Here is a 60,948-nt window from a genome sequence, read left to right as displayed (position 1 = left end):
CTGTTTCATACACTACAGTGTTCAAAAGAGGAAGGTATCATGTCTCATATTGCAATAATTGAGCATTGAATATTTAATATATTTTATTTTATTTAAACATTGGACATCTTAAATGTTGTTTACATTTGAGACCATGGGCAAAAGTTTCTTTCTGTAAGTGTGTTATAGAATAAATGGAAAACAAAGTTTTATTTGTCTCCCCCTTATTTTCACTGATCCTAATAATGATCTGATCCGTGACTCAAATCCGTGATACGATCCGAACCGTGAATTTTGTGACCCGTTGCACCCCTAGTGTTAACATGTCAGCTTTGTAGACTATATTTTATATGTGGTGCATATAGATAAGAGTGTGTAAGTCATGTATTTGATACATGCATTCATACTTTCTGATGTGAACCTACACTTTTAGATCTGTGAATGTTTTTAGTGTTCAGTCTTTTTAGTGTTCAGCATTGATCTGAACCTGTATCACATTATAAGCTTTGTGGTACTTTATATATTTCTGTATACTAAGAAAATACACAGGAAACACATGTAAATCATGTGATATGTTGTCTGATTCTGATGAAAACATGAATCTGTTGTCACAATAGAACAATACTATAAATTTGAATTTAACTTTGTTTGTAAAATGACACATTCAGAACCACTGCAGGTCTAAAATGACACTTCTCTGTTTAGAAACAATATGTATAAATGTATTTAAAGAAGTATCCTTTTCACCACTCAGGGGTTTTTGTTTTTAAAAACAAGTTGATTTATTGGCATATAAAATTGCATATAAAATTTCTGCAAAACCCAGATTACATTCAGTGACATTTAAACAGTGTTGGTGAGATTTATTAATCCAACCTGTTACAGACTCTACCTTTGTTTTGTGAGACACAGCCTGAAACCTAGATGATGTTTTGCAAAGAAACATTGTCATTAACAACGTTTTTTGCATAAAGATACCAACCAATACCAAAACCGACCAATCAGATGTCTCAGGAGCAGAGAAGGAAAGCAGGCCGGGAATTTCCCTGGATTTTTAATTTTATAGGTAGAGTTTCCTTTTTACAGTTCACACAGTAGCATCATGATGGAAAGGATCTTGCTGGGTGTCCTGTATCTCTCAGGTCAGTGAAACCTCAGATATTTTACTGTGCTTGTTCTTGTATATTATAACACTTAAAAGGAAATGTTTGAGCTACCTTACATGCTCATATGGTCATACGTTTTTTCTATACAGTTCATTGTTTATTAAGTAGCGTTGTGATAGTGGGAAACATGGCATCAGGAAGTCAAATTGTTATTCTAAGCAAAGAGGGGCTTTCTCAGTGTCAAATCATGGCTAGACTAAATGTTTCTAAGGGGGCAGAGCATGGAACTCTAAAACACTTTGCTGAAACTGGATCAGTTATATCCAAAACACGATCAGGCAGAACAAAAGTGAGCACACCATCAGAAGTTCAATACTTTAAGCTTAGTTCTCTGAGAGATAGAAAAGTAATTTCATCACAGATACAGAATTTTCTAAATAAAGAACACAAGACTCTAGTCCAAAAGTTCTGTCAAAAGAGGGACTCAGAAGATGTGTAGCAGTTTCTAAACCACTTCTCAGGGGGGGAACAACGCTTGGAGTGGGCTAAGAAATACCAGCATTTCACAGTAAATGACTGGAAAAAAGTCCTATTTACTGATGAGTCCAAGTTTGAGATTAATGGCAGTAACAGAAGAGTGTATGTAAGGAGAGGAACAGGAGAGAGAATGATACCGCACTGTATCAAACCATCAGTGAAACATGGTGGTGGGAGTATTCAAATCTGTGGGTGTTTTGCCTACTCTGGAGTTGGACACTTGCACTGAATTGACTCCACCCTGACAAAGGAGAAGTACTATTCCATTCTTCAGAGACATGCTGTACCCTCTGGTTTGCATCTTTGTGGAGAAGGAAGCTTTGCAAGAACTACTTGAAGACCAAAGAAGACCGAAGACTGAAACCAAGGCTCGCCCAGCTGTCCAGACTGCGTATAGTTCGCCTGGGTGGGTATGACTCGTTTTCTCGGCCCCTGGGACTGCCCGACGACTCTGTGGCTCTGCGTTCCGCTCAGTCTTCCTCTCCTCCTCCGGCAGCAATGATGACCCTTTTCTGTGCTCTCTCACATATCTATATATCCATATATATCTACATCTGCTCACTTTCCTGTATAGACATCACTTTTTTAAGTACCTGTACTCTTTTTTATCTGTTCTTTTTCTTTTTAATCTTTCTGTGCTTTTATTGCTGATTGTATCATTTCTCATATCTGGTTGTAAGCAAGGAGGGTATACAGTGTTTTATGAAACATTTTACTGTCATTAGCCTCTGTCACTGTCCTTACACTCACAGCCCAGCAGCATCTCTTCTTCTCCGCTGTGTGAATTATAGCACAATAGGCTGACAGGTGTTTAGGGCAGAATATTTTACAGTAAAACTCAAAACAGATTTACAAAATAATAATAATGCAATCAATAATATTTAAAAGAAAAAGCAAAGAATTCAAAGACACAAAGCAGATAAAACATTTTTAATTGCTAATAAGTATCAGCAGCAGAGTAATTAAGGGGAATAATTTCAAATAAGAAGTGACAGGTAGGTTACAGGATAATTGTAATAAAATTCATCATCTTGGAGAGAGAGAGAGAGAGAGAGAGAGAGAGAGAGAGAGAGAGAGAGAGAGACAGGTTTTGATCACTTTCATGTCATTTACAGTTACTTTCATTGAAAAAAGTTTTGTTGTTCCCTCCTGGAATAGAGAATGATTGATGACGATGACGATTAAAGATGGTGAATAAAATAAACATAATTATTTATTAATACTAACTTTAATTCTTTTAGGCTTGCGGTACTTTCAGACAGATATTGTTTCCAATATAAAGTGTTATCTTTAAAAAGATATAAAGATAACACAGTTATTTATCACTACTGCCACAGTTGGCAATGGTTGAATTTCCACCACGGCTCACCATGTGACAATAGACACAACTCAATAATCAGTTTGATTATCAAGTCTTGGCCAATAAACACTGTTTATAATATCATTTGAATAAACTTGCCATGTTAATCATGTGATGTCGCTAATTGTTCCCCCTGCTGCTACTACCTGCTGTACTTGGCTATACATGATGTGGCAGGACCACATATCAATTGTTAACATGCCCAATAATTGATTAAGGAAAATGTTTGAAATTTGCATTGCAAATGAAAACTTGGCAAAAGCTATTATACTTATACTATATAGAGCAATATCAGTGTTTAATAATACTTTTTGTTTAAAGGAACAGTGTAAAGCTTATTTGATTTCTTATATCAGTCAGATGAGAAGATTGATACCACTTTCTTGTTTGTATGTTGAATATAATCTGGGGACTGTTAGCTTAGCTTAGCACAAAGACTGGAAACAGGGGGAAACAGCTAGCCTCATTCAAAAATCAGCCTACTAGCACCTCTAAAACACACAAATAAACATTTTATCTGTTTGTTTAAATCTTGCACAAGATTTTTTTCTTAGCTTAGAGGAAGTTCAGAGGAGACAAACCAACAATTAATGTTTCAAATGATTTAATGTATTTATATGAGGTTTATATGATATTGTGAGTAATACAAAGCATTTAAAACACATTACAAAAATTAGCCAATTCAGGCTCAAAATGAGGTTTGCACATTAATACCAAAATCATTACCATATTGTAAATGAAATGTCATTTTACATTATGTGATTTATTAAAGCAACAAAAGTAACTTTGCAGAGGGGCGAGGCTTTTTCCAGACAGGGAGCTGGTTTACGAGGTTGCTTCATCCAGACTTTTCATGATTTTCTTAACCCAGGGGAGATTGGGATCCACACAGATGTGATGAGACTTTCTGGTCACCAAACTGAAAGACAGCAGGTGAAAATGAAAATGTCACAATGACACATGACAGTGTTTTTTAAGTAATTAAAATAGGATAACAAATAGATGTGTTCAGCTCTTATTGTCACCAAACTAAAAAAAGGAACAAGATCATTTAAAAAATAGAATATATATTTGTATATTTAGTTCATCATAATTGATCAACTGAAAAAAATTGTATTGACAAGTTGAATTATGCATTATCAAAGTCAAAACAAAGAAAAATCATTACATTTGCCACATAATAATTCCATCTCTGTATTCTGACTTTAAATAAATGTATTGCAAAATTTAATTGTAAAATCAAACAAGATACGTATATTTGTGCCTAATATATTAAAGTTATTATTATGTTCAGTGAAGTCATTTAAATGATCAGGACAAAAGTACAAATTTCTTACATGATTGCAGTCCTTGGGCAGCGGTAATCAGTCGTATAATATGACTGGATCGAGTTTTTGTTCACTATTCTTGGGTAGAATTTGAAGCCGCAGTCATCAGGACCCTTAACAGAAGGAGGTTGTCCCTGCTCATGAGGGGGACTGGCTGCAGTTTTCTCAAACCTGTCTCCAACAGTGGATACATCAACACATGACCAGCTCAAAAGACTTTGTGGAAATAAAGTCAAATACAGACATGTTCACTGAGCTGTATCATAAAGTGATCTTTTCCTTATTAGTGTAACACTGTGTAGAACTTAGAAGAAGATTTAATAAAAAAACAAAAAAAACAGAACTGCAGTGAAAGCAGAAAGGAAACTTTCCATATCAATACACACCTCTTTGTTGGCAAATGTTAAACTAGTCCAATACAGAACAGAAGAATCATGATGCACAGGTGAAAAAATGAAAAAAGCATCACAATGCTCCCACTGATACTAATATTATTGCAACTGGTACCAGTGCTGGTACTATAATACTAATACTGGTATGAAAGAAAGAAAGATAAAGATTTAAAAGATGAAGATAAAGTTTTAACTTGTATTACATAATAAACAGCTTTTACTTTGAATATAATAGCTAAATTTAACTCACATTCTCTTTGGTTTGTGTCGCGGTGTAGGAGATATGAAGTTGATCTCTAACAGCAGTGAGGAGTCTTGATCTTTTTGCTGTATTTTTGTCTTGTTGTACTGACAGTGTTGCTGACATTTGATCATGTTGGTTGAGTTGCTGCTTTCATGCAGTGAGAGGTTGCTTTGTCCATATTCTGCAGAAAACAAGAGGAGTTTAGCTGGCATAGATAATGACAAACATATAATTTAGGATAAATGGAATATATAATAATTGCTAAATGTATAAAATTGTATTTTCCTGTATATAAATAAGATGATTAGGATATAAGGGTATGAAGAATTGAGACAAGAAAATAAATGAATTGGTGGCGTATTTGTGGCATAGATAGAGACTCGCCTTGAAAAGTCGTGTTGGTGTTGTAGGTTTTATTATCAGTGATGTTGATTGAATGGAGAGTTGATGTCCAGTTCATTTCAGATGGAAGCTGAATACAGAACTCCTTGTTGCTGTCAGAGCTTCTTCTCTGTACGGACACTGCAAATCAACACAAACCATCTCAAGATTGCCAACATGTGTTTAAATATGCTAAATGGTAAATGAACTGCATTTATATAGCGCCTTTCCAGTCTTCCAATCACTCAAAGCTCTTTACACTACATGTCAGCATTCACCCATTCACATACACAGATTCATACACTGATAGCTGAGGCTGCCATGCGAGGTGCCAACCTGCTCATCAAGAGTTTCAGTAACTCTTTAGATTACAGCTTGCAACGTACAGCGTAATTACTCCATAGTCATGATGTAATCTTTTGTACTAACAGTGTACTAGTACAGTACATACCAATACATATATGTAGGTACAGGGGAACAAGATGTGAAGTTGTGGAATAAGGGTTCAACAATTTAGGAACTTGTGAAGAACTTATACTGTAGTTATTTTAACTACTGGGTACCTATTCTATTGTAATAGAGTATGTATAACCTACTGAGCAATAATCTGGAAGTTTGGGAGAAATTTAGGGTTAATTATTACTGTAGTTATTTTTTAACTACTGGGTAGCTGTTATGTTATTACAGGATACCATAAAACTGAGCAAAAATCTGGACGTTTCAAGGAAGATGTGATGACTTCTGCAGCACTTAATAAATCTGATGTGATTTTATTTCAAAATGACCTTATTACCGTCAAACAAGCAAAATACAAAGTGTAAATCAAATAAGTGACAAAGATTTGGATAGGAAGAACATAAAAACAATGCCATAAAGACAATAATAATGCAAGAGTACTGTGCTATTTCTTATTACAATTGTGACTTACTTCAGATCACAGCAGGGGGCGACGGAGTGTTTTCTATAAAGAATTGGAAAAGGCTCTCCGCCCACCCACCTTACAGGTGTATGTTGGAAGGATGTTTTTTGCTAACCTACTTTACAGCAAACTTATGGTGAGTAATAATCTTAATATATTTATTGGCACAGAACTATCTGGTTTGTGGCTCATGTCAAATGTAGCGTTAACGGAACAAAAGAAAGATGCTGTTGGACTTTTAGCTTGATAATCATTTGTTAGCTACCAGCTGAAAGAGCAAAGCAGTAACTTACCCTGCAGATTTTACAAGCTAATACTAATGATTGCTCTAACAGTAATTAAAGGCAATGTAATACATAACACTTGTGGGTTTGTGTCTTACAGAAGCTGAAATATGTTCAGGTGATTTTATTCACATAGCAACCTACACTAAGTTAATCTGCTGCTGCACTGGCTAAACTTTCAACACATCCTCATTGGAGCTTATGTTAATTTGTGATGACTTTGCTGGCAACTAGCAATTACAGGAAATTATATTTCCTGTATAGCCTCATGTAGCCCATTAATATTGCATTTATTCACATCTAGAATGCCAGCCATGATGGCTTTGCAGTTGTGTGGCGAAGAGTTTGATTCTTATGGCTTCTCACCAAGTGGGAGACATAATGACTGTCAGAAATCCAGATATCTCACACTTTAAATTACCGACAAGAGACTGACATTACAGTTTTTCTCTGTAGGGTCAACATATGGCCACGGTGCACCAGCTTCTTTCTCCTTGTCTCATTCTCATCCCTGTCATCTTCATCAGGAGTGGAAAGGAAGATGAAAGAATAAAAGAAGAAGAAGAAGAAGAAAATGAAGAAGCATTGCAAGAAAAACAAAGAAATAAAGAATTAAATGCTATTTGTTCCTTGAAGGTTTCTAATTTATTTTAAATAAGAAGTATGTTAAATAAAGGTTTTAAGTTAAGGATGTAAAATTTAGATTTTAATATGATAGAAGACATACAATGTACACTTTAGATTACGGCCCACATACCCTGTAGTTACCCTGTAACTACATATAACAAGGGAGAAACAACCAACATAACTTACTCTGTAACTACAGAGGACAATGTGAGGACAGTTTGTTTCAATTTTACTTGCCTCAAAACATGGAAGAACAAACTAAATTCACTACACAGTTTACAATCAGAAGGGCATATGAACCATATATATGCATTCTGATTCATACCTCATGTTTTATCTTTAGCTATATTTATATTAGCTATAGCTACATATTTATTTCCTGGGATGAAAGGAGACCGTGCAGAACTGAAAAAAGGGTAAACTTGCACCTTGAGGAGCCGTAATGCAGGACGAAGACTTTCAACATTTTTAACATTTAAATGAGTGACATCTTTGGTGAGTAAATTCTGTCCGCCGATGGCAGGCAGAGCCACCAGGCCATAAAGGAGCGTCAAGTGATGAAGTTTGCTGGTGAAGTGAACGACAGCTGAGACAGTCTTCAGAGGCCAACAGCATCCATGACAATACGCTGTCCTCTGGACCTTTGTTCCGAAGTAAACGCACAGATGTACCCTGTAGTTATTTAAGTACCCCAAAATGAAAAAGGAACAATGTAGTTTGCCTGTTTGTTAGTAATTAAGTCATTTTGAAATAAAATCACATTAGATTTATTAAGTGCTGCAGAAGTCATCACTCCATCTTCCCTGAAACATCCAGAGTTTTGCTCAGTTTTATGATCATACTATACCCTCTAATAACAGAATAGGTACCTAGTAGTTAAATAATAACTAGAGTATTAATTCTCTCTAGATTCTTCCCAAATTTCAAGATTATTGCTCAGTAGGTTGTACATACTCGGAAATAATAGAATAGGGACCTGGTAGTTAAAAAATAACTACAGTAGTAATTTGTAAGTTCCCAAATTGTTACACCCTTATTCCATAACTTCACATCTTGTTCCCCTGTACCTACATATATGTATTGGTGCATACTGTACTGTTACACCGTTAGTACAAAAGTCAATTAAGCTTTACTTTGCAGGCTGTAATCTAAAGCATTAACAGAGTTTCTAATGCTCATTCACACTCACACTCACACACTGATGGCAAAACCTCCGGGAGCAAGTTGGTGTTCAGTATCTTGCCTGAGGACGCTTCAACATGCGGATCAGAGGAGCTGGAGATCGAACCAGGTCCTCCAGTAGAAACTGGAGGAGCCAGTAGAAGTGAAGGTTCTTTTACTTCTACTGGAGGAGCCTCCAGTAGAAGAACCTTTACTTCTAGACTGTAAAGGTTTAACTGCTAATATAATTTGCAACATACTTTGGATTTAAAGTCAACAAAGTGTCATGAAAACTAGGGACGCTCAGTTCTTTAAGTTTCTCTTACCTGAAAAAGGATGTGGTTGTAAAAAGAAGAGAATCCATACAATGTTCAAGAGAAGCACACTGACATGGACAGTCCACTGCATGTTTCTATCTGCTGATTAAACTCCACACTGTACTGAAAAACAGCTGCTGACAGACAGTCTGTGTGGGATACTAAAAGATGAATCACCTAACCTCATAGATTATGTATACTCATGTGTGTTTGCGTCTAGTGAAGGGGCCTGAAATTGACCATGTAACCACAGAAGATTTTCGCATTCTCATTTTCAGACTTTTCTTACAAGAGCAACTGCATTATGTGACCAACATATTTGATCAGAATACTAAAAGAAGTGCTTTATGAGTCAGGTAATTACCATAAATGTTATGATACTATCCAGACTCCATCTGAGCAAGTACAGAAATGTATATGTGGTAAATGTCAAGGTCTTTATATTATTTATTAATCATTCTTTATAGCTCAGTGTTCCCTTTAACACCACTTGCAAAAACAAGGCCTACCATAGACAGAATATGGCAGCCATGACCCTAACCAGCACTCAGACTCATGAATGAGGATTTAACCACTGGGATATCTACATTATTCTACTATCAGTAAAGGCAAAAACATTGGTTGAAATATTCCAGTTAATAGAACTTCACTTAATCTTCTCACATGTCACAAACCTTGATTTACATGTTAGTGAGTTCATTAACCAACCAACTATAAGAATATATTAAAATACTTCTGGAGGAAACAGTCATGCCAATAGAACGCATTGACATGAATAAAAGTCAGTAAGTTTTCCATGAACTAAGAAATCTCAAAATCCCATAAAAAAAGGGAATCAATATACATTTCAGGATATCTATGTCGCAACTCAGCAGTAAACAGTTTGTGAGACACTTTAAAAATATATATAATTAATACTGAGAATAATTCAAGAAACACTGATGTATAAAAATGAATATGTTTCTCCGTGCTGGAGTTCCCCGCCGGAGAGGCTGACAGGGATTTCTTCTACATACGTTGACCTCATTATTTGACACTTTGGCCACATTTAATATGAACATCTGACATTGTAACATTATATATATGACTGAAAATAAGGAAAAGCATAGTAGGTCTCCTTCAAAGACCTCAACAAACTGAAAGCACATGAGCTTCTCTTAAAAATGGCTCAATAGTTTACACACTCTGTTAAAATGACCTGATCCAAATGTGATCAACAATACAATTTAAGCTACAAGAACCCCTGAAGTAATTGTGTCCTGTGTGGCATCTATGTAATTCCACAGACTACAGTAACAATAACAAAGTAGAAAGAATAAAACAATAAAATAAGTCATGAATGTTAACATCAATACTGTAAAAAGACACTTCAGGTATGAATATATCTGCATGTGACTAGTGTGATTTATTTAGCGATGGCCTGATGGCAGTAGCTGGAAGAAGTGGTGGAGGGGGTAAGAGGGGTCCTATGTAATGATGGTGGCTTTCTTTGTTACTGACCAGATGTAAAGCTCAGTGTTTGACTTGATCCATTTATTTTACTGACCTGACTGGTGATGCAGGAGAGTTTGATTTTGTGTTTAGTGGTCCAGTTATTGTAGCAAGATGAAATATTGAAGGTGAGTATAGTATGAGTGACATGTAAACCAGGGTTAGAAAGTCTTTGTTGAGATTAAAAGTCTCAAGTTTGTTCAGCAGGTGCTGTTGGGCTTTTTTGTACATTGAGCCAGCATGCTGAGAGAAGGAGAGGAAGGTGTCTAATTCTGTCTCCAGGTATTTGAAAGTGTCCACCTGCTCCACCAACCGACCGTCCAGCTTGGTCAAACAGTGGTTGCGGTGCGTCCAATTTCCTCCTGCTCCTCCTTCAAAAGCCTGGACTAGGTTGTTCACTGACTGATGGCATTCTGACAGCGAGTTTGTGTCAGTCAGGTGTGCCACCAGAGCCACGTCATCTGCTTATTTAAAAAGAGTCTCTCACTGTTACATGACATGCAGTTTGTGTAGATGGAGAAGAGAATCGGAAATAAAATGCAGACCTGCTGGAGTCCTGTATTTAAAATCACTGTACTGGATTTAAAATGTTGAAGACTACATGCTGTGGCCTGTTTGTAAAAAACTGTTTTGTAAAAAACAGATCTGTTTTTAACCTGCATTAATAGGTTTTTTGGCCAATTGGGAGCAATGGAAAGATGTGATGAACACAACATTGTTTTTGCTTATTTACACTTCCAGAAGTTGTGGAGCAACATTATCAAGTCCAATGTTCACTCTGTGTTAGCTCTGTTTTTGCTCTCTACCAACTCCTGAGGGAAATATCTGGCTCTTTAGCTGCTAAATGTTAAAAATAATTACTTTTCACAAAGTAATTATTTTGTATTCTCAAGAGCTCAAGTTTATTATGTTGTGATCAGTTTCTTTTTACAGATTGAATGTTGAAATCATTCATGTCCTCTCTGGGTTTTCAATAAAGTCGATGACTTCCATTTGTGTTTCACATTTCCAGGATAAACTGAAGGAGAAAGGAGTGAGTGGAGTCACCCTGAAGTGGAGAGAAAAGCCTGATGGGAAAGTTTTCCACAAGGAGGGAAAAAGAACTCAAGACAGAGAGAAAGAAAACTGAGCTCTGAAATTAAAACCCAACTTTAGCTGTGCTAAGGCTAATGGGAAACCTATAATTAATACTGATTCTATCTGCTAATAAAATGTATACATAGTTCACTGCCTTGTAGTTATCAGAGCACTAAACCATAACTTAGAGTGAGCTAGTCCTTTATCAGTACTGTGTGTGATATTCATAACTCCTAATGAAATGTAATCCTCTCCAGAATAAAACATATCTATGGATTGTTGCATTTGCTTCAAGTTTACAGCAGTGCCAGTAAGTTCAAGTCTTATTTTGCATTGAGTTGTGCATTTTTAAAGCCACAAGAGGGCAGGCCATGCTTAGCTTAGTTCTCGAAATACTCCAGAGGAGGTGAAATTAACAACTATTATTTTACTATTGTTATAACTATTCATTTCCACGGTCAGTTTTATCATCAACCTTATTTAGTTTTATGGGATGATTTTACCCAAAGTACTTGGAGAAAAAAAACAAACTTATATCTTGGTAGTGTTAGGACCACATCTATATCTATATCTATACACATGAGTCAAAAAAGATCCTATTAGTGTTTGACAAGTTGTGTAAATGTATGAATGAAATGGCAAAAAGTGCAAGTACTTCATTTTCACCTCATTTTAATAGTCTGTAAGATTTATATTTGGACTGTATAGTTGTATATGACCACAGAAAAAGATGCAAGTTTGTTCTTAAAACTGGAAACCTGATAATAGGAAACTAATCCTGAAGAGATGCCCTCTTTTCATGTTTCTTTGCAAACTCTTTTACTTTAGTGGAGGATTTTAATGTAATTTAATTAATTTGTGGTAGCTGACTTTTGTGTCAGTTTTTTCTATGTTGCTGATGAACACCATCTTCAGCAGCTGGCTGGTGGTGTCCTCCAAACAAGTAAAACAAACCTTACCTGAGAGCAAACAACATCAGGCTGATGTGACAGTAAACATGTGGATTGTGTGTGTTGTTGTTTTGTGTGAAGTAAATTACAGTAAATGACTCATTTACTGTGTTCCTTCTCAGAGAGGCGGCTGCTACAGTCTTGTCTGAATCATCAGTCATTTTAGCTCCAGTTTGGAATTTATTTAGATTTATCTTTTAAGAATTGTAAGTAACAACCAGAATTTTAAGAACTTTAGTTTTTGTCAGAAGTTTGAAGTTTGCTAACAGCATTGTGGATCAAGACTTGAATAGAGAGAAAGTTTTCTCATCTCTTTTTTCTTCTATGTATTGACTCGTCACTTAGTTTCCTTGGTGAAACATCTACAGTATGAAACTGTTAAATTTGTTCAGAAGACACATGTTTTGTGTTGGAATAAACAGACATTAGCAGATTGAATCTATAACTCTGTCAGTCATGTTTGTAGAAAAGAGTCTGAATTTACCCAAATTCAACTCAGAGCAAATTCATCTTAGTTATGTGAAGGTTAGTTGAATGGGATAAACTAATATAACAGGTTCAATGTCAAAGTTTGTAAAATACATGGCTGTCAAGCTAGAAAGAGTTTCTTCTGACTTCCTGTGCATTAACATGTGTATCCAATCCAGAGCAGAGTACCTGATCCTCGTCTTTATGATTTCAACACTGGCAGCACAAACACAAACAGGCAGATGACTCAGCAGTGTCATCATTTTTGGACACCAGCCTCTTGCATTCAGTTTCTTCAAACCCAGTTATCATTTTGCAGATGTGGAGCAGTGTAAGTACGGGAAGAACTGCGTGGAGGCCGATGCCAAGCGGCTGCAGGCCAAAGAGGAAGAACTGATGAAGAAGAAGCAGGAGATCAGGAACCATCTGACCCATCTGAAGAAGGAGAGGAGAGACCTGCGCACTGCTGTGGAGGCTGCTGCTGGTAAAACACATAGACTTCTGTTGAAAAAGTGCTTGTTGTTAAATGACAAAGCCAAAGTCCTGCTTTATTGTGTTTTAAGATTCAGTCAGAACACTGAGCTGTACTATGCTGTCTTTTACTGCACTGTGGTGCTTCATTACTCCCACAGCAGTTTACTTTCAATTGCAAACAACTACCTGCATGCCACCATTAGCTGTCTAACTTTTTACCTGCATGTGTGTGTGTGTGTGTGTGTGTGTGTGTGTGTGTGTGTGTGTGCAGTCACCAGCGATGTTGTGACGGACCCAGGAGTCTTCTCCCCTCTCCAGCTGTGACACCTCACTGCTCCACCGGCAGCAGGGCGGCCAGAAGGCCTCACTAGTCCAGGGACACATCCTCAGGAAGGCCAAGGTCAGAGCTCACAATGTAGACTGAGACTAAAGTGCTGGGCTTACTGATGATGTCACTGATGCAAAAAGGCAGTTTTTGCAGTCCTGTTTCATTATGTCATTAGGTCTTCAGTTCATAAAGACATTTTCCCACTTTTGAGTGGAATTAACACATCGTCTTATCACCCAACATCAGTGTTGGATCTCACTAATGCTCTTGTGGCTGAATGGGATCAAATCCCTGCAGCCAGGTTCCAACATCTTGTGGAAAGGAAAAAATTTTTTTTACAGCCTGGATTTGAATTTTGTCGCTCTGGCTCATGGTTCTGTCAGTTATGATGACATCATACTTTATAACCATGTAAATGTGGGGCATGCAAACTGAGTGTGTGTCTCTGTTTGTTTGTTTTACAGGAACGGGAGCAGAAGATCGGCACATAGCGTGTTGAGGACACAAGCATAGCATTCACATGAACCAGAACAAGTTGCCTGTTTTAGTAAACTGTAAGTACCACAACATACAGACATGGCAACCTTTTGAAACGTTTATACTATGGAGCATGCTTAGTGCACAAACTTTCTTCTTCAAGCAACCACCAGTCTCTTTGTTTCCTTTTCACTCAAAATCTGATTCAGTTTGGGTTCAAAAAGGTCAAAACCAAGTATTTATTTGTAAATGTTTAAAGGAAATACTAGCTTCCCTTTGTTTATTCATGTTGATATATTTAAAGTTTTTTATTTACTATATGTATGTGTGTATATGTGTATGTGTGTATGTGTGTGTGTGTATGTGTATACAGTGTTGCTTGAAACTTTTTAGAATTTTCTACATTTCTGCATAAATATGACCTAAAACATGATCAGATATTTACACAACTCCTAAAATTAGATAAAGTGAACACCATTAAACAAATGAGACAAAAAAATCTTTTTTTTTTCATCTTTTTTATTTATTTATTGAGGAAAATTATCCAATCTTACATATTTGTGGGAGGCAAAAGTATGTGAACCCTTCCTTTCAGTAACTGGTGTGATCCCCTTTTACAGCAATAACTTCAACCAAACGTTTCTGGTAACTGTTTATCAGCCCTGCACATCAGCTTTTTTTTAATTTTTTTTTTTTTATTGGTGATACTGTTAACAAGACATAGTGGAAAGGAAAAAAATAAATAAAAGACAAATCAAGCAAATAGACAAACAAACAAAAATAATGACAAACAACAGCAGTGACAACATCATATTACAATGAAAAAGGTAGTAAATGTAGAGAGCAACTAAGCAATATGGATTGATTGTGGGAAAAGGGAAGGGGGGGTGAGTGATTAAAGTGAGAAAAGAAGAGAGAGAGGGGGAGGAGAAAGGGAGGGGGAGAAAGAAAAAGTGAGAGCATTAATAATTATGATAATAATAATAATGATAATAATAATAACAATACGACAATATAACATATTAATGATAATAGTCTTGTTTGATAGTATACTGTGGCATCGGTAGCGGCAGAGGCAGCCACAATAACAGCAAAATGGGTTAAATAATTAAGATATTTATATTAATTTATATCAATTTATATCTATTTGAGTTTATATCAATTAAATTAATTTAATATGGCTATGGGGGGTGGAGCCAAACACAGAGAGCCCAAGAAGGGGATGCCACCATCACCCCTCCACACGACAGCCAGCCCCTCCAGCAACACAGCCACAGCCCAGGGACCAGACCAGCTGAGACCAGCTAAGGGGTATTCCTCCTATAGTATTTGTCTGTTTTGCTTCTTTCCCCTTCTCCCCTTCACTGTCTTTTGTTGTTTGTTTGTTTGCTTCTTTGTCTGTTTTGGAGACGGTCCAAACCTAGTCCAGCTGGACCACTCTCAGACCCTTTGGGAGAGAGTTTGTCCAGTGGAAGGTGACCTGCTCCAACCATTCTTTAGTAGAACAACTTGTGTGTTTAGGGTTGTTGTCTTACTGCATGACGTGCTTTCTGTTGAGCTTCAGTTCACAGACAGATACCTTGACATTTTCCTGTAGAATTTGCTGGTACAACTCAGAACTCATGCCTCCATCCATGATTGCAAGTTGTCCTGGTTCAGAGGCAGCAAAGCAACCCAAACCATGATACTACCACCACCATGTTTCACAGATGGGTTAAGGTTCTTATGCTGGAATGCAGTGTTTCCTCATTTCCAAACATAACGCTCCTCTTTCAAGCCAAAAAGTTTGATTTTGGTCTCATCCATCCACAGAACATTGTTCCAATCACCTTCTGGCTTATCCACATGGTCTTGAGCGTACTATAATAGGCAGCAATGTTCTTTTTGGAGAGAAGTGGCTTTTTTCCTTGCAACTCTGCCATGCACACCATTGATGTTCAATGTTCTCCTGATGGTGGACTCATGAACATTGACTGTAGCCACTGCACGAGAGACCTTTAGTTTCCTAGAGGTTACCCTGGGGTCCATTCTGGCCTCCCAGACTATTACACGCCTGCTCTTGGTGTGATTTTTGTTGTTCGACCACTCCTGGGGAGGGTAACAATGATGTTGGATGTCTTCAATTTATACATGATCTGCCTGACAGTTGACTGGTGGAGTCCAAACTCTTTAGAAATGGTTTTGTAACCCTTTCCAGCCTGGTGAATATCAACAACTCTTCTTCTAATGTCCTCAGAAATCTCCTTTGTTCGAGCCATGACACATTTCCACAAACCTGTGTTGTGAAGCTCAGACTTTGATATTAAAGACCCAGATTTTTAAATGAGGTAGGGCCTCCCAGACTCACACTTGATTTTCATCCCATTGATTGAAACAACTGACTGTAATTTCCCCTTCAAATTAATTAATAATCCCAGGGGTTCACATACTTTTGCCACACACAAATATGTAACATTGGATCATTTCCCTCAATAAATAAATGAACAAGTGTAAGGTTTTTGTCTCACTTCTTTAACTGATGTCTCTTTATCTAGTTTTAGGATTTGAATGGAAATCTGATCACGTTTTAGGTCATATTTATGCAGAAATAGAGCAAATTCTAAAGGATTCACAAATTTCAAGCAGCACTGTACATATGTAGAGCTTGATGACCTCAAAATCTTGCTGTCCAATATGTATCAACATGCCATAAACTGAGGGACAGTGAATGACCCAGACACACACACACACACACGCACACACACACAAATACATGCATAAGATATACTATATGTAATTAATATATATCAATCTTAATGTTGGAGAAGTACCACTCCATTCTTCAGAGACATGCTGTACCCTCTGGTTTGCATCTTTGTGGAGAAGGATTCATACTGCAGCAGGATAATGACCCCAAACACACCTCAAAGCCAGCTGGAGTGCATGCTGTCATTAAAGTAAAAGGAGGAAATACTAAGATATTCTGAAATTTATGTACATTTTTCAAATTATTTGTAATGAAAGAAATAGTATTACATTCAGAACAAATGCAAAATAGAAGTATCTTGACTAGAGGTCTCAGACTTTGGATCCCACTGTACATGTACATCCTTTTTTTCTTTATGTAAAAATTGTTTTTATTTTTTTTGTCATTAACCTCTGACTTCATTTTCTGGAGTCTCGTCCTGTGTGGAATCTTAGGAAGCACTTGTGTTTGTTGGTAAACCAGAGGTGATCATCACACTTTCTGTACTTTGCATAAGAAATACAATATATTTGTATGCATCTATTCAACCCTTTAGACCATAAAATGTACTTGTGTCTGTTCTTGCCAGTAAGTAGTAGATAGCAAAAACATGAACCAGATCATCATTTTACACAATAATACATCGCCATCATTCAGAATGTCTTAACATTTACACTAACTGCACTAATTATGTCTCGAGGCAACGCATAAAAAATCACATTTTAGAAAAAATAAAACATGTCTTTAAAACATCAGTTCAGTTTTTTAGAGATTAAAGCACATGCTTGTATTTTTTTTAAAGGTTATCTTGATTTCAAGGTGTTATATAGTCAAATATATCTGACCCTTTTCTAGCACTGTGCCACATGTGGCTCCACTTCCTGAAAATGTGTCCCACCCCAAAAATGCAACATTATACCCACTTCAACTCCTCATCTGATTTGATAGAAACTTCTGATCAAGGTTAACAATGTGTGAAAATTACAATATGTATAAGTGAGAGGCTCAGAAGACTTCCTGCTGCCTGAAGGCAACAATATGTAGTAGAGTAGTGGTAGACAAATAGCAGCCATGAGCCAAATCTGGTTGAACTGTCTCCTATTAAACCTGTGAACTGATATTACTCAATTTATTTATATATGTATGTGTGTATTTTCATCTGATGTATATACACATTGGAATCAGTGGAATTTTAATTAGAGGTGTTAACCACATTTAAACATTTCAAACATCCAGCCCAGCCTCTCTGTGAACAGGTATCATTGGAACTACTTTCTACTGAAGAAATAGTCCCAATGAAAACTAATCACAGTGAATTCTGTTTGGAGTAATGAAGACTCCAGAGGGAGATGTTGCTGCTGAATTATCTGAATGTAACTTTTTCAACACTGTGAGCACCAAAAAACAAAGAAACAGAAAATTCCATTCACCTCTAATGTATAGAAGACAAATACAACTGAAACTCTGCACACTAGATACGACTGGAGGTAAGTGAGAAATAAAATATATATATTTTGTAGTTGAGATGAATTGATCCCTTCAAATCAACACCTTTGCACACGACCAAAGTGTACTTTACAATGTGTTGGAGATAAACATTAACATACTTTACAATACTTTTTGCATACAGAATGCAGCAGAACTGTGACTTTTGCCCCTAACAAAGAAGAGAAGCTGGTGTTGTATTTGACTAGATTTGCCTAAGAACAGCTAATACAGAGGTAGAGTTTCCTTGTAAGAGTGAACATCGACACACAGAGACCTCAGAGCAGCATCATGATGGAAAGGATCTTGCTGAGTGTCCTGTATCTCTCAGATCAGTATAATATTTAAAGATATAATATGTAACTTTTGCACATTATAATGTTTAATGTTTAATGTTTAACTTAATATTTTATTGAGTTGTGTAATTACATCATCCAAAATGTTTCTAATGTTCAAACCCAGAAATTCACACTTTTAATCAAGGTAAGGGTCCTTTTCATTTGGTCAGCAGTTAATAGCATCATATGACCTTTGTGCATACATCAGTGTTGTGGTTGTCTGCCAAATGCTGTCATAAACTGACATGTATCCAGATTTAAGCCACATTTTTATTAAACATTTTTTATATCTTGGTTGTTTTTAACTATATCTTTTAACCAGATGAAGGATTTTAGTCATCAGACGTCTGGATCTTAAGTTATCAGAGAAACAAGCTGAGCAAATGTTAACAGCAGCTCTGAATGTCTCGTATCCAGAGGGGCTGAAACACTGATTATTAACATGAAACTGCTTTATTCAGTGTTTTACTGGTTTTAATCACTGTGTAGGATATTCCTCAGCAGAACACTGTCTACCTTAATAAGTGGCCAATGCCATCACTTTCTTACTTTCCTTATTGTTTGAATGTGTACATTTGTGTCCATAACTATGTTGGAAATTTACTATAATTTTTAACTCAATTCTCCAAGTTGTATGTGTGTTAAAATCAGGTAATTAATATCTCAGTAACCACTAGAGATAAACATGTGCTGTTTGGTAGCATTGTAATCTCCTGAGCATAAGAACATTTGATTTTTAGTCATGGTAGTTGTTTGGTAACAAGGTACAGTTGTTTGAGAGATTGTTTTAAAAATAAGACAAATTATCTGACCTCCAGTGGATGCCATGATTGGTCAGACGCTTCTCTGAAGTACCTTATCTAACTGTACCTATAAAAGACCATCGCTGGAATGTAATAGTTGGATTCTCTTTGTTGCTGGTACGAGGTCCCATTCTTTCTCTGAGTTGAAACCAACTTCAGCTGACAAATCTTCATCTCCACTCCCCACGGTGGCAACGCTTTCTCATCTCTCCTGACCACACCACTCAGCAGCTACCAGCCCACAGACATGCAAATAGCACACTTCCGCTCTGCTAACCGGGTGAATTCAAAAAGCTTCATCTGCTTAGAACTGAATTCTAAATTTGCCACCCCAGTTTACCAGCTGCTTCCAGTGACGGTCACTAGTCAACCCCTTTTCTGACAAACTCTGGTTCTGCATTCATTCATTCTTTCATTGTAGCGTCATTGTTTGTTTAGTGAGTGTTGTTTTGTGTCATTGTTAGGTTAGTCTTTAGGTAATAAATGTTTTGCATATCATTGCCTTTGTTTTCTTTAACTTACTTTCAGTCACTTTACGTATCCGATTCCTTTCCTGAGTGCAAGTTAATTCCTTCCCAAAGCTGATTTATGTGTTAAAGATTCTCTTGACTAATCACCAAGAGAAACTATTTATTAGTCTTATTATGCTGATTCTGAGGTTATAACGCTGGACAAATAATTGAAGTGGTTCTGTGTAATAATTCTGCTTAACAGTAAATTTCCCCAAACTGAGCTAAAATTTCCCTACAATTGGGTCTGTTTGTTTTGGAGAGGAGGAGACCTCTGTGGATAATTTGGTTCCTGGTAAAAACCTCCTGAACAGTGAACACTGAAGGAATCCTAACCGGGAGAAGCTGACTGCAATGACTGCAATGGTGGTTATTTCACAATGAAGACAACAACTCCCATGATCCCACACTACTTCATGATGTCATCAAACTCTGTCTTTTGTTTTTGTTTTGATTAAGAGACCACTGTCAGCAGAAGTTAAATACTGTGTGTTTAATAATGTCTAACAGTGTTTATTATTTCATTATACTATAATACTTAAAAATGTTAGAGTCACCTCACATGTTAAAAAGTGGTGTTTTCCTCACAGGCTGGTCCATCTTCTCCACATGTCGTCTCCATCAGTACCACTTTGTTTCTGAGCGCATGAATTGGACTGAAGCTCAGACCTACTGCAGAGAGACATACACAGACCTGGTCACCATTGAAAACACTGAAGACATGAACCAACTCATCAACACAGTTTCATCTGCTGGTTACAACAGTCAAGTCTGGATTGGCCTGTACAGAGTCATTGATTGGAAGTGGTCAGATGGGTACAGAGGGAGTGGAGCTGAATATAGGGACTGGGACTCCAGTGAACCAGATTTAGGGGCTGATGAACTCTGTGTAATGGTCTATAATAGTCATTACAGATGGACAGATTATTTTTGTTCATACGAAACATATTTTGTCTGTTATAATGGTAAGTACCCAGCAAAGCATTATTTCTTCTCTAGTAATGATTATATTGAAGTTCAGCACTTCAAATCAAAGATTCATTTTTTCCCCAATAATTTAACTGCAGGAACACAGCTGGATCCTCAATTTGTTTTTGTGAATCAACCAATGAACTGGTCCAATGCTCAGAGGTACTGCAGGGAGAACTTCATAGACCTGGCCACTGTGAGGAACGACACTGAGAACCAGGAGGTCATGAACTTGGTGCCAGGTACATACTGGGCATGGATCGGCCTGTACAGAGATCCTAACATTAACTGGTCTGATGGCAGTACCTACTCGTTCACCAAATGGGGTGGTTCAGTTTCAGCATCACTCAAACGGATGAAAATGATGTGTGGTGTGCAGGAATCAAACCAATGGACATTTATGTCCTGTGGAGAGAGATTTCCATTTGTCTGCTACAGCATCCCTCCTGGTGAGTGGTTTACTGTCCTTCAGTGGAAGCCAGAGAATGCTGCATAACTTTAGTATAAATCATGTTTGAATGTACATGAAAAAATGTAAAAATCACAGAACTAATACGACAGCAAATGAATGATTCATTTCTCCTCTTATTCTGTGTCTCAGTACCAGTAAAGAGGCAGGTAGTTAAGCTGAGGATGAAGGTGCAGGACTCCTCTGTGGATCTCAATGACCCTGCTGTGAAAGCAAACATCCTGAAAAAGGCAAGTCTCCAAAATCCGGACTGGGTTAGGGGCTGGTGTGTCTCAAACAGGTCTAGAATACTTGTTTACATGCTTATTCTGCTTGATGTGTTTTGCTACTATGAAGTTTGATAATATCTAAAAACCAATGGGGGATTTTAGATACAACAACAACACAATAGGGAGGATGAATGTTTCAAAATGGTTTCCATCTGTGTTTCCCAGTTCCAGGAAAGACTGAAGGAGCAAGGAGTGAGTGGAGTCACCCTGAAGTGGAGAGAACAGCCTGATGGGAAAGTCTTCCACAAGGAGGGAAAAGAAGAGAAGAAGAAAAAAAGAAAGAAGACCGAGCTCTGAAATGAAAACCCAGCTTTTCTTATCTGTAATCCATGTTGAATGTTGATTCTCTATCTGCTAACAATACACTATCATCAGCTTAACCGTAACCTTGCACTCAAACAAAAACACTTTAGCAAAAGGCAAGAGTACTAAGAAAAGACACAACTGACAAATGTATGAAAAAGTGCGAGTGTCTTATATAGATAATATGATATAGGCTGATAATATAGGCTGACACAGCAAAATGTAGCCACTTCACATTCCCTCCATGACAGCCAGTGGAGGAAGAAGTTTTTATATCCTTTACTTCAAAGCAGCAATACTACAATATAACATAAGTATGATGAGTAAAACGTAGTAGAAGTATAACAAGTGAAAATAGTGGTTGTGCAGTGACGTTAATATGACATTATTAGATTATTAATACTGATGCATCAGTGTGTGAACAACATTTTATTGTTGTAGCTGGTTAAGGTGGAGCTAGTTTGAACTACTTTATATACAGCAAACTTAACTGTAGGTAGTTAAGTCCAGTGGTTCCCAACCTAGGGGTTGGGCCCCTCCAAAGGGTCCCAAGATAAATCTGAGGGGTCGTGAGATGATTGATGGGAGAGGAAAGAGGTTAAAAGACAAATGAAACACTGGTTTAATCTTTAATGTGTTGTATTTTTTATCATGAGTGTTTTCATGTTAAATAAAATATTCTGTAAAGTAACTAGTGACTATAGGTGTTAAATAAATGTATAATATTTCCTCAAATATTGTGGAGCACATGTTGCTAAAAATGGAAACATTCAAGTAAAGTATAAGTACCTCAACATTGTACTGAAGTACAGTATTTGATTAAATGTAGTTAGTTTGTTGTCAGATGATGACAGGAACATGTCATGTGACTGAGCACCTCTGTTATTTTACACACCATTGGACAAACTATGTGCTCCTACAAACATGGTTGTGAACGTCACACCAAACCTCTGTAAATATGTCAGGTCTAAATAATTACACACAACTAAAGAATATACAGATACATAGTGGGATTATAGTGAATTATCAATGACTACATGAGCACATACTGTGTTTCATATTGCATACATGCTGAGTTCTCCACGTATCTGTGTGTGAGAATTAAAATGCAACACTGCACTCTTGTGTTTGCATGTGTGTATTGTTGGCTACAAAGTGAGAGTCTAGTAAATGTGGGAACAAAGTGAGAGACAGACATGTAAAACAAGAGGGGAGGATGTGATTTGTTGTTGTAGTTTTACTGAACTACAGCTGATTGCATGTTACCCTTTAGAAATAATCTTACTACCATAGGATCATTAAAATGGTTTGCTTGAGAAAACATCTGAAATATCTTCATTTTAGAGGAGTCATTGAACCTCTCCTGTATTTCTCTCTTTGTTGGTAATGATTTACTGAGTCCTATTGACCTCGTCTCGTCATGATTGGACTCGTCTCACAACACAAATCAACCAATATTACAATCAGTCAAAAATATGCTGAACCAAAAGAGGCAAAAGCAACACTACATACAACTAAACAAAAGAAAGAAAAAAATTAAAAAGAACAAAAACTATAGGCAAAACAGTAGATAACTATCCTAAAAGAAAAGAAAAAGGAAAATTAAAAAAAAACAAAAAACCAATCCCAAATATCCAACCGTGGCCTTCAATATGATATGTTTAATTATCTCATCCTACCTCTACCATAATAACCCCGGCCAATTATGGCACAGCTCAAATGCTCCTCCGCTCTGGACCCCTAAATCACAAAGAACTCATCATTTTTGATACGACTCAATACAACACTACACAGGAAACAACAACTATTAGTGCCTACCTCTACAGGTGAAATCTACTGTCTCCCACGGATCTGGATGTTCAAAAGCTGGGGTTGCCTGCACCTGGTATTTACAATTGTTGCCATTAATACCATGAAGAAAACCTGGCAGGTTGACTTTCAACTACTATACATACCTCGAACAGGAAGACCAAACTCCCTGTCTGCCAGCTGACCACCGTGTAGGAGGACTATAGCACTCTGCCGTACGCTACGGGAAAACACGTCTGTGTGTGTGTATTCAATGAGTATTTATAATGTGATTTGATTGCGCTGTCGGCGTTTCCCTTGTATGGAAAGTGACATACTAACATAAAGAGGAAGTGACATAGGTGGCCGTGACCAGCCAGGTAAAAGTGGCACAATTACACATCTATCTGCTTGTTATTTTCTTTTAATAAACAGGCAAAATACAAAGTGTAAATCAAATAAGAGGCAAAGATTTGGAGGGGCAGCAATAAAAGCAATGCCATAAAGACAATAATAACGCAAGAGTACTATGTTTTTATTACAGTGGTGACCACCCTACAGGTGTACGCTGGTGAGATGAGGGAACATATCCGATCTGCTCCCTGCTGAACTACTTTACAGCAAACATACGGTGAGTAATAATCTGAATGTATTTAAGCGGTAATGTTACCCTGCAGTTCTTCCCAAAGTTCCAGATTATTGCTCAGGAGGTCGTACATACTCATGTATGTAATAATAGAACAGGTACCTGGTTAAACAATGACTACAGTGTAATCTGTAAATTCCTAAATTTTTACCCCCTTATTCCATAACGTCACATCTTGTTCCCCTGTACCTACATATATGTATTGGTACGTACTGTACTGGTACACTGTTAGTACAAAAGATTACACCATAACTACAGAGTAATTACACTGTACGTTGCGGGCTGTATTGTAAAGCGTTACCAAAATAAAATGTCATCTTTGTTGGCTATATGTCCACTAACAGGGCCTCACACAGCTTAATTAAAACATACTATAGTTATTTAACAAACTTACTCTTCCTACTAGCTATCATACATTGTAACTACTCGTGTTAATTCTTTGCTTATCAAAGTAATCCTTCATACATATCACATTCCTACTGAGTCATGTAGAGTTTAAAGGCAATTTAATAGATATCACAATAAAAAAAAACATACATCATACATCAGCTTCAACCTCACTGAAAGTTGTCCACTGGATGGCACTGTGGTTCTATTACTATGTAACAATTTGACAGGCATTACTTTGTGACCAATAATATATAGATTACAAGATGATTTTATACTTAAGAAACATTGAATCAAACTTCTGGTTTTAAGGAACACAGAAATTCAACTAAGGCTTACCTGAATTTACGACAGGTCTGGACTATCTTTATTGGAAGTCTCACCAGGGTGAAAGCAACAGGGGAGGAATGTGGGTGTGTGTGTATGTATGAGATTAGAAGGTGAAAAGAAACATAAAATGTAGGTAGAGTTGTCCAAACTCATCAAACAAATTGATGAGGTTTCACTATGATAAACAGTCTCTCCGCATTTGTCCAAGGAAAGGGTCCTTTAATCCCTCATAAATCATAAATTCCACTTGGGATTGTCCCACACAATTTAGAGAGAGTTTGGGGTGAGGAGATGGTTCTGTGAGGAGTCAAACCGGACACTTTAATGTGAAGGAAGGGTTCTCAGTTTACCTGAGGGCATTTCCAGACAAAGTTGAATATACATCCATGTCTTTTGAGGTTAGAGGTTATTGTTGATTGAGCTCAGACCTTCTTTGGGCTATTTTTGCAGGAAAAACAAAGATCAACTGGTTCTCCTACAATTCTGACAGGTTTGAGGCTAGAGTAGGCAAGTGTTGAAAATGTTTGTAAAAATAATCTTTTATGCTCATTTTCTAAAACTATTTTCTACTATTATTTTCTGTATTGTACAACATTATGTGCATATTTTTCTGTAACTTTCGTGGTAGCTCAGCTCTGTGAAGCACATTTACGTAGTACATTCCTGGAATGAAATGTATGATATAAATAAAGTTTTGTTTGCTTGCTTGATAATATCAAATTCAAATCCATTTAAATGTGGAGCATGCAAACTAAGTGTGTGTCTCTGTTTGTTTGTTTGGGAGCAGAGGAACGGCACATAAACCTCTCAACCCCTCACATCAGTCTCATATTATTTCCTCTTTTTTTCTTTTTAAGAAATTGTGTTTATATTTATTTAAACTGTTCATACAGTCTGAGAGCATGTTGAGGACACAAGCATAGCATTCACATGAACCAGAACAAGTTGCCTGTTTTAGTAAACTGTAAGTACCACAACATACAGAAATAGCAACCTTTTGAAACTTTTATACTATGGAGTATGTTTAGTGCACAAACTTTCTTCTTCAAGCAACCACCAGTCTCTTTGTTTCCTTTTCACTCAAAATCTGATTCAGTTTGGGTTCAAAAAGGTCGAAACCAAGTATTTATTTGTAAATGTTTAAAGGAAATACTAGCTTCCCTTTGTTTATTCTTGTTGATATATTTAAAGTGTTTTTGTAGAATTTGTTTGGCTCCACACGATCATATTTTCTACATCATGACTGGTTGTCATTCATGTGTGTCAGCATCAGCAGACAAAGTGCATCTTTAAGGGTCACAGTAATCACACAGCAGCTGAACAACAATGCAGCTCCTCTCAAAGAGCTATTTATTTCAAGAAGCAGAATTATTCTCAGCATCATCGTGAATTCATATTTTATGTCTGTGATGTGGGAGGAATTTGAAGGTATATTGGTGGGTAATGGTGAATCCCCTGTTTTATTTCCTGTTTTCTTGCTGAATGAATACAATACAATATTCTGCCTACCAACTGTCAGCAGCTGACAGTTGGTAGGCCCCTTCATCCTGGTTTACTGTCCACTGGCTGTGAAACCAGAGCCCCTCATCTTCATCAGGGCCTTTTTTAGTTGTGTCCATTACCTAAACTGCCAGGTTTTAATATGAAAAACCATATTTTTTCACTTGTCTCTAGTGTTGTGTAGCCATGCAGATACTTTTGGTTGTATTTGTCCAGGTATTGAGATTTCTGCACCAACACAATGAGACTGAATAGAATATTGTTTATGGCACTAACAGCATAATCAATAATTACAAATTCAAACGCAACGTGTCTTTCAAGAAACCTGTTTTCTTTAGTACTATTTTTGCAGTAGAAAGTTGTTCATGTTGTTTCTCTGTCAGCTTGGCGTGGCTTATAACTGAGCAAGATGTCTGATGTCAGTAAATGTGAACCTGCTGTACATAGCTTGGCTTTGTAGGTGGGGGTGGGGGGTTGTGGGGGGAATACAGACTCATGCATCAGTGTTTGTTTTTGCACCTTATTCATTTTCTACTCTGTTTTATATCTCAGACAGTCTCCGCCTTGGTGACAGACATGCTTGTACATAAATGAATAAACCTGACAAACAGCTCACTGCTGACTGTGATGAAATGCAACATTTCTATTTTTCTGAACGTTTTAAGGACGTCTCCATGTTAAAGGATGTGGTTCGAGTTAAGAAAAAGCTCAAGTTGAGGTTGTACTTAAAGGGCTCGTAAAAAAGGAAGTTTGAACGTTCACTTTTCCATGACAGCTGGGCAAACTCCATCTGCTGTACAGAGAACTACTCTCCTGAGACTGAAAGTGTGATCACTGTTATTAGTTTTTGGAGCTGTTCCTCAACAAGCTGCCCTAAACTCATCATGAGGAAGAAACATGTCACACAGTGCAGCCATGTGGCTCATTAACGTGTTTTTAATAGTTTTTGGACAACGGAGGTCTACGGCACAGAGAAATAAGATATATCAGACTTTGGATACAAACACAATACTTGTAAGTAGGATGAGTTCATTGCTGTTCACAGACATTACTGTTAGCAGCTGGGTCAGTAAAATCAGTCCTTGGGAAACTTCCACTCCCAACATAAAGCTCTGCAAATGAATATCAACTGTAACAATGAGGAAATGAAACAGCATGTCCGACAACTCCTTCAGGCTCTGCAGGAGGGAGGAGACAGACAGAAACTCAGGGTTTGAAGAAAAGCTGCCAGTGAGCAGGTTAGTTCACAGAGTGAGTTACCACAGTGACTGACCTTCAGTTAAAGTCATCTCACGTGTTTTCACTAAACCCACGATCTGGAACAGACCCCAGGCTAAAGAGAAGCCCCCTTACTGATGGCTGTAGTCAAAAGTATGCTCTGTTGCACCTGTAACCACACCCAACAGCAATGTCATGATGTACTTACCACAGCCCAAAGTACACTTCTCTACATCACAGCAGCAAGGTGAGAAGTTTAACCACTGAAGGTCAGCAAAAAGATTTTCGGCTGCTGTTAAATTGCTAATTTAATAATGTGGGAGCTCACATACAGTATATATATGCCCAATATGTATGAACATGCCACAACCTGAGGGACAGTGAATGACCTACACACACGCACACACATGCACACACACACACACACACACACACACACGCACATACACACACGCACACACACATACACACACACGCACACACATACACACACGCACACACACACACGCACGCGCGCGCACACACACACACTTGTGGACTTCAATGGAAATCTGATCAAGTTTTAGGTCATATTTATGCAGAAATAGAGCAAATTCTAAAGGATTCACAAATTTCAAGCAGCACTGTACATATGTAGAGCTTGATGACCTCAAAATCTTGCTGTCCAATATGTATCAACATGCCATAAACTGAGGGACAGTGAATGACCCAGACACACACACACACGCACACACACGCACACACACACACACACACACACACACACACACACAAATACATGCATAAGATATATTATATATAATTAATATATATCAATCTTAATGTTGGAGAAGTACCACTCCATTCTTCAGAGACATGCTGTACCCTCTGGTTTGCATCTTTGTGGAGAAGGATTCATACTGCAGCAGGATAATGACCCCAAACACACCTCAAAGCTTTGCAAGAACTACTAGAAGACCAAAGAAGACCAAGGAGTCCTGACTGTCATGGACTTGGAGGGAGATGTTGCTGCTGAATTATCTGAATATAACTTTTTCAACACTGTGAGCACCAAAAAATAAAGAAACAAAAAATTCCATTCACCTCTAATGTATAGAAGACAGAAATCTCAGAAAAACAGAAAGACAAATACAACTGAAACTCTGCACACTAGATATGACTGGAGCAAAGTGAGAAATAAAATATATATATTTTGTAGTTGGGAAAAAAATAAAATATTCTGTGAGTACATGACAATGTTTTGGAGACAAACATTTACATACGTCATACTTTTTGCATTTGGAATGCAGCAGAACCGTGACTTTTAATAGTAACAGAGAAGAGAAGCTGGTCTTGTATTTGACTAGATTTGCCTAAGAACAGCAAATACAGAGGTAGAGTTTCCTTTTAATAGTGAACATCGACACACAGAGACTTCAGAGCAGCATCATGATGGAAAGGATCTTGTTGGGTGTCCTGTATCTCTCAGGTCAGTGAAATATTTAAAGATATAATATGTAACTTTTCTGCATTATAAAATCTAAAAACGACTAGACATATGTTATATATTTTGTTGAGTTGTTTAATTATCCCAGATGTTTCCAACAATGTTCAAACCGTGAGAAATCTGAAATTTTAATCAAGGTTAAGGGTCTGTGTCATTTGGTTGGCAGTTAATAGCATCATATCCTCTTTGTGTGTATGTCAGTGTTGTGGTTGTCTGCCAGAAACTGTCAATAATTTCATTTTTATCTAGTTTTAAGCCACATTTTTATTAAACATTTTTTATATCTTGGTTGTTTTTTACTATATCTTTTAACCGGATGAAGGATTTTAGTCATCAGACGTCTGGATCTTAAGTTATCAGAGAAACAAGCTGAGCAAATGTTAACCGCAGCTCATTTAACAGCCTCTCTGAATGTCTCGTATCCAGAGGGGCTGAAACACTGATTATTAACATGAAACTGCTTTATTCAGTGTTTTACTGGTTTTAATCACTGTGTAGGATATTCCTCAGCACAACTGTCTACCTTAATAAGTGGCCAATGCCATCACTTTATTACTTTCCTTATTGTTTGAATGTGTACATTTGTGTCCATAACTATGTTGGAAATGTTTAACTCAATTCTCCAAGTTGTATGTGTGTTAAAATCAGGTAATTAATATCTCAGTAACCACTAGAGATAAACATGTGCTGTTTGGTAGCATTGTAATCTCCTGGGCATAAGAACATTAGATTTGTAGTCATGGTAGTTGTTTGGTAACAAGGTACAGTTGTTTGAGAGATTGTTTCAAAAATAAGACAAATTATCTGACCTCCAGTGGATGCCATGATTGGTCAGACACTTCTCTGAAGTCCCTTATCTAACTGTACCTATAAAAGACTATCGCTGGAATGCAATAGTTGGATTCTCTTTGTTACTGGTACGAGGTCCCATTCTTTCTCTGAGTTGAAACCAACTTCAGCTGACAAATCTTCATCTCCACTCCCCACGGTGGCAACACCTTCTCATCTCTCCTAACGTCACCACACCACTCAGCAGCTACCAGCCCACAGACATGCAAGTAGCACACTTCTGCTCTGCTAACCGGGTGAATTCAAAAAGCTTCATCTGCTTAGAACTGAATTCTAAATTTGCCACTCCAGTTTACCAGCTGCTTCCAGTGACGGTCACTAGTCAACCCCTTTTCTGACAAACTCTGGTTCTGCATTCATTCATTCTTTCATTGTGGCATCATTGTTTGTTTAGTGAGTGTTGTTTTGTGTCATTGTTAGGTTAGTCTTTAGGTAATAAATGTTTTGCATATAAAGTCATTGCCTTTGTTTTCTTTAACTTACTTTCAGTCACTTTACGTGTCCGATTCCTTTCCTGAGTGCAAGTTAATTCCTTCCCAAAGCTGATTTATGTGTTAAAGATTCTCTTGACTAATCACCAAGAGAAACTATTTATTAGTCTTATTATGCTGATTCTGAGGTTATAACGCTGAACAAATAATTGAAGTGGTTCTGTGTAATAATTCTGCTTAACAGTAAATTTCCCCAAACTGAGCTAAAATTTCCCTACAATTGGGTCTGTTTGTTTTGGAGAGGAGGAGACCTCTGTGGATAATTTGGTTCCTGGTAAAATCCTCCTGAACAGTGAACACTGAAGGAATCCTAACCGGGAGAAGCTGACTGCAATGACTGCAATGGTGGTTATTTCACAATGAAGACAACTCCCATGATCCCACACTACTTCATGATGTCATCAAACTCTGTCTTTTGTTGTTGTTTTGATTAAGAGACCACTAGCAGCAGAAGTTAAATACTGTGTGTTTAATAATGTCTAACAGTGTTTATTATTTCATTATACTATAATACTTAAAAATGTTAGAGTCACCTCACATGTTAAAAAGTGGTGTTTTCCTCACAGGCTGGTCCATCTTCTCCACATGTCGTCTCCATCAGTACCACTTTGTTGCTGAACCCATGAATTGGACTGAAGCTCAGATGTACTGCAGAGGGACATACACAGACCTGGCCACCATTGAAAACACTGAAGACATGAACCAACTCATCAACACAGTTTCATCTGCTGGTTACGACAGTCAGGTCTGGATTGGCCTGTACAGAGTCATTGATTGGAAGTGGTCAGATGGGTACAGAGGGAGTGGAGCTGAATATAGGGACTGGCACTCCAATGAACCAGATTTAGGGGCTGATGAACTCTGTGTAATGGTCTATAATAGTCAAAACAGATGGACAAATTATCCTTGTTCATACAAAACATATTTTGTCTGTTATAATGGTAAGTACCCAACAAAGCATAATTTCTTCTCTGGTAATGATTATATTGAAGTTCAGGACTTAAATCATGATTCCCCCCAATAATTTATCTGCAGGAACACAGCTGGATCCTCAATTTGTTTTTGTGAATCAAAATATGAACTGGTCCAATGCTCAGAGGTACTGCAGGGAGAACTTCATAGACCTGGCCACTGTGAGGAACGACACTGAGAGCCAGGAGGTCCTGAACTTGGTGCCAGGTACAGGCTGGGCATGGATCGGCCTGTACAGAGATCCTGGTATTAACTGGTCTGATGGCAGTGCCTACTCATTCACCAAATGGAGTGGTTCAGTTTCAGCATCACTCAGATTGGTGAAAATGATGTGTGGTGTGCAGGAATCAAACTATTGGACATTTAAGTCCTGTGAAGAGAGATTTCCATTTGTCTGCTACAGCATCCCTGGTGAGTGGTTTACTGTCCTTCAGTGGAAGCCAGAGAATGCTGCATAACTTTAGCATAAATCATGTTTGAATGTACATGAAAAAATGTAAATATCACAGAACTAATACGACAGCAAATGAATGATTCATTTCTCCTCTCATTCTGTGTCTCAGTACCAGTAAAGAGGTGGGTAGTTAAGCTGAGGATGAAGGTGCAGGACTCCTCTGTGGATCTCAATGACCCTGCTGTGAAAGCAAACATCCTGAAAAAGGCAAGTCTCCAAAATCCAGACTGGGTTAGGGGCTGGTGTGTCTCAAACAGGTCTAGAATACTTGTTTACATGCTTATTCTGCTTGATGTGTTTTGCCACTATGAAGTTTGATAATATCTAAAAACCAGTGGGGGATTTTAGATACAACAACAACACAATAGGGGGGATGAATGTTTCAAAATGGCTTCCATCTGTGTTTCCCAGTTCCAGGAAAGACTGAAGGAGCAAGGAGTGAGTGGAGTCACCCTGAAGTGGAGAGAACAGCCTGATGGGAAAGTCTTCCACAAGGAGGGAAAAGAAGAGAAGAAGAAAAAAAGACAGAAGACTGAGCTCTGAAATGAAAACCCAGCTTTACTTATCTGTAATCCATGTTGAATGTTGATTCTCTATCTGCTAACAATACACTATCATCAGCTTAACCGTAACCTTGACTACATCCTGTATAGAAGAGTTTTATCCTTCCTCATCAATATTACTGTGTGAAGTGTTTCAATCAAAGTCACTTTTCTTCCAAATAAAACATATGAGATGAGTCTTTGGCTTCAAGTTTACAGTGTGTGAACCAACCTGATAAAAGCAACAGACACACAGTTATGGCAGTGATTTATTGCAGAATAATAAAGTAATCTAGGTGATAATGGGAGCACTGGTAGCCTGCAAAGGCCTTCCATCCAAACTTTTGAAATCTGTAGACTTCTGTTGCTGCACTCAAAGAAAAACACTTTAGCAAAAGGCAAGAGTACTAAAAAAAGACACAACTGACAAATGTATGAAAAAGTGTGAGTATCTTATATAGATAATATGATATAGGCTGATAATATAGGCTGACACAGCAAAATGTATCCACTTCACATTCCCTCCATGACAGCCAGTGGAGGAAGAAGTTTTTACATCCTTTACTTCAAAGCAGCAAAACTACAATATAACATAAGTATGATGAGTAAAACGTAGTAGAAGTATAACAAGTGAAAATAGTGGTTGTGCAGTGATGTTAATATGACATTATTAGATTATTAATACTGATGCATCAGTGTGTGAACAACATTTTATTGTTGTAGCTGGTTAAGGTGGAGCTAGTTTGAACTACTTTATATACAGCAAACTTAACTGTAGGTAGTTAAGTCCAGTGGTTCCCAACCTAGGGGTTGGGCCCCTACAAAGGGTCCCAAGATAAATCTGAGGGGTTGTGAGATGATTGATGGGAGAGGAAAGAGGTTAAAAGACAAATGAAACACTGGTTTAATCTTTAATGTGTTGTATTCTATATCATGAGTGTTTTTATGTTAAATAAAATATTCTGTACAGTAACTAGTGACTATAGGTGTTAAATAAATGTATAATATTTCCTCAAATATTGTGAAGTACAAGTTGCTAAAAATGGAAATATTCAAGTAAAGTACAAGTACCTCAACATTGTACTGAAGTACAGTATTTGAGTAAATGTAGTTAGTTTGTTGTCAGAAGATGACAGGAACATGTCATGTGACTGAGCACCTCTGTTATTTTACACACCATTGGACAAACTATGTGCTCCTACAAACATGGTTGTGAACGTCACACCAAACCTCTGTAAATATGTCAGGTCTAAATAATTACACACAACGAAAGAATATACAGATACATAGTGGGATTATAGTGAATTATCAATGACTACATGAGCACATACTGTGTTTCATATTGCATACATGCTGAGCTCTCCACGTATCTGTGTGTGAGAATTAAAATGCAACACTGCACTCTTGTGTTTGCATGTGTGTATTGTTGGCTACAAAGTGAGAGTCTAGTAAATGTGGGAACAAAGTGAGAGACAGACATGTAAAACAAGAGGGGAGGATGTGATTTGTTGTTGTAGTTTTACTGAACTACAGCTGATTGCATGTTACCCTTTAAAAATAATCTTACTACCATAGGATCATTAAAATGGTTTGCTTGAGAAAACATCTGAAATATCTTCATTTTAGAGGAGTCATTGAACCTCTCCTGTATTTCTATCTTTGTTGGTAATGATTTACTGAGTCCTATTGCATTTCTACATGAGTGGTGCTTGAGAGAATTTGAGGAAGACAGATAACAGAGAGAGAAAATAAAACATGTATTGAGTTCAGTAAAGTGACTTATTTGGATGTAGTTTGGTTAAACTAAGAACCTGGAGTTTTGTATTAATTTGCAGCCTTGTAACATTTAGATGGGAGCTGTGTTTAGTGGCCTTTTGTTTGACACAAATGATAATGATGTAATAATAAATTACTCACCTTTACCTGGTTTCTTGGAGAGTGGATGCCACCCTTCGGTGATGAAACCTTCCGTGACCATGAACCTGGGAAGAATCATCACCCATTTACCGTGTGTGAGCCCGGCTATGTGCTCCTGTGTGTCTGGCACAGTTAGAGTGTAAGGTTGATAACAGAGATGGGAGAAATTACTCACCTTGTGCAACATTTCTGGAGAAGAAACTCAGGCACAGTGCAGATGAGTAGAGGAGAGAACACCTGCTGCCAAGCAGGCTGCCTGCGTGACGTTATGTCATAGAAAGATGTAAGATGAGAGGCCAGAGAAGAACGAGCAACAGACATTGTTTTTCCCTTTATTCATCTCACCTGAGTTGGGGAGACAGAAGCAACCCCCTCCTCAGTGTGGTGCCTCTAACTCCTGGAACACACAGCCTACCTTTACCTGAACAGTGTGTGTGCATCACTGAACTGCTGCGTCTCACACACCTGCAGTGTCCACACAGACAGTGTTGCTGCTGCAGTGCTGCTACTGCCAGTCCTATATTTCTACATAGAGTTTGACTTTGATAATGGACGTTAATAACAGAATGTTTCATATCATTTCATTTATATTTAGTTTAGACAGTCAAAGGTTAAGAATCGTGTGCTCATTTGTGAAAAAGAAATAAATGTGAAAGCTTTGTTTCTGACGGGCATGGTGGGGTCAAGTTGGGGCTACTTCTGTGTCAGACACATACACTCCTCATGATGGGTGAGGGAGGGACGGGGTGCGTCCTCTGACAGTCAGCTTCCTCCCCAGGGCCTGGAGGCAGCTAAGGAAGGGGAAACCACAGCCCCTTGATGCCCCAGCCAGTTGATGGTGGAGTGATGCTGCTTCCACTTGCAGATAATGGCCCCAGTGGTGCTTATGGGAACATTTAAGAGTTGAGGAATCAGTCGCTAACCTGTACCCTTCCTATGATGCTCAACAGTCTTGTTGCAAAGGTTTTGGGAGAGCTCTTTGCCTCTAATCATCATGAGATGCTTCTTCATGACAGCTTGGTAACAAATAATGTGTTCACAGATGTCTAACCCATTTTAAAAGAGTGGAAGTGCTAATAGCCACATGAACTAACCAGCTGATTCTAAATAGCACAGGTAAGAGGACTAATTAGTGGTTCAGTGTTTGTTCATACAGCGTGTTCAATACTTTGAGTCATTCAAATTTAATGCACATGACTTTTTTATTGATTGGAATGTTATGATTTCTTTAGCTGTTTTGCCTTATTGAGTTAATATCAATGTCTGATCTTAATTTCATATGAATATCTGCACTGGAAATATGTTTCCTGAAAAAAATGTTGACATGTTGAATACTTATTTCCCCCACTGTACATTTCTGTTTTTCGTATTAATTATTATACACATATGATGAAAGGAAGACGATGCACCTGAAATAGTTATATTTGTTCTGACTTATTACATGAGTTTGCCTAATTTGCATAATTTCATGATAAAAATAAAGGTTATAATACAGAAATATATTGTATGTAGGTCTATAATAATAAGTTTCATTGTGATAGAAGAACAAGATTTATTTTTGTCTTTATTCAACTGTGGTGCCTTAGAACACATCCACCCTCACCCACGTTTAGGTTATTAAGATATTTCACATAGGCTTGGCTATGTTGCAGATTGGGCCTACTGGTACAGAAAAAATAGATATTGTGATCCGTTGTGGGGAGAGTGAGGTAACCTGTTTTACATTTACATTGTTACACTATAATACCAACTGTACCAACAAATTATATACATTTATTTTAGTCTAAAATACAAAATGTGTAATATTTCACTCATGACTGTATATCTGAACAGGCTGTAAGTTATATACTGTACATAAACAACTACTATACAGTATGTACTGTACATAAAGTAACGTCATTTTACCATTTACCGTTACCTATGTTTGACACAAAATACGAGTAGACTAAATTAGGAGTTAAAAGAAAAGATCAAACAAACACCAAGTTTCTTAAATGATAAATTAAATAACACAAATAATGACTTCATTTAAAATTAGGGAACTCCCGGCTGTCGTTATACAACAGCTGGCCCGCCAAAATCCAAAGTATTAAACACAGCAAACAGCTGCACAACTTCCAGCCTCACTAGAGGACATTAATTAGATCAGAGTGGATGTGTTGGACAAATCTAACAATGAATTAACATTCAATCACAATTGTTGGATATGGAAATATACACAAGGAATGACTATATACAGGTGAAAACATTTCTGTGATATGTGTGACCTGCCCAACTGGAGGGTAAGGCACTGCTAATCCCACCTTAACCTGGGCTTCCCCCAAGACCACCTACTCTATACAGGTCAACACACAGATAAGTGTAAAGAAATTAAACAGACGTGGCTTCGAGAACAATTGTATCAAATTTATTCATTTAAATTTATTTAAAAAGATCAGTTTAAAAAAACAGTAATGTTGTAATACAACCAGAGACCAATTTATTGATATAATAAAGATAATATCTGCCAAGTAGGTATTTAAGAGTTGAAAATACCTCACACACCCTCACGATCATGCTGTTTCTGAGTGAATAATAAAAAATATATATATTCAAATCACTCCTAACTCTAAAGAAAAAAACAAAAACATATGATTAACAAGCCAGGCTGACTGGTACGAGATAGCCTCTTCTTCCCACGACTACATCACCATGTGTTTGCACAGCACTGCCACCACTGCAAGCACACACACACACACACAAACACACACACACACAGCAAACTAACACCCCTAGGTGCCGTGTAATACTTGTCTGCATGCAGGTGCACAACAAACCATACGGCTAGAGCCCCCACACAGTACAGCCCGGATACCTAAAGCTAAAATAAAGGAGCGCAGAGACAGCATTAATACACCTAACGAGGTCCTTCAGGCGCAGTGGACTCGTCTCACAACACAAATCAACCAATATTACAATCAGTCAAAAATATGCTGAACCAAAAGAGGCAAAAGCAACACTACATACAACTAAACAAAAGAAAGAAAAAAATAAAAAACAACAAAAACTATAGGCAAAACAGTAGCAAACTATCCTAAAAGAAAAGAAAAAGGAAAATTTAAAAAAAACAATCCCAAATATCCAACCGTGGCCTTCAATATGATATGCTTAATTATCTCATCCTACCTCTACCATAATAACCCCGGCCAATTATGGCACAGCTCAAATGCTCCTCCGCTCTGGACCCCTAAATCACAAAGAACTCATCATTTTTGATACGACTCAATACAACACTACACAGGAAACAACAACTATTAGTGCCTACCTCTACAGGTGAAATCTACTGTCTCCCACGGATCTGGATGTTCAAAAGCTGGGGTTGCCTGCACCTGGTATTTACAATTGTTGCCATTAGTACCATGAAGAAAACCTGGCAGGTTGACTTTCAACTACTATACATACCTCGAACAGGAAGACCAAACTCCCTGTCTGCCAGCTGACCACCGTGTAGGAGGACTATAGCACTCTGCGGTACGCTACGGGAAAACACGTCTGTGTGTGTGTATTCAATGAGTATTTAAAATGTGATTTGATTGCGCTGTCGGCGTTTCCCTTGTATGGAAAATAACATACTAACATAAAGAGGAAGTGACATAGGTGGCCATGACCAGCCAGGTAAAAGTGGCACAATTACACGTCTATCTGCTTGTTATTTTCTTTTAATAAACAGGCAAAATACAAAGTGTAAATCAAATAAGAGGCAAAGATTTGGAGAGGCAGCAATAAAAGCAATGCCATAAAGACAATAATAACGCAAGAGTACAATGTTTTTATTACAGTGGTGACTTATGACCTCTCATATCAGCGTCATCACAGTTGAATGGGTACGCTTCATTCACATCAGATCACAGCAGGGGGCGACGGAGTGTTTTCTATAAAGAAATGGACAAGGCTCTCCGCCCGCCCACCCTACAGGTGTACGCTGGTGAGATGAGGGAACACATCCGATCTGCTCCCTGCTGAACTACTTTACAGCAAACATACGGTGAGTAATAATCTGAATGTATTTAAGCGGTAATGTTACCCTGCAGTTCTTCCCAAAGTTCCAGATTATTGCTCAGTAGGTCGTACATACTCATGTATGTAATAATAGAATAGGTACCTGGTAGTTAAACAATGACTACAGTGTAATTTGTAAATTCCTAAATTTTTAGCCCCTTATTCCATAACGTCACATCTTGTTCCCCTGTACCTACATATATGTATTGGTACGTACTGTACTGGTACACTGTTAGTACAAAAGATTACACCGTAACTACAGAGTAATTACACTGTACGTTGCGGGCTGTATTGTAAAGCGTTACCAAAATAAAATGTCATCTTTGTTGGCTATATGTCCACTAACAGGGCCTCACACAGCTTAATTAAAACATACTATAGTTATTTAACAAACTTACTCTTCCTACTAGCTATCATACATTGTAACTACTCATGTTAATTCTTTGCTTATCAAAGTAATCCTTCATACATATCACATTCCTACTGAGTCATGTAGAGTTTAAAGGCAATTTAATAGATATCACAATAAAAAAAACATACATCATACATCAGCTTCAACCTCACTGAAAGTTGTCCACTGGATGGCACTGTGGTTCTATTACTATGTAACAATTTGACAGGCATTACTTTGTGACCAATAATATATAGATTACAAGATGATTTTATACTTAAGAAACATTGAATCAAACTTCTGGTTTTAAGGAACACAGAAATTCAACTAAGGCTTAACTGAATTTACGACAGGTCTGGACCATCTTTATTGGAAGTCTTACCAGGGTGAAAGCAACAGGGGAGGAATGTGGGTGTGTGTGTATGTATGAGATTAGAAGGTGAAAGGAGAACATAAAATGTAGGTAGAGTTGTCCAAACTCATCAAACAAATTGATGAGGTTTCACTATGATAAACAGTCTCTCTGCATTTGTCCAAGGAAAGGGTCCTTTAATCCGGCATCCTCTGAATCTTGGGTTGATAAAGCATGTAGCAGCATTAGTGTCATAAATTCCACTTGGGATTGTCCCACACAATTTAGAGAGAGTTTGGGGTGAGGAGATGGTTCTGTGAGGAGTCAAAACGGACACTTTAATGTGAAGGAAGGGTTCTCAGTTTACCTGAGGGCATTTCCAGACAAAGTTGAATATACATCCATGTCTTTTGAGGTTAGAGGTTATTGTTGATTGAGCTCAGACCTTCTTTGGGCTATTTTTGCAGGAAAAACAAAGATCAACTGGTTCTCCTACAATTCTGACAGGTTTGAGGCTAGAGTAGGCAAGTGTTGAAAATGTTTGTAAAAATAATCTTTTATGCTCATTTTCTAAAACTATTTTCTACTATTATTTTCTGTATTGTACAACATTATGTGCATATTTGTCTGTAACTTTCATGGTAGCTCAGCTCTGTGAAGCACATTTACATAGTACATTCCTGGAATGAAATGTATGATATAAATAAAGTTTTGTTTGCTTGCTTGATAATATCAAAGACGAATCCATGTAAATGTGGAGCATGCAAACTAAGTGTGTGTCTGTGTTTGTTTGTTTTGCAGGAATGGGAGCAGAAGAACAGCACATAAACCTCTCAACCCCTCACATCAGTCTCATGTTATTTCCTTTTTCTTTTTCTTTTCAAGAAATTGTGTTTATATTTATTTAAACTGTTCATACAGTCTGAGAGCGTGTTGAGGACACAAGCATAGCATTCACATGAACCAGAACAAGTTGCCTGTTTTAGTAAACTGTAAGTACCACAACATACAGAAATAGCAACCTTTTGAAACTTTTATACTATGGAGCATGTTTAGTGCACAAACTTTCTTCTTCAAGCAACCACCAGTCTCTTTGTTTCCTTTTCACTCAAAATCTGATTCAGTTTGGGTTCAAAAAGGTCAAAACCAAGTATTGATTTGTAAATGTTTGAAGGAAATACTAGCTTCCCTTTGTTTATTTATGTTGATATATTTAAAGTGTTTTTGTAGAATTTGTTTGGCTCCACACGATCATATTTTCTACATCATGACTGGTTGTCATTCATGTGTGTCAGCATCAGCAGACAAAGTGCATCTTTAAGGGTCACAGTAATCACACAGCAGCTGAACAACAATGCAGCTCCTCTCAAAGAGCTATTTATTTCAAGAAGCAGAATTATTCTCAGCATCATCATGAATTCATATTTTATGTCTGTGATGTGTGAGGAATTTGAAGGTATATTGGTGGGTAATGGTGAATCCCCTGTTTTATTTCCTGTTTCCTTGCTGAATGAATACAATACTGTATTTGTATTGTGGAGAACCTCCGGACACTGACCTCTGGTAGCTGTTTCAGGACAGCAGCTGACAGTTGGTAGGCCCCTTCATCCTGGTTTACTGTCCACTGGCTCTGAAACCAGAGCCCCTCATCTTCATCAGGGCCTTTTTTAGTTGTGTCCATTACCTGAACTGCCAGTTTTTAATGAGGAAAACCATATTTTCTCACTTGTCTCTAGTGTTGTGTAGCCATGCAGATACTTTTGGTTGTATTTGTCCAGGTATTGAGATTTCTGCACCAACACAATGAGACTGAATAGAATATTGTTTATGGCACTAACAGCATAATCAATAATTACAAATTCAAACGCAACGTGTCTTTTCAGAAACCTGTTTTCTTAAGTACTATTTTTGCAGTAGAAAGTTGTTCCAAACCAAAAGTACCTGCATGGCTGCCACCTGCACCTGCTTACTGAGAAAAAATGAGCCTGATTCCAGGCTAGAGATGTGCTGCCCACATGTCTCATCAATGTCATATTTTTATATTTTTATGGTGCTTTTTTGATTTCGGCTTTATGCTCCACTGTAGTCAGCATGTTAGCATGAAGACAAGGAGTAGAGGATTTATATCTGCAAGTATTTAGTTCATGTTGTTTCCCTGTCAGCTTGGCGTGGCTTATAACTGAGCAAGATGTCTGATGTCAGTAAATGTGAACCTGCTGTACATAGCTTGGCTTTGTAGGTGGGGGTGGGGGGTTGTGGGGGGAATACAGACTCAGGCATCAGTGTTTGTTTTTGCATCTTATTCATTTTCTACTCTGTTTTATATCTCAGACAGTCTCTGCCTTGGTGACAGACATGCTTGTACATAAATGAATAAACCTGACAAACAGCTCACTGCTGACTGTGATGAAATGCAACATTTCTATTTTTCTGAGCGTTTTAAGGATGTCTCCATGTTAAAGGATGTGGTTTGAGTTAAGAAAAAGCTCAAGTTGAGGTTGTACTTAAAGGGCTCGTAAAAAAGGAAGTTTGAACATTCACTTTTCCATGACAGCTGGGCAAACTCCATCTGCTGTACAGAGAACTACTCTCCTGAGACTGAAAGTGTGATCACTGTTATTAGTTTTTGGAGCCGTTCCTCAACAAGCTGCCCTAAACTCATCATGAGGAAGAAACATGTCACACAGTGCAGCCGTGTGGCTCATTAACGTTTTTTAATAGTTTTTGGACAACGGAGGTCTACGGCACAGAGAAATAAGATATATCAGACTTTGGATACAAACACAATACTTGCAAGTAGGATGAGTTCATTACTGTTCAAAGACATTACTGTTAGCAGCTGGGTCAGTAAAATCAGTCCTTGGGAAACTTCCACTCCCAACATAAAGCTCTGCAAATGAATATCAACTGTAACAATGAGGAAATGAAACAGCATGTCCGACAACTCCTTCAGGCTCTGCAGGAGGGAGGAGACAGACAGAAACTCAGGGTTTGAAGAAAAGCTGCCAGTGAGCAGGTTAGTTCACAGAGTGAGTTACCACAGTGACTGACCCTCAGTTAAAGTCATCTCATGTGTTTTCACTAAACCCACGATCTGGAACAGACCCCAGGCTAAAGAGAAGCCCCCTTACTGATGGCTGTAGTCAAAAGTATGCTCTGTTGCACCTTTAACCACACCCAACAGCAATGTCATGATGTACTTACCACACCCCAAAGTACACTTCTCTACATCACAGCAGCAAGGTGAGAAGTTTAACCACTGAAGGTCAGTAAAAAGATTTTCAGCTGCTGTTAAATTGCTAATTTAATAATGTAGGAGCTCACATGCAGTATATATATGCCCAATATGTATGAACATGCCACAACCTGAGGGACAGTGAATGACCTACACACACACACACACACGCACAAATACATGCATAAGATATACTATATATAATTGATATATATCAATCTTAATGTTGGAGAAGTACCACTCCATTCTTCAGAGACATGCTGTACCCTCTGGTTTGCATCTTTGTGGAGAAGGATTCATACTGCAGCAGGATAATGACCCCAAACACACCTCAAAGCTTTGCAAGAACTACTTAAAGACCAAAGAAGACCAAGGAGTCCTGACTGTCGTGGACTTTCCTCCACAGTCACCTGACCTCAACCCCATTGAACATTTATGGGGGACTTGAAGACTGAACATTCTGTGACATCACAAGAAGCTCTTTGGAACATTGTCAAATCCTAACGAGGCTCATCCGGTTTTGAACAGACTTGTGGAGTCCATGCCAGCTGGAGTGCATGATGTCATTAAAGTAAAAGGAGGAAATACTAAGATATTCTGAAATTTATGTACATTTTTCAAATCACTTGTAATGAAAGAAATAGTTTTACATTCAGAACAAATGCAAAATAGAAGTATCTTGACTAGAGGTCTCAGACTTTGGATCCCACTGTACATGTACATCCTTTTTTTTATTTTCTGGAGTCTCGTCCTGTGTGGAATCTTAGGAAGCACTTGTGTTTGTTGGTAAACCAGAGATGATCATCACACTTTCTGCACTTTGCATAAGAAATACAATATATTTGTATGTATCTATTCAACCCTTTAGACATAAAATGTACTTGTGTCTGTTATTGCCAGTGAGTAGTAGATAGCAAAAACATGAACCAGATCATCATTTTACACAATAAAACATCACCATCATTCAGAATGTCTTAACATTTACACTAACTGCACTAATTATGTCTCGAGGCAAAAATCACATTTTAGAAAAAATAAAACATGTCTTTAAACCATCAGTTCAGTTTTTTAGAGGTTAAAGCACATGCTTGTATCTTTTTAAAGGTTATCTTGATTTCAAGGTGTTATATAGTCAAATATATCTGACCCTTTTCTAGCACTGTGCCACATGTGGCTCCACTTCCTGAAAATGTGTCCCACCCCAAAAATGCAACATTATACCCACTTCAACTCCTCATCTGATTTGATAGAAACTTCTGATCAAGGTTAACAATGTGTGAAAATTACAATATGTATAAGTGAGCACTTCCTGCTGCCTGAAGGCAACAATATGTAGTAGAGTAGTGGTAGACAAATAGCAGCCATGAGCCAAATCTGGTTGAACTGTCTCCTATTAAACCTGTGAACTGATATTACTCAATTTATTTATATATGTATGTGTGTATTTTCATCTGATGTATATACACATTGGAATCAGTGGAATTTTAATTAGAGGTGTTAACCACATTTAAACATTTCAAACATCCAGCCCAGCCTCTCTGTGAACAGGTATCATTGGAACTACTTTCTACTGAAGAAATAGTCCCAATGAAAACTAATCACAGTGAATTCTGTTTGGAGTAATGAAGACTCCAGAGGGAGATGTTGCTGCTGAATTATCTGAATGTAACTTTTTCAACACTGTGAGCACCAAAAAACAAAGAAACAGAAAATTCCATTCACCTCTACTGTATAGAAGACAAATACAACTGAAACGCTGAACGCTAGATACGACTGGAGGTAAGTGAGAAATAAAATAGATATATTTTGTAGTTGAGATGAACTGATCCCTTCAAATCACTTTGCACACGACCAAAGTATGACTTTGAAAAACACAGCCTCAAAAATGCTCTGTGGGTACTTTACAATGTGTTGGAGACAAACATTTACATGTGTGTCAATACTTTTTGCATATAGAATGCAGCAGAACTGTGACTTTTGCCCCTAACAGAGAAGAGAAGCTGGTGTTGTATTTGACTAGATTTGCCTAATAACAGCTAATACAGAGGTAGAGTTTCCTTGTAAGAGTGAACATCGACACACAGAGACCTCAGAGCAGCATCATGATGGAAAGGATCTTGCTGGGTGTCCTGTATCTCTCAGGTCAGTGAAATATTTAAAGATATAATATGTAACTTTTGCACATTATAATGTTTAATGTTTAATGTTTAACTTAATATTTTATTGAGTTGTGTAATTACATCATCCAAAATGTTTCTAATGTTAAAACCCAGAAATTCACACTTTTAATCAAGGTAAGGGTCCTTTTCATTTGGTCGGCAGTTATTAGCATCATATGACCTTTGTGCATACATCAGTGTTGTGGTTGTCTGCCAAATGCTGTCATAAACTGACATGTATCCAGATTTAAGCCACATTTTTATTAAACACTTTTTATATCTTGGTTGTTTTTAACTATATCTTTTAACCGGATGAAGGATTTTAGTCATCAGACGTCTGGATCTTAAGTTATCAGAGAAACAAGCTGAGCAAATGTTAACAGCAGCTCTGAATGTCTCATATCCAGAGGGGCTGAAACACTGATTATTAACATGAAACTGCTTCATTCAGTGTTTTACTGGTTTTAATCACTGTGTAGGATATTCCTCAGCAGAACACTGTCTACCTTAATAAGTGGCCAATGCCATCACTTTATTACTTTCCTTATTGTTTGAATGTGTACATTTGTGTCCATAACTATGTTGGAAATTTTAACTCAATTCTCCAAGTTGTATGTGTGTTAAAATCAGGTGATTAATATCTCAGTAACCACTAGAGATAAACATGTGCTGTTTGGTAGCATTGTAATCTCCTGAGCATAAGAACATTTGATTTTTAGTCATGGTAGTTGTTTGGTAACAAGGTACAGTTGTTTGAGAGATTGTTTTAAAAATAAGACAAATTATCTGACCTCCAGTGGATGCCATGATTGGTCAGACGCTTCTCTGAAGTCCCTTATCTAACTGTACCTATAAAAGACCATCACTGGAATGCAATAGTTGGATTCTCTTTGTTACTGGTACGAGGTCCCATTCTTTCTCTGAGTTGAAACCAACTTCAGCTGACAAGTCTTCATCTCCACTCCCCACGGTGGCAACACCTTCTCATCTCTCCTGACGTCACCACACCACTCAGCAGCTACCAGCCCACAGACATGCAAGTGGCACACTTCTGCTCTGCTAACCGGGTGAATTCAAAAAGCTTCATCTGCTTAGAACTGAATTCTAAATTTGCCACCCCAGTTTACCAGCTGCTTCCAGTGACGGTCACTAGTCAACCCCTTTTCTGACAAACTCTGGTTCTGCATTCATTCATTCTTTCATTGTAGCGTCATTGTTTGTTTAGTGAGTGTTGTTTTGTGTCATTGTTAGGTTAGTCTTTAGGTAATAAATGTTTTGCATATAAAGTCATTGCCTTTGTTTTCTTTAACTTACTTTCAGTCACTTTACGTATCCGATTCCTCTCCTGAGTGCAAGTTAATTCCTTCCCAAAGCTGATTTATGTGTTAAAGATTCTCTTGACTAATCACCAAGAGAAACTATTTATTAGTCTTATTATGCTGATTCTGAGGTTATAACGCTGGACAAATAATTGAAGGGGTTCTGTGTAATAATTCTGCTTAACAGTAAATTTCCCCAAACTGAGCTAAAAATTCCCTACAATTGGGTCTGTTTGTTTTGGAGAGGAGGAGACCTCTGTGGATAATTTGGTTCCTGGTAAAAACCTCCTGAACAATGAACACTGAAGGAATCCTAACCGGGAGAAGCTGACTGCAATGACTGCAATGGTGGTTATTTCACAATGAAGACAACAACTCCCATGATCCCACACTACTTCATGATGTCATCAAACTCTGTCTTTTGTTTTTGTTTTGATTAAGAGACCACTAGCAGCAGAAGTTAAATACTGTGCGTTTAATAATGTCTAACAGTGTTTATTATTTCATTATACTGTAATACTTAAAAATGTTAGAGTCACCTCACATTTTAAAAGTGGTGTTTTCCTCACAGGCTGGTCCATCTTCTCCACATGTCGTCTCCATCAGTACCACTTTGTTGCTGAACCCATGAATTGGACTGAAGCTCAGACCTACTGCAGAGAGACATACACAGACCTGGTCACCATTGAAAACACTGAAGACATGAACCAACTCAACAACACAGTTTCATCTGCTGGTTACAACAGTCAAGTCTGGATTGGCCTGTACAGAGTCATTGATTGGAAGTGGTCAGATGGGTACAGAGGGAGTGGAGCTGAATATAGGGACTGGGGATCCAATCAACCAAGTTTAGACACTGATGAACTCTGTGTAGTTAGTGTAACAAGTACTCCCTCATGGCAGAGTCATTATTGTCCACATGCACATTATTTCGTCTGTTATAATGGTAAGTACCCAGCTAAGCATTATTTCTTCTCTAATAATGATTACATTGAAGTTCAGCACTTCAAATCAAAGATTCATTTTTTCCCCAATAATTTATCTGCAGGAACACAGCTGGATCCTCAATTTGTTTTTGTGAATCAAGAGATGTCTTGGTTTGATGCTCAGAGGTACTGCAGGGAGAACTTCATAGACCTGGCCACTGTGAGGAACAACATTGAGAACCAGGAGGTCAAGAATTTGGCACGTGATCATGACTGGACATGGATTGGCCTCTATAGAGATCCTGACATTTACAACTGGTCTGATGGCAGTGCCTACTCATTCACCAGATTGAGTGGCTCAGTTTCAATATCAATCAAACGGATGAAAATGATGTGTGGTGTGCAGGAATCAGACCAATGGACATTTAAGTCCTGTGAAGAGAGATTTCCATTTGTCTGCTACAGCATCCCTGGTGAGTGGTTTACTGTCCTTCAGTGGAAGCCAGAGAATGCTGCATAACTTTAGCATAAATCATGTTTGAATGTACATGAAAAAGTGTAAATATCACAGAACTAATAGGACAGCAAATGAATGATTAATTTCTCCTCTCATTCCGTGTCTGAGTACCAGTAAAGAGGCAGGTAGTTAAGCTGAGGATGAAGGTGCAGGACTCCTCTGTGGATCTCAATGACTTTGCTGTGAAAGCAAACATCCTGAAAAAGGCAAGTCTCCAAAATCCAGACTGGGTTAGGGGCTGGGGGTGTCTCAAACAGGTCTAGAATACTTGTTTACATGCTTATTCTGCTTGATGTGTTTTGCCACTATGAAGTTTGATAATATCTAAAAACCAGTGGGGTTTTTTTTTAGATACAACAACAACACAATAAGGGGGATGAATGTTTCCAAATGGCTTCCATTTGTGTTTCCCAGTTCCAGGACAGACTGAAGGAGCAAGGAGTGAGTGGAGTCACCCTGAAGTGGAGAGAACAGCCTGATGGGAAAGTCTTCCACAAGGAGGGAAAAGAAGAGAAGAAGAAAAAAAGAAAGAAGACTGAGCTCTGAAATGAAAACCCAGCTTTACTTATCTGTAATCCATGTTGAATGTTGATTCTCTATCTGCTAACAATATACTATCATCAGCTTAACCGTAACCTTGACTACATCCTGTATAGAAGAGTTTTATCCTTCCTCATCAATATTACTGTGTGAAGTGTGTCAATCAAAGTCACTTTTCTTCCAAATAAAACATATGAGATGAGTCTATGGCTTCAAGTTTACAGTGTGTGAACCTGATAAAAGCAACAGACACACAGTTATGGCAGTGATTGATTGCAGAATAATAAAGTAATCTAGGTGATAATGGGAGCACTGGTAGTCTGCAAAGGCCTTCCATCCAAACTTTTGAAATCTGTAGACTTCTGTTGCTGCACTCAAACAAAAACACTTTAGCAAAAGGCAAGAGTACTAAGAAAAGACACAACTGACAAATGTATGAAAAAGTGTGAGTATCTTATATAGATAATATGATATAGGCTGATAATATAGGCTGACACAGCAAAATGTATCCACTTCACATTCCCTCCATGACAGCCAGTGGAGGAAGAAGTTTTTACATCCTTTACTTCAAAGCAGCAAAACTACAATATAACATAAGTATGATGAGTAAAACGTAGTAGAAGTATAACAAGTGAAAATAGTGGTTGTGCAGTGACGTTAATATGACATTATTAGATTATTAATACTGATGCATCAGTGTGTGAACAACATTTTATTGTTGTAGCTGGTTAAGGTGGAGCTAGTTTGAACTACTTTATATACAGCAAACTTAACTGTAGGTAGTTAAGTCCAGTGGTTCCCAAACTAGGGGTTGGGCCCCTCCAAAGGGTCCCAAGATAAATCTGAGGGGCTGTGAGATGATTGATGGGAGAGGAAAGAGGTTAAAAGACAAGTGAAACACTGGTTTAATCTTTAATGTGTTGTATTTCATATCATGAGTATTTTTATGTTAAATAAAATATTCTGTAAAGTAACTAGTGACTATAGGTGTTAAATAAATGTATAATATTTCCTCAAATATTGTGGAGTACATGTTGCTAAAAATGGAAACATTCAAGTAAAGTACAAGTACCTCAAAATTGTACTGAAGTAAAGTATTTGATTAAATGTAGTTAGTTTGTTGTCAGATGAAGACAGAAACATGTCATGTGACTGAGCACCTCTGTTATTTTACACACCATTGGACAAACTATGTGCTCCTACAAACATGGTTGTGAACGTCACACCAAACCTCTGTAAATATGTCAGGTCTAAATAATTACACACAACTAAAGAATATACAGATACATAGTGGGATTATAGTGAATTATCAATGACTATATGAGCACATACTGTGTTTCATATTGCATACATGCTGAGCTCTCCACATATCTGTGTGTGGGAATTAAAATGCAACACTGCACTCTTGTGTTTGCATGTGTGTATTGTTGGCTTCAAAGTGAGAGTCTAGTAAATGTGGGAACAAAGTGAGAGACAGACATGTAAAACAAGAGGGGAGGATGTGATTTGTTGTTGTAGTTTTACTGAACTACAGCTGATTGCATGTTACCCTTTAGAAATAATCTTACTACCATAGGATCATTAAAATGGTTTACTTGAGAAAACATCTGAAATATCTTCATTTTAGAGGAGTCATTGAACCTTTCCTGTATTTCTCTCTTTGTTGGTAATGATTTACTGAGTCCTATTGCATTTCTACATGAGATGCTTGAGAGAATTTGAGGAAGAGAAATAAAACATGTATTGAGTTCAGTAAAGCGACTTATTTGGATGTAGTTTGGTTAAACTAAGAACTTGGAGTTTTGTATTGATATGCAGCCTTGAAACATTTAGATGGGAGCTGTGTTTAGTGGCCTTTTGTTTGACACAAATGATAATGATGTAATAATAAATTACTCACCTTTACCTGGTTTCTTGGAGAGTGGATGCCACCCTTCGGTGATGAAACCTTCCGTGACCATGAACCTGGGAAGAATCATCACCCATTTACCGTGTGTGAGCCCGGCTATGTGCTCCTGTGTGTCTGGCACAGTTAGAGTGTAAGGTTGATAACAGAGATGGGAGAAATTACTCACCTTTACCTGGTTTCTTGGAGAGTGGATGCCACCCTTCGGTGATGAAACCTTCCGTGACCATGAACCTGGGAAGAATCATCACCCATTTACCGTGTGTGAGTCCGGCTATGTGCTCCTGTGTGTCTGGCACAGTTAGAGTGTAAGGTTGATAACAGAGATGGGGGGAGAAATTACCTACCTTGTGCAACATTTCTGGAGAAGAAACTCAGGCACAGTGCAGATGAGTAGAGGAGAGAACACCTGCTGCCAAGCAGGCTGCCTGCGTGACGTTATGTCATAGAAAGATGTAAGATGAGAGGCCAGAGAAGAACGAGCAACAGACATTGTTTTTTTACCTTTATTCATCTCACCTGAGTTGGGGAGACATAAGCAACCCCCTCCTCAGTGTGGTGCCTCTAACTCCTGGAACACACAGCCTACCTTTACCTGAACAGTGTGTGTGCATCACTGAACTGCTGCGTCTCACACACCTGCAGTGTCCACACAGACAGTGTTGCTGCTGCAGTGCTGCTACTGCCAGTCCTATATTTCTACATAGAGTTTGACTTTGATAATGGACGTTAATAACAGAATGTTTCATATCATTTCATTTATTTTTAGTTTGGACAGTCAAAGGTTAAGAATCGTGTGCTCATTTGTGAAAAAGAAATAAATGTGAAAGCTTTGTTTCTGACGGGCATGGTGGGGTCAAGTTGGGGCTACTTCTGTGTCAGACACATACACACCTCATGATGGGTGAGGGAGGGACGGGGTGCATCCTCTGACAGTCAGCTTCCTCCCCAGGGCCTGGAGGCAGCTAAGGAAGGGGAAACCACAGCCCCTTGATGCCCCAGCCAGTTGATGGTGGAGTGATGCTGCTTCCACTTGCAGATAATGGCCCCAGTGGTGCTTATGGGAACATTTAAGAGTTGAGGAATCAGTCGCTAACCTGTACCCTTCCTATGTTGCTCAACAGTCTTGTTTGCAAAGGTTTTGGGAGAGCTCTTTGCCTCTAATCATCATGAGATGCTTCTTCATGACAGCTTGGTAACAAATAATGTGTTCACAGATGTCTAACCCTTTTTAAAAGAGTGGAAGTCCTAATAGCCACATGCACTAACCAGCTGATTCTAAATAGCACAGGTAAGAGGACTAATTAGTGGTTCAGTGTTTGTTCATACAGCGTGTTCAAGACTTTAGGTCATTCAAATTTAATGCACATGACTTTTTTATTGATTGGAATGTTATGATTTCTTTAGCTGTTTTGCCTTATTGAGTTAATATCAATGTCTGATCTTAATTTCATATGAATATCTGCACTGGAAATATGTTTCCTGAAAAAAATGTTGACATGTTGAATACTTATTTCCCCCACTGTACATTTCTGTTTTTCGTATTAATTATTATACACATATGATTAAAGGAAGACGATGCACCTGAAATAGTTATATTTGTTCTGACTTATTACATGAGTTTGCCTAATTTGCATAATTTCATGAGAAAAATAAAGGTTATAATACAGAAATATATTGTATGTAGGTCTATAATAATAAGTTTCATTGTGATAGAAGAACAAGATTTATTTTTGTCTTTATTCAACTGTGGTGCCTTAGAACACATCCACCCTCACCCACGTTTAGGTTATTAAGATATTTCACATAGGCTTGGCTATGTTGCAGATTGGGCCTACTGGTACAGAAAAAATAGATATTGTGATCTGTTGTGGAGAGAGTGAGGTAACCTGTTTTACATTTACATTGTTACACTATAATACCAACTGTACCAACAAATTATATACATTTATTTTAGTCTAAAATACAAAATGTGTAATATTTCACTCATGACTGTATATCTGAGCAGGCTGTAAGTTATATACTGTACATAAACAACTACTATACAGTATGTACTGTACATAAAGTAACATCATTTTACCATTTACCGTTACCTATGTTTGACACAAAATACGAGTAGACAACATTAGGAGTTAAAAGAAAAGATCAAACAAACACCAAGTTACTTAAATGATAAATTAAATAACACAAATAATGACTTCATTTAAAATTAGGGAACTCCCGGCTGTCGTTATACAACAGCTGGCCCGCCAAAATCCAAAGTATTAAACACAGCAAACAGCTGCACAACTTCCAGCCTCACTAGAGGACATTAATTAGATCAGAGTGGATGTGTTAACAATTAATTAACATTTAATCACAATTGTTGGATATGGAAATATACACAAGGAATGACTATATACAGGTGAAAACATTTCTGTGGTATGTGTGACCTGCCCAACTGGAGGGTAAGGCACTGCTAATCCCACCTTAACCTGGGCTTCCCCCAAGACCACCTACTCTATACAGGTCAACACACAGATAAGTGTAAAGAAATTAAACAGAGACGTGGCTTCGAGAACAATTGTATCAAATTCATTTATTTAAATTTATTTAAAAAGATCACTTTAAAAAAACAGTAATGTTGTAATACAACCAGAGACCAATTTATTGATATAATAAAGATAATATCTGCCAAGTAGGTATTTAAGAGTTGAAAATACCTCACACACCCTCACGATCATGCTGTTTCTGAGCGAATAATAAAAAATATATATATTCAAATCACTCCTAACTCTAAAGAAAAAAACAAAAACATATGATTAACAAGCCAGGCTGACTGGTACGAGATAGCCTCTTCTTCCCACGACTACATCACCATGTGTTTGCACAGCACTGCCACCACTGCAAACACACACACACACACACACACACACAGCAAACTAACACCCCTAGGTGCCGTGTAATACTTGTCTGCATGCAGGTGCACAACAAACCATACGGCTAGAGCCCCCACACAGTACAGCCCGGATACCTAAAGCTAAAATAAAGGAGCGCAGAGACAGCATTAATACACCTAACGAGGTCCTTCAGGCGCAGTGGACTCGTCTCACAACACAAATCAACCAATATTACAATCAGTCAAAAATATGCTGAACCAAAAGAGGCAAAAGCAACACTACATACAACTAAACAAAAGAAAGAAAAAAATAAAAAACAACAAAAACTATAGGCAAAACAGTAGCAAACTATCCTAAAAGAAAAGAAAAAGGAAAATTTAAAAAAAACAATCCCAAATATCCAACCGTGGCCTTCAATATGATATGCTTAATTATCTCATCCTACCTCTACCATAATAACCCCGGCCAATTATGGCACAGCTCAAATGCTCCTCCGCTCTGGACCCCTAAATCACAAAGAACTCATCATTTTTGATACGACTCAATACAACACTACACAGGAAACAACAACTATTAGTGCCTACCTCTACAGGTGAAATCTACTGTCTCCCACGGATCTGGATGTTCAAAAGCTGGGGTTGCCTGCACCTGGTATTTATAATTGTTGCCATTAGTACCATGAAGAAAACCTGGCAGGTTGACTTTCAACTACTATACATACCTCGAACAGGAAGACCAAACTCCCTGTCTGCCAGCTGACCACCGTGTAGGAGGACTATAGCACTCTGCCGTACGCTACGGGAAAACACGTCTGTGTGTGTGTATTCAATGAGTATTTAAAATGTGATTTGATTGCGCTGTCGGTGTTTCCCTTGTATGGAAAATAACATACTAACATAAAGAGGAAGTGACATAGGTGGCCGTGACCAGCCAGGTAAAAGTGGCACAATTACACGTCTATCTGCTTATTATTTTCTTTTAATAAACAGGCAAAATACAAAGTGTAAATCAAATAAGAGGCAAAGATTTGGAGAGGCAGCAATAAAAGCAATGCCATAAAGACAATAATAACGCAAGAGTACTAAGTTTTTAGTACAGTGGTGACTTATGACCTCTCATATCAGCGTCATCACAGTTGAATGGGTACGCTTCATTCACATCAGATCACAGCAGGGGGCGACGGAGTGTTTTCTATAAAGAAATGGACAAGGCTCTCCGCCCGCCCACCCTACAGGTGTACGCTGGTGAGATGAGGGAACACATCCGATCTGCTCCCTGCTGAACTACTTTACAGCAAACATACGGTGAGTAATAATCTGAATGTATTTAAGCGGTAATGTTACCCTGCAGTTCTTCCCAAATTTCCAGATTATTGCTCAGGAGGTCGTACATACTCATGTATGTAATAATAGAACAGGTACCTGGTAGTTAAACAATTACTACAGTTTAATTTGTAAATTCCTAAATTTTTACCCCCTTATTCCATAATGTTACATCTTGTTCCTCTGTACCTACATATATGTATTGGTACGTACTGTACTGGTACACTGTTAGTACAAAAGATTACACAGTAACTGCAGAGTAATTACACTGTACGTTGCGGGCTGTATTGTAAAGCGTTACCAAAATAAAATGTAATCTTTGTTGGCTATATGTCCACTAACAGGGCCTCACACAGCTTAATTAAAACATACTATAGTTATTTAACAAACTTACTCTTCCTACTAGCTATCATACATTGTAATTACTCGTGTTAATTCTTTGCTTATCAAAGTAATCCTTCATACATATCACATTCCTACTGAGTCATGTAGAGTTTAAAGGCAATTTAATAGATATCACAATAAAAAAAACATACATCATACATCAGCTTCAACCTCACTGAAAGTTGTCCACTGGATGGCACTGTGGTTCTATTACTATGTAACAATTTGACAGGCATTACTTTGTGACCAATAATATATAGATTACAAGATGATTTTATACTTAAGAAACATTGAATCAAACTTCTGGTTTTAAGGAACACAGAAATTCAACTAAGGCTTAACTGAATTTACGACAGGTCTGGACCATCTTTATTGGAAGTCTTACCAGGGTGAAAGCATCAGCGGAGGAATGTGGGTGTGTGTGTATGTATGAGATTAGAAGGTGAAAGGAGAACATAAAATGTAGGTAGAGTTGTCCAAACTCATCAAACAAATTGATGAGGTTTCACTATGATAAACAGTCTCTCTGCATTTGTCCAAGGAAAGGGTCCTTTAATCCGGCATCCTCTGAATCTTGGGTTGATAAAGCATGTAGCAGCATTAGTGCCATAAATTCCACTTGGGATTGTCCCACACAATTTAGAGAGAGTTTGGGGTGAGGAGATGGTTCTGTGAGGAGTCAAAACGGACACTTTAATGTGAAGGAAGGGTTCTCAGTTTACCTGAGGGCATTTCCAGACAAAGTTGAATATACATCCATGTCTTTTGAGGTTAGAGGTTATTGTTGATTGAGCTCAGACCTTCTTTGGGCTATTTTTGCAGGAAAAACAAAGATCAACTGGTTCTCCTACAATTCTGACAGGTTTGAGGCTAGAGTAGGCAAGTGTTGAAAATGTTTGTAAAAATAATCTTTTATGCTCATTTTCTAAAACTATTTTCTACTATTATTTTCTGTATTGTACAACATTATGTGCATATTTGTCTGTAACTTTCGTGGCAGCTCAGCTCTGTGAAGCACATTTACATAGTACATTCCTGGAATGAAATGTATGATATAAATAAAGTTTTGTTTGCTTGCTTGATAATATCAAATATCAAATCCATGTAAATGTGGAGCATGCAAACTAAGTGTGTGTCTCTGTTTGTTTGTTTTGCAGGAATAGGAGCAGAAGAACAGCACATAAACCTCTCAACCCCTCACATCAGTCTCATGTTATTCCCTTTTTCTTTTTCTTTTCAAGAAATTGTGTTTATATTTATTTAAACTGTTCATACAGTCTGAGAGCGTGTTGAGGACACAAGCATAGCATTCACATGAACCAGAACAAGTTGCCTGTTTTAGTAAACTGTAAGTACCACAACATACAGAAATAGCAACCTTTTGAAACTTTTATACTATGGAGCATGTTTAGTGCACAAACTTTCTTCTTCAAGCAACCACCAGTCTCTTTGTTTCCTTTTCACTCAAAATCTGATTCAGTTTGGGTTCAAAAAGGTCGAAACCAAGTATTGATTTGTAGATGTTTGAAGGAAATACTAGCTTCCCTTTGTTTATTTATGTTGATATATTTAAAGTGTTTTTGTAGAATTTGTTTGGCTCCACACGATCATATTTTCTACATCATGACTGGTTGTCATTCATGTGTGTCAGCATCAGCAGACAAAGTGCATCTTTAAGGGTCACAGTAATCACACAGCAGCTGAACAACAATGCAGCTCCTCTCAAAGAGCTATTTATTTCAAGAAGCAGAATTATTCTCAGCATCATCATGAATTCATATTTTATGTCTGTGATGTGGGAGGAATTTGAAGGTATATTGGTGGGTAGTGGTGAATCCCCTGTTTTATTTCCTGTTTTCTTGCTGAATGAATACAATCCTGTATTTGTATTGTGGAGAACCTCCGGACACTGACCTCTGGTAGCTGTTTCAGGACAGCAGCTGACAGTTGGTAGGCCCCTTCATCCTGGTTTACTGTCCACTGGCTCTGAAACCAGAGCCCCTCATCTTCATCAGGGCCTTTTTTAGTTGTGTCCATTACCTGAACTGCCAGTTTTTAATATGGAAAACCATATTTTCTCACTTGTCTCTAGTGTTGTGTAGCCATGCAGATACTTTTGGTTGTATTTGTCCAGGTATTGAGATTTCTGCACCAACACAATGAGACTGAATAGAATATTGTTTATGGCACTAACAGCATAATCAATAATTACAAATTCAAACGCAACGTGTCTTTCAAGAAACCTGTTTTCTTAAGTACTATTTTTGCAGTAGAAAGTTGTTCCAAACCAAAAGTACCTGCATGGCTACCACCTGCACCTGCTTACTGAGAAAAAATGAGCCTGATTCCAGGCTAGAGATGTGCTGCCCACATGTCTCATCAATGTCATATTTTTATATTTTTATGGTGCTTTTTTGATTTCGGCTTTATGCTCCACTGTAGTCAGCATGTTAGCATGAAGACAAGGAGTAGAGGATTTATATCTGCAAGTATTTAGTTCATGTTGTTTCTCTGTCAGCTTGGTGAGGCTTATAACTGAGCAAGATGTCTGATGTCAGTAAAAGTGAACCTGCTGTACATAGCTTGGCTTTGTAGGTGGGGGTGGGGGGTTGTGGGGGGAATACAGACTCATGCATCAGTGTTTGTTTTTGCATCTTATTCATTTTCTACTCTGTTTTATATCTCAGACAGTCTCCGCCTTGGTGACAGACATGCTTGTACATAAATGAATAAACCTGACAAACAGCTCTCTGCTGACTGTGATGAAATGCAACATTTCTATTTTTCTGAGCGTTTTAAGGACGTCTCCATGTTAAAGGATGTGGTTCGAGTTAAGAAAAAGCTCAAGTTGAGGTTGTACTTAAAGGGCTCGTAAAAAAGGAAGTTTGAACGTTCACTTTTCCATGACAGCTGGGCAAACTCCTTCTGCTGTACAGAGAACTACTCTCCTGAGACTGAAAGTGTGATCACTGTTATTAGTTTTTGGAGCTGTTCCTCAACAAGCTGCCCTAAACTCATCATGAGGAAGAAACATGACATGACATTCAAAGACATTACTGTTAGCAGCTGGGTCAGTAAAATCAGTCCTTGGGAAACTTCCACTCCCAACATAAAGCTCTGCAAATGAATATCAACTGTAACAATGAGGAAATGAAACAGCATGTCCGACAACTCCTTCAGGCTCTGCAGGAGGGAGGAGACAGACAGAAACTCAGGGTTTGAAGAAAAGCTGCCAGTGAGCAGGTTAGTTCATAGAGTGATTTACCACAGTGACTGACCTTCAGTTAAAGTCATATCACGTGTTTTCACTAAACCCACGATCTGGAACAGACCCCAGGCTAAAGAGAAGCCCCCTTACTGATGGGTGTAGTCAAAAGTATGCTCTGTTGCACCTGTAACCACACCCAACAGCAATGTCATGATGTACTTACCACACCCCAAAGTACACTTCTCTACATCACAGCAGCAAGGTGAGAAGTTTAACCGCTGAAGGTCAGTAAAAAGATTTTCAGCTGCTGTTAAATTGCTAATTTAATAATGTAGGAGCTCACATACAGTATATATATGCCCAATATGTATGAACATGCCACAACCTGAGGGACGGTGAATGACCCACACACACACACACGCACACACATGCACACACACACACACCCCCCCACACACACACACGCACGCACACACATGCACACACACACACACGCACGCACACACATGCACGCAAGCACGCACACACACACACACACACGCACGCACACACACACACACACGCACACACACACACGTGGACTTGAATGGAAATCTGATCAAGTTTTAGGTCATATTTATGCAGAAATAGAGCAAATTCTAAAGGATTCACAAATTTCAAGCAGCACTGTACATATGTAGAGCTTGATGACCTCAAAATCTTGCTGTCCAATATGTATCTACATGCCATAAACTGAGGGACAGTGAATGACCCAGACACACACACACACACACACACACACACACACAAATACATGCATAAGATATACGATATATAATTAATATATATCAATCTTAATGTTGGAGAAGTACCACTCCATTCTTCAGAGACATGCTGTACCCTCTGGTTTGCATCTTTGTGGAGAAGGATTCATACTGCAGCAGGATAATGACCCCAAACACACCTCAAAGCTTTGCAAGAACTACTTGAAGACCAAAGAAGACCAAGGAGTCCTGACTGTCATGGACTTGGAGGGAGATGTTGCTGCTGAATTATCTGAATGACACTTTTTCAACACTGTGAGCACCAAAAAACAAAGAAACAAAACCTCTAACGTATAGAAGACAGAAATCTCAGTAAAACAGAAAGACAAATACAACTGAAACTCTGCACACTAGATATGACTGGAGGTAAGTGAGAAATAAAATATATATATTTTGTAGTTGGGAAAAAAATAAAATATTCTGTGAGTACATGACAATGTTTTGGAGACAAACATTTACATACGTCATACTTTTTGCATTTGGAATACAGCAGAACCGTGACTTATAACAGTAACAGAGAAGAGAAGCTGGTGTTGTATTTGACTAGATTTGCCTAAGAACAGCAAATACAGAGGCAGAGTTTCCTTTTAATAGTGAACATCGACACACAGAGACCTCAGAGCAGCATCATGATGGAAAGGATCTTGTTGGGTGTCCTGTATCTCTCAGGTCAGTGAAATATTTAAAGACATAATATGTAACTTTTCTGCATTATAAAATCTAAAAACGACTAGACATATGTTATATATTTTGTTGAGTTGTTTAATTATCCCAGATGTTTCCAACAATGTTCAAACCGTGAGAAATCTGAAATTTTAATCAAGGTAAGGGTCTGTTTCATTTGGTCGGCAGTTAATAGCATCATATCCTCTTTGTGTGTATGTCAGTGTTGTGGTTGTCTGCCAGAAACCGTCAATAATTTAATTTTTATCTAGTTTTAATCCACATTTATATTAAACACTTTTTATATCTTGGTTGTTTTTAACTATATCTTTTAACCAGATGAAGGATTTTAGTCATCAGACGTCTGGATCTTAAGTTATCAGAGAAACAAGCTGAGCAAATGTTAACAGCCTCTCTGAATGTCTCGTATCCAGAGGGGCTGAAACACTGATTATTAACATGAAACTGCTTTATTCAGTGTTTTACTGGTTTTAATCACTGTGTAGGATATTCCTCAGCAGAACACTGTCTACCTTAATAAGTGGCCAATGCCATCACTTTATTACTTTCCTTATTGTTTGAATGTGTACATTTGTGTCCATAACTATGTTGGAAATTTTTAACTCAATTCTCCAAGTTGTATGTGTGTTAAAATCAGGTAATTAATATCTCAGTAACCACTAGAGATAAACATGTGCTGTTTGGTAGCATTGTAATCTCCTGAGCATAAGAATATTAGATTTTTAGTCATGGTAGTTGTTTGGTAACAAGGTACAGTTGTTTGAGAGATTGTTTTAAAAATAAGACAAATTATCTGACTTCCAGTGGATGCCATGATTGGTCAGACGCTTCTCTGAAGTCCCTTATCTAACTGTGCCCATGAAAGACCATCACTGGAATGTAATAGTTGGATTCTCTTTGTTACTGGTATGAGGTCCCATTCTTTCTCTGAGTTGAAACCAACTTCAGCTGACAAATCTTCATCTCCACTCCCCACGGTGGCAACACCTTCTCATCTCTCCTGACGTCACCACACCACTCAGCAGCTACCAGCCCACAGACATGCAAGTAGCACACTTCTGCTCTGCTAACCGGGTGAATTCAAAAAGCTTCATCTGCTTAGAATTGAATTCTAAATTTGCCACCCCAGTTTACCAGCTGCTTCCAGTGACGGTCACTAGTCAACCCCTTTTCTGACAAACTCTGGTTCTGCATTCATTCATTCTTTCATTGTAGCGTCATTGTTTGTTTAGTGAGTGTTGTTTTGTGTCATTGTTAGGTTAGTCTTTAGGTAATAAATGTTTTGCATATAAAGTCATTGCCTTTGTTTTCTTTAACTTACTTTCAGTCACTTTACGTATCCGATTCCTTTCCTGAGTGCAAGTTAATTCCTTCCCAAAGCTGATTTATGTGTTAAAGATTCTCTTGACTAATCACCAAGAGAAACTATTTATTAGTCTTATTATGCTGATTCTGAGGTTATAACGCTGGACAAATAATTGAAGTGGTTCTGTGTTCTGTGTTTTAGCCCCAAACTGAGCTAAAATTTCCCTACAATTGGGTCTGTTTGTTTTGGAGAGGAGGAGACCTCTGTGGATAATTTGGTTCCTGGTAAAAACCTCCTGAACAATGAACACTGAAGGAATCCTAACCGGGAGAAGCTGACTGCAATGACTGCAATGGTGGTTATTTCACAATGAAGACAACAACTCCCATGATCCCACACTACTTCATGATGTCATCAAACTCTGTCTTTTGTTATTGTTTTGATTAAGAGACCACTAGCAGCAGAAGTTAAATACTGTGTGTTTAATAATGTCTAACAGTGTTTATTATTTCATTATATTGTAATACTTAAAAATGTTAGAGTCACCTCACATGTTAAAAAGTGGTGTTTTCCTCACAGGCTGGTCCATCTTCTCCACATGTCGTCTCCATCAGTACCACTTTGTTGCT

At 37.9% G+C, this 60,948-nt stretch overlaps 2 protein-coding genes across 2 annotated transcripts; both read left to right on the top strand.

Moving 5' to 3' along the window:
* The first annotated feature begins 1,081 nt into the window (after nt 1-1,081).
* Nucleotides 1,082-31,761, top strand: LOC122974517 (L-selectin-like). Its single transcript, XM_044342553.1, has 4 exons — nt 1,082-1,121; nt 31,032-31,330; nt 31,491-31,644; nt 31,706-31,761. The coding sequence occupies exons 1-4, from the start codon at nt 1,082-1,084 to the stop codon at nt 31,759-31,761; spliced, it is 549 nt and encodes a 182-aa protein (XP_044198488.1).
* A 15,140-nt stretch (nt 31,762-46,901) lies between these two features.
* On the top strand, nt 46,902-47,685 carry LOC122974543 (L-selectin-like). The gene is made up of 2 exons (XM_044342581.1): nt 46,902-47,243; nt 47,396-47,685. Exons 1-2 carry the CDS (start codon nt 46,934-46,936, stop codon nt 47,548-47,550), a joined length of 465 nt encoding a protein of 154 aa, XP_044198516.1. The 5' UTR covers nt 46,902-46,933; the 3' UTR covers nt 47,551-47,685.
* The last annotated feature ends 13,263 nt before the right edge of the window (nt 47,686-60,948 follow it).

Source organism: Thunnus albacares, chromosome 22 (genome assembly GCF_914725855.1).
Source record: "Thunnus albacares chromosome 22, fThuAlb1.1, whole genome shotgun sequence".
Taxonomy (NCBI): Eukaryota; Metazoa; Chordata; class Actinopteri; order Scombriformes; family Scombridae; genus Thunnus; species Thunnus albacares.
Note: the sequence above shows the minus strand (reverse complement) of the source record. Positions and strands in the feature narration are given on the sequence as shown.

Bases quoted from the DNA above. Each gene is read 5' to 3' on its own strand.
- LOC122974517 (XM_044342553.1), top strand. From the start codon at position 1,082: ATGATGGAAAGGATCTTGCTGGGTGTCCTGTATCTCTCAG. The intron at 31,331-31,490 runs GTAATGGTCTAT...CCCCCCAATAAT, and splicing joins TAGGGGCTGATGAACTCTGT to TTATCTGCAGGAACACAGCT. The intron at 31,645-31,705 runs GTACAGGCTGGG...GTCTGATGGCAG, and splicing joins GGTCCTGAACTTGGTGCCAG to TGCCTACTCATTCACCAAAT.
- LOC122974543 (XM_044342581.1), top strand. From the start codon at position 46,934: ATGTCTTGGTTTGATGCTCAGAGGTACTGCAGGGAGAACTTCATAGAC. The intron at 47,244-47,395 runs GTGAGTGGTTTA...TCCGTGTCTGAG, and splicing joins TGTCTGCTACAGCATCCCTG to TACCAGTAAAGAGGCAGGTA.